This window comes from Cervus elaphus, chromosome 15, assembly GCF_910594005.1.
Source record: "Cervus elaphus chromosome 15, mCerEla1.1, whole genome shotgun sequence".
Classification (NCBI taxonomy): domain Eukaryota; kingdom Metazoa; phylum Chordata; class Mammalia; order Artiodactyla; family Cervidae; genus Cervus; species Cervus elaphus.
Window position 1 is genome coordinate 35,144,615 of NC_057829.1, and position 72,089 is coordinate 35,216,703.

At 41.8% G+C, this 72,089-nt stretch overlaps 2 protein-coding genes across 6 annotated transcripts; both read left to right on the forward strand.

The window, feature by feature from the left end:
* The first annotated feature begins 32,172 nt into the window (after positions 1-32,172).
* On the forward strand, positions 32,173-53,799 carry LOC122708946 (collectin-46-like). Of its 5 annotated transcripts, XM_043925805.1 has the most exons (8): positions 32,173-32,189; positions 33,484-33,685; positions 37,958-38,074; positions 49,122-49,229; positions 49,554-49,661; positions 50,018-50,134; positions 50,753-50,836; positions 53,234-53,799. In XM_043925805.1, exons 2-8 carry the CDS (start codon positions 33,487-33,489, stop codon positions 53,614-53,616), a joined length of 1,116 nt encoding a protein of 371 aa, XP_043781740.1. In that variant the 5' UTR covers positions 32,173-32,189; positions 33,484-33,486; the 3' UTR covers positions 53,617-53,799. The 5 variants fall into 5 exon arrangements, with proteins under 5 accessions (XP_043781740.1, XP_043781742.1, XP_043781744.1 ...); XM_043925807.1 differs by lacking the exons at positions 32,173-32,189; positions 33,484-33,685; positions 37,958-38,074 and adding exons at positions 44,807-44,941; positions 46,247-46,448; XM_043925809.1 differs by lacking the exons at positions 32,173-32,189; positions 33,484-33,685; positions 37,958-38,074 and adding exons at positions 44,899-44,986; positions 46,247-46,448.
* A 13,191-nt stretch (positions 53,800-66,990) lies between these two features.
* On the forward strand, positions 66,991-67,752 carry LOC122708953 (CCR4-NOT transcription complex subunit 7-like). Its single transcript, XM_043925825.1, has one exon. It carries the CDS (start codon positions 67,097-67,099, stop codon positions 67,709-67,711), a length of 615 nt encoding a protein of 204 aa, XP_043781760.1. The 5' UTR covers positions 66,991-67,096; the 3' UTR covers positions 67,712-67,752.
* Positions 67,753-72,089: the final 4,337 nt, after the last annotated feature.

Genomic DNA, 72,089 nt, shown 5'->3' on the forward strand with positions numbered 1-72,089 from the left:
CCATTTTTTGATTGGGTCATTTATTTTTCTGGAATTGACCTTCAGGAGTGGGTTGTATATTTTTGACATTAATCCTTTGTCTGTTTCTTCATTTGCTATTATTTTCTCCCATTCTGAGAGCTGTCTTTTCACCTTACTTATAGTTTCCTTTGTTGTGCAAAAGCTTTTAAGTTTAACTAGGTCCCATTTGTTTATTTTTGCTTTTATTTCCAGTATTCTGGGAGGTGGGTAATAGAGGATCCTGCTGTGATTTATGTTGGACAGTGCTTTGCCCATGTTCTCCTCTAGGAGTTTTATAGTTTCTGGTCTTACATTTAGATCTTTAATCCATTTTGAGTTTATTTTTGTATATGGTGTTAGAAAGTGTCCTAGTTTCATTCTTTTACAAGTGGTTGACCAGCTTTCCCAGCACCACTTGTTAAAGAGGTTGTCTTTTTTCCATTGTATATCCTTGCCTCCTTTGTTGAAGATAAGGTGTCCATAGGTACGTGGGTTTATCTCTGGGCTTTCTATTCTGTTCCATTGATCTATATTTCTGTCTTTGTGCCAGTACCATACTGTCTTGATGACTGTGGCTTTGTAGTAGAGCCTGAAGTCAGGCAGGTTGATTCCTCCAGTTCCATTCTTCTTTCTCAAGATTGCTTTGGCTATCTGAGGTTTTTTGTATTTCCATACAAATTGTGAAATTATTTGTTCTAGTTCTGTGAAAAATACCGTTGGTAGCTTGATAGGGATTGCATTGAATCTATAGATTGCTTTGGGTAGTATACTCATTTTGACAATATGGATTCTTCCAATCCATGAACACGGTATATTTCTCCATCTATTTGTGTCCTCTTTGATTTCTTTCATCAGTGTTTTATAGTTTTCTATGTATAGGTCTTTTATTTCTTTAGGTAGATATAATCCTAAGTATTTTATTCTTTTTCTTGCAATGGTGAATGATATTGTTTCCTTAATTTCTCTTTCTGTTTTCTCATTGTTAGTGTATAGGAATGCAAGGGATATCTGTGTGTTAATTTTATATCCTGCAACTTTACTATAGTCATGGATTAGCTCTAGTAATTTTCTGGAAGAGTCTTTAGGGTTTTCTATGTAGAGGATCATGTCATCTGCAAACAGTGAGAGTTTCACTTCTTCTTTTCCAATCTGGATTCCTTTTATTGCCTTTTCTGCTCTGATTGCTGTGCCCAAAACTTCCTAAACGATGTTGAATAGTAGTGGTGAGAGTGGGCACCCTTGTCTTGTTCCTGACTTGAGGGGAAATGCTTTCAATTTTTCACCACTGAGGATAATGTTTGCTGTGGGCTTGTCATATGTAGCTATTATTATGTTGAGACATGTTCCTTCTTTTCCTGCTTTCTGGAGAGTTTTTATCATAAATGGATGTTGAATTTTGTCAAAGGCTTTTTCTGCATCTATTGAGATAATCATATGGTTTTTATCTTTCAATTTGTTAATGTGGTGTATTACATTGATTGATTTGTGGATATTAAAGAATCCTTGCATTCCTGGGATAAAGCCCACTTGGTCATGATGTATGATCTTTTTAATATGTTGTTGGATTCTGTTTGCTAGAATTTTGTGAAGGATTTTTGCATTTATGTTCATCAGTGATATTGGCCTGTAGTTTTCTTTTCTTTTCTTTTTTTTTTTTTTTGTGGCATCTTTGTCTGATTTTGGTATTAGGATGATGGTGGCCTCGTCGAATGAGTTTGGAAGTTTACCTTCCTCTGCAATTTTCTGGAAGAGTTTGAGTAAGATAGGTGTTAGCTCTTCTCTAAATTTTTGGTAGAATTAAGCTGTGAAGCCATCTGGTCCTGGGCTTTTGTTTGCTGGTAGATTTTTGATTACAGTTTCGATTTCCTTGCTTGTGATGAGTCTGTTAAGATCTTCTATTTCTTCCTGCTTCAGTTTTGGAAAGTTATACTTTTCTAAGAATTTGTCCATTTCTTCCAAGTTGTCCATTTTATTGGCATATAGCTGCTGGTAGTAATCTCTTATGATCCTTTGTATTTCAGTGTTGTCTGTTGTGATCTCTCCATTTCATTTCCAATTTTGTTGATTTGGTTCTTCTCCCTTTGTTTCTTAATGAGTGTGGCTAACAGTTTGTCAATTTTGTTTACCTTTTTTAAAAAACCAGCTTTTAGCTTTGGCCTTGGTAAATTCAAAAAAACTGAAATCATTCCAGTCATCTTTTCTGACCACAATGCAGTAAGATTAGATCTCAGTTACAGGAAAAAAACTGTTAAAAATTCCACCATATGGATGCTAAATAACAGGCTTCTGAATAACCAACAAATCATAGAAGAAATCAAAATATGCATAGAAATGAATGAAAATGAAAACACAACAACTCAAAACCTATGGGACACTGTAAAGGCAGTGCTAAGGGTAAGGTTCATAGCAATAAAGGCTTAACTGAAGAAATAAGAAAAAAGTCAATAAATAACCTAACTCTACAGCTAAAGCAACTAGAGAAGTAAAAAATGAAGAACCCCAGGATTAGTAGAAGGAAAAAATCTTAAACATTAGGGCAGAAATAAATGCAAAAAAACAAAAGAGACCATAGAGCCCTCTGTTTCTTATCAGTCCCTGTCAGGGGCGAGAGGAGCAGGCAAGCCTCTCCCAGGAAGGAGATCAAAGAGATGGGATGCTTGCATAGGATTTCCTTCATTAGCTTTTCCATTTGGTGAAAGGGGTTATTTAGGATCCTCTTTTGACATGGATCGCCATTTGTCCTTATAGTCTTTATTGCTCCTTGCTTCCTTGGTAAGTTGTAAAGTCTGGTCTCTTGATCTTTATCTAAAGAAGCTACCGGTATATATACTCTTACAGAACTCAATAAAGCACCCTTGTTCCATCAGAGTTTGGGTCCCCTTGTCTTTCCCTCTCTCTATCTCTCTATTTCTGGTTGATTCCCTGGAGTGCGAAGGCTGGCTGCATAACCCAGGGAATATTAGCCTCTTTCCTTCTTTCACTTTCTCATCATCGACTCTGGACCACCAGGTTCCGGTCCATTAAAGGATGCCAACATAAAAACACAAAATTTAAACAAAAATAGAAATTAAATATTTGGTTCACAGGAGTTTCTTTGTTTAAATTTGATTCCAAATGCAGCAAGAGGAAACTAGAATAATTATTTGCCCAGTAGAATGTGTTGGTAATTGTGTCCTTTTGTGTCAATGAAATCAGAGACCATTTTGAAACCTGTTTTATGTTTTGTATGCTCTTGCCTATGAGGAGATACCAGGTCAAGTGAAGGCAGACACCCATTGACACAATAATAGGTTATAGGCTGGGGGAGGTAGAGGCCAAAGCATCAGAATACAAAGTAATAGATTAAACAAATTGAGAGAATGTCATGGGATGGGTCATATTATTGATTGAAGACATCTTCTATCCTTTTCTGTCTGAAAGGCAAAATTTAGGTGCATATCATGTGCATAGAGCTAAAGTAGACGTAATTCAATTTTGAAGTCACAATATTTCCTAAAAGGAGCATGAGGTCTTGATTCACTGTGGACAGTTGCATCAATAATCTGTCAAGGTAGCTTAATTTTTGGCAGGAGTACTTGGCTTAATAGATTTGGTGAGGTCACACAGTTTGCCGTGACTAGTGAATGGGACTAGTCACCATATAATACATTATGTTTCTCAAGTTAGTAAAAGTCAATTCGTATTTTTGGAGTTATCATACATATGAATAGCATAAACCTAGCTCGCAAAGAAACTCTTCTTGCATAGATTAAGATCTTGAAGAATGCTTTTCATCAGCTGAAGATTCTTTTAAAATATGCTCAAATATTCAACAATCATGTCGTCCTTGGATCTTTTTAAATTTAAAGTGGTTGGTATAACCATACTTTTCCATGAACTCAGGAAGGAGAAGAAAAACCAGAAAATCCATGATACTTTTTTCTTTTTTTAAAGCAGTAGTGTTCTGGGGAGTTGGCACATAGTAGCTCTTAAGGGCATGTTGAGAAATTTTGAAAGCTGGTCATTAAACTATTTGTAGATTAATGGCATGAAATTTAGTGAACACTAAGAAGAAGTACTTTTAACTTCGATGTGCTACTTTGCCAGCACACCACTAGATAGATTTATATGGTGGGCAAATATCCTCATCCATAAATAAAGATGAACAAATCCTGGCATTTGAATTGCAACTTACATGCTATCACTGGCAAAAATGAGGCTTCGAAATAGGGTGGCCTGCTATCATCCAAAACTATTCAGCAAAAGTCACTAAAGCATATTCAAAATATGTGCAAATTTTGTACAAATTTTCATATTTTAATTCTTTTAGAACAGAATATCAGTAAAATGTTGGGTGTTTAAATGAATTAATATGCTTCTATTAGAGTTGATAGATTATTTACCAATGGTTTTTGCTTTAGTTTTGAAAGGAAACGTAACGCCAGTCAACTTAGTACTTCCATGGTTAAAGATATTTTTATTATTTACTTTTTAGAGATACTATTTTATTTCCTATTGTAACTTTCTATTGATTTCATGGTTTGTAATATGGCATTTCTACTCATGTAATTTAGATGGCAACACTAATGAAATCAGAGGAAAATTATATTTTTCATGACAGAAGCATTTGGCAAATATACTGTTTTTTTCCTTTCTATTATTTTTTAATTTAAGAAAACATATCACTTAGAGGTTTTTTAAATTAAAGTGTATTGAATTTACAGTGTTGTGTTCATTTCTGCTGTATAGCAAGGTGCTTCAGCTATATATACATATATACACATATATACAGTTGAATATATATACATACACGTGTATACATACATACAGTCTTTTCTAAAATTAATTAATTTATTTAATTGGAGGCTAATTACTTTACAATATTGTGGTGATTTTGCCATAACTTGACATGAATCAGCCATGGGTGTACATGTGTTCCCCATCCCATCCCTCAGGGTCAACCCAGTACACCAAATCTGAGCACCTGTCTCATGCATCAAATCTGGACTGGCGACCTGTTTTACATATGGTAATATACATGTTCCAATGCATATCTCAAATCATCCCACTCTGGCCTTCTCCCACAGAGTCCAAAAGTTTGTTCTTTACATCTGTGTCTCTTTTGTTGTCTCGCATACAGGGTCATCGTTACCATCTTTCTAAATTCCATATATATGCATTAATATACTGTATTGGTGTTTTTCTTTCTGACTTACTTCACTCTGCATAATAGGCTCCAGTTTCATCAACCTCATTAGAGCTGATTCAAATGCATTCTTTTTAATAGCTGAGTAATATTCCATTGCACATAGACATTATTTATCCCTACTTTCCATCATGGTTTATCACAGAATATTGAATATAACTTCCTATGTGATAAAGTAGGACCTTTTTCTTTATCTAGTCTATATATAATAGTTTGCATATGCTAACCTCAAACTACTACTCTATCTCTTTCCCATGTTTTAAAGAATGTCTTAATGAACAAATTATAGATCATTTACAATCAGAAATATTATACATTTCCCTTTGTCTCTAAAAACATGGATGTGTATCCTGAAATAATCGCAATCAATATTTAAGCAAGACTTTAGAACCTAATTCATGCTTTGTTTTTAACATTAATATGTTATTTATTTTCATATTTATACTGTCTTCTTAAATCATAACTTAAAATATTGCATTGTATTCTATTGGGTTGATATACTGAATCTTACTAGTTAACTTATTGTTTCACCAGAATAACTTAATTTCCATTCCTGTTTCTTATCCCTGGTTTTCTGTGAATGCCATGGTTATTTCTGGAAAAGTCTGAGTCCCTATAGGGTTATTTCCCTTGGCAGCTGTCACAGTAAATCAGTAGTAAGAAAATTTGCTGTAGCAAATATAATTTGTCCATTGTCCTAACAACATCTTAGAGATTCACCTTAGAGCGCCTAATGGACAGTGCAGGTAATATAATAATCACATCCCAGATGGGAAACGTGACCACCACCCGTTCCTTACAAGTATAGGGCTGACACTTCCTCACCAGCTGCTGATGCTGTTTAGTCCCTAAGTTGTGTCTGACTCTTTGCAATCTCATGGGCTGTAGCCTGCTAGGCTTCTCCTCTGTCTATGGGGTTTTCCAGGAAAGAATCCTGGAGTGGGTTACCATTTCCTTCTCCAGTGAATCTTCCTGACCCAGGGATTGAACCTCAGGTCTCCTGCATTAGCAAGAGAATCTTTTACCACTGAATCACCTGGGAAGCACTCCTTACAGCTGTAGCCTCTTTTTCACTTCCCACCTGCACTGGGGAAGAGGAATCCCTTTCACATGACTCACTTCTGCTTCAGCTCCTACAGGGAATTAAAGAAGACAGACTTCAGAAATTTTTATTTTTTCTCCTTTGATGCTCATCAGTTTTTTTCTATAAATGTTGTCTTTTTTCATCAGTTATTGTTATCCTGTTTTCTTTCCTCAGTTTTTCCAGCATTGTTTTACTTTTTTTTTTTTTTTTTACCATATTATTGCACACCTTTTCTTAGTCTTTTTCATGCTTCCCTTTCTCACCCACATCTCTCCTTTAAAACTTTTTTTTTCTCTGATTTTATTCCATTCTCTTTTGAGTTGTCATAGCACAGTGTTAGAAGAGCAGTTTCTTTTTTTTTTTTTTTTTAATTTTTTTATTAGTTGGAGGCTAATTACTTCACAACATTTCAGTGGGTTTTGTCATACATTGATATGAATCAGCCATAGATTTACACTTATTCCCCATCCCGATCCCCCCTCCCATCTCCCTCTCCACCCGATTCCTCTGGGTCTTCCCGGTGCACCAGGCCCAAGCACTTGTCTCATGCATCCCACCTGGGCTGGTGATCTGTTTCACCATAGATAGTATACATGCTGTTCTTTTGAAACATCCCACCCTCACCTTCTCCCACAGAGTTCAAAAGTCTGTTCCGTATTTCTGTGTCTCTTTTTCTGTTTTGCATATAGGGTTATCGTTACCATCTTTCTAAATTCCATATATATGTGTTAGTATGCTGTAATGTTCTTTATCTTTCTGGCTTACTTCACTCTGTATAAGGGGCTCCAGTTTCATCCATCTCATTAGAACTGGTTCAAATGAATTCTTTTTGATGGCTGAGTAAAATTCCATGGTGTATATGTACCACAGCTTCCTTATCCATTCATCTGCTGATGGGAGAAGAGCAGTTTCTAAGTCAGGTTTTCTGGGTTAAATCTCAGCTCTGTCACTTGCTAAATGCATGACCTTGGGAAAGATATTTGTTCTCTCTGTGCTTCAGGGTTCTCATCTGTAAAATTGGAATAAATCTAATTCTCCCATAAAGTTGTGTGAAGATTAAATAAATTATTACAGGTGAATTGTTTAGAAGTGTGCCTGGCCCATAAGAGTCTACTATTAATATTCTAATTGCTTTATACCCTTTATTTGTAACTCATTTTAATTCTCTTTGGCATCTCTGTCATTTCTTGAGCTACACCGTTTTCCTCCATTGATAGCCTCACATGGGTTTATTTTTTCAATTACTTTGCTTTCACTTTGTTCTTTTACACTATTTTTGCTCCTTTAATTCATTTCTGCATTTTCCTATGCACAGAAAACATTATAGTTATAATTTCAATTCCCTAATTCTTTTTTGATATACTTTTGTTTTATTGAGAAATAATTGGCATACGTCACTGCTATTCTCTCATTCTTGACCTCTCTTTACTGTCCTTAGGTCCATTTTATTCATAGTAGGAATGCAGTCCTCTCTAGGCTTTACATTTATTCTGTATCCTTTAACATCTCTTCCATTATTGTTTATCTATTTCTTCATCATTTACAAATCTGGGCTAGTTATCTGTAGAGATGACATTTGTTCACATATTCTTTTTTATTAGTTGGAGGCTAATTACTTTACAATATTGTAGTGGTTTTTGTCATACATTGATATGAATCAGCCATGGATTTACATGTATTCCCCATCCTGATCCCCCCTCCCACCTCCCTCTCTACCTGATCCTTCTGGGTTTTCCCAGTGCACCAGCTCAATTCCAGAAAAATAAATGACCCAATCAAAAAATGGGCCAAAGAACTAAACAGACATTTCTCCAAAGAAGACATACAGATGGCTAACAAACACATATTCTTTTTTGTGTTTTACATATCATTTCTGCTTCTCCCATTCCCTTTATGGTTTTACAAAGTTATGTGTCTTCTATTGCTTTGTGTTTTTATTGATGTATATTTTTGCAATTTTTGTGCCTTTCACATTTTTCTCTTCTTTTTCTTCTTTATTCATATTGAGATGTTTCTATGTATGAATACTTCCATACTCTTCATTTCTTTGAATATAAGTTTTCTTCTCACTTATCATTTGCTCTGTTTTCCCTAAACTATTCTATCACCTTATCCTGTCTTATCTTAATTCAATAAATTTATTTTTCTGGAGAGCTTTTCTTTCTTATCTCAAAAGCTCCTTCATCTTATATTCTTTAGCCACAATCCCCCTATGTTTTTCACTTTCTTTACCTTTCTTTCTGTATCATAATTTGAATTTTCACATGCTCTCAATATTTTCTCTTAAAGAAATCTTGCATGATTTATGGAATACCATCAAGGAACTGCTGTACAGACACATTATGGCAGTTTCAGAGATAAAAGAGAAAGAAAAAGGAAAAGTATATTTAAGGAGAAAATGGCTGAAAACTTCCCAAATCTTGGGAGGAAAAATGGACAAAGAAACTAATAAAGCTCAAATGACCCCAAATAGAATCAACCCAAAGCAGATTACTCTGAGACTAATTATAATCAAATTATCAAAATCAAGGACAAAGAGAATTTTGAAAGTAGCAATAGAAAAGATACTTGCCATATATAAGAGAACTCCCATAATACTATCTGCAAATTTTTCAGCTAAACCTCACAGTCCAGGAGAAAGTGTATGATATATTCAAAGTACTGAAAGAAAAAAAAATTTCAACGAAGAAAAATTTACCCAGAAACAATAATCTTTTCAAAGAAAGAGATAATGTCTTTCCCAGACAAATAAAAATAGAGGGAATTCATCACCACTAGAACTGCTTGCAAAAAAGAGAAATGCAAAAAAGCAAAATGGCTGACTGAGGAGGCCTTACAAATACCTGTGAAAAGAAGAGAAGCAAAAAGCAAATGAGAAAAGGAAAGATATACCCATTTGAATGCAGAGTTCCAAAGAATAGCAAGGAGAGATAAGAAAGTTTTCCTCAGTGATCAGTGCAAAGAAATAGAGGGAAACAATAAAATGGGAAAAACTAGAGATGCCGTCAAGAAAATTAGAGATACCAAGGAAATATTTCATGCAAAGATGGGCTCAATAAAGGACAGAAATGGTATGGACCTAACAGAAACAGAAGATATTAAGAAGAACTATACAAAAAAGATCTTCACGACCCAGATAATCACGATGGTGTGATCACTCACCTAGAGCCAGATATCCTGGAATGCAAAATCAAGTGGGCCTTAGGAAGCACCACTATGAAAAACCTAGTGGAGGTGATGGAATTCCAGCTGAGCTATTTCAAATCCTAAAAGATGATGCTGTGAAAGTTCTGCACTCAACATGCCAGCAAATTTGGAAAACTCAGCAGTGGCCATGGGACTGGAAAAGGTCAGTTTTCACTCCAATCCCTAAGAAAGGCAGTGCCAAAGAACGCTCAAACTACCGCACAATTGCACTCATCTCACACACTAATAAAATAATGCTCAAAATTCTCCAAGCCAGGCTTCAGCAATAGGTGAACTGTGAACTTCCAGATGTTTAAGCTGGATTTAGAAAAGGCAGAGGAACCAGAGGTCAATTGCCAACATCCGCTGGATCATCAAAAAGGCAAGAGAGTTCCAGAAAAACATTTATTTCTGCTTTATTGACAATTTTTGTGACAAAAATTATCACAAGAGACAAAGAGAGGTCATATCATAATTGGGCCAATTCATCATGAGGGTATAAAATTTGAAAATGCATATGCACTAAGTAGCTGAGCATCTAAATATATAAAAAAACATTAAAATAACTGAAGGGAGAAATTGGCAGCAATACAACAATAGTACTTGAGGTTAAATACTTCAGTTTCAACAATGGAAAGATCCAGACAGCATAATGCGGAAAAAAAATGGACTTGAACAACAGTATAGACAAAATGAACCTAAAACACTATACAGATCATTCTTGCAACAATATCAGAATACACATGCTCAAGCACACAAAGAACAGATCATATGTTAAGGGGCAAAAGAAGTCAACAAATTTAAAAGGATTCATATCATACAGCATAGCTTTTCCAACTGTAATCATATGAAACTAGAAATGAATAAAAAGATAATACTGAAAAATTCAGAGTAAGTTAAAATTGAACAGCGTACTCTTGACCAATCACTGAGTTAGAGAAACATCAAAAGGAAAATTTTAAGGTATCTTGTAATAAATGAAGATAAAACCACACTATACCAAAAATAATAGAATGCAACAAAATAATGCTAAGTGGAAAGTTTATAATGATAGACACTCACATTAAGAAAAAAACAAACACTTTTACTAAAAAACAAAAACTATATGTCAAGAAACTAAGAAAATATGGACTAATTCCAAAATTAGCAGAAGAGAAGAAATCATACAGGAGAAATAATGAAATAGGGGCTCAAAAAATAGAAAAGATCAACAAAATTTAAAGTTAGCTTTTAAAAAAGACAAAATTTAGCTTGAACAAATAAAGACAGGGAATACTCAAAATTATAAATAAAAGAAGTTACAACTGATACCACAGAAATACAGACGGTCATAAGGGACTACAATAAAGAAAAATATATTTCAACAGATTAAAATAATTTATTGAAATGGACAATGAAGGAATGGATAAATTCCTAGAAGCACATAATCTACTAAGGCTGAATCTTGAAAATTAGTCTGAATGAATAAAGAATAAGGAGATCTATCTTGAGGTATAACTGAAAATGAAATTCTGTAAAGAAATTATCCTTCAATTAAAAAATAAATTAATTAAAAAAAAATAAGGAGGTCAAATCAGTAGTCCAAAACCTTGTAACAAAGGAAAAGCCCTGGACCAGATGGCTACACTGCTGAGCTCTACCAAACATTTAAAGAAGAATTAATACCAATACTTTCCAATGTCTTCACAAATTAGAAGGACCTCTGCCACAATCATGTTGAGGCTTGTGTTACTTTGATACCAAAGCCATATAGGACAAGGAAAGAAACCTATAGGCCCTAGCAAACATAGATGCAAAAGTCTTTAACAAAATACTAGCAAACCAAATTCAGCAGCACATTAAAAGGACCATATATCATGATCAAGTGGGATTCATGCCTGCAACACAGAATGGATTGACATTTATAAATAAATGTTAACAGAACGAAGATTATATTAATAGACACAGATAACGCATCTGACAAAACACCCTATAATGATACAAACTCTAAAAAAAAAGGTATATAAGGAGTGTGTATGCATACTCAGTCACTTAGTTGTGTCCAGCTCTTTGCAACCCTATGGACTGTAGCCTGCCAGTCTCCTCTGTCCATGGGATTCTCCAGGCAAGAATACTGGAGTGGGTTGACAATTCCTCCTTCAGGGGATCTTCCTGACTCAGGGGTCAAATCAAATCTGATTGGCAGGCAAATTCTTTACCACTGAGCCACCAGGTAAGGAGTGTCAGTCAGTCAATCAGTTCAGCCCCTCAATTGTGTCCAACTCTTTGCAACCCCATGGACTGCAGCATGCAAGTCTTCCCTGTCCTTCACCAATGCTTGCTCAAACTCAAACTCATGTCCATTGCTCAATCTCATGTCCATTGAGTTGGTGATGCCATTCAACCATCTCATCCTCTGCCATTCCCCTTCTCCTCCTGCCTGCAATCTTTCCCAACATCAGGGTCTTTTCCAGTGAGTCAGTTCTTTGCATCAGATGGCCAAAATATTGGAGCTTCAGCTTCAGCATCAGTCTTTCCAATAAATATTCAGGACTGATTTCCTTTAGGATTGACTGGTTTGATCTCCTTGCAGTCTAAGGGACTCTCAAGAATCTTCTCTGACACCACAGTTCAAAAGCATCAATTCTTTGGTGCTCAGCTTTCTTTACGGTCCAGTTCTCACATCCATATGGGAGAGTTGGATCATACTGGAAAAACCAGAGCTTTGACTAGACAGACCTCTGTCAGCAAAGTAATGTCTCTGCTTTTTAATAAGCTGTGGAGGTTGGTCATAGCTTTTCTTCCAAGGAGCAAGAGTCTTTTAATTTCATGGCTGCAGTCACCATCTGTTGTTGGGGCCCAAGGAAATAAAGTCTGTCACTGTTTCCTTGTTTCACCACCTGTTTGCCATACAGTGTTGGGACCAGATGCCATAATCTTCATTTTTTGAATGTTGATTTTGAAGCCAGCCTTTTCACTCTCCTCTTTCAGTTTCATCAAAAGGCTCTTTAGTTTCTCTTCATTTTCTGCCATTAGGGAGGCATCATCTGCATATCTGAGGTTATTGATATTTCTCCCAGCAATCTTCTGTGTTTCATCCAGCCTGGCATCTTGCATAATGTACTCCACATATAAACTGAATAAGCAGGGTGACAATATACAACCTAATAAAGAGTGTACTGCAAAATAGTAAAGAGTATATTTAACAAAGCTTATTAAGCTTATTAGTCACTCAGTCATATCCAACTCTTTGCTACCCCATAGACTATAACCTGCCGGGCACCTCTGTCCATGGGGATTCTCCAGACAAGAAGATTGGAATAGGTTGCCGTGCCCTCCCCCAGGGGATCTTCCCAACTCAGGGATAGAAACCAGGTCTCCCTAATAGCAAGTGGATTCTTTGCCATCTGAGCCACCAGGGAAGCCCATATTTAATATATTTAATCTACAGTGAAAAGGTAATAGCTTTTCCTCTAAGATCATGAAGAAGATAAGATATCCTCTCTAGTCCCTTCTATTCAATATATAGTACTAGAATTCCTAGCTAGAGAAGTTAGGAAAGAAATGGGAAATAAAAGGCATTTGAATCAGAAAGAAGTAAAATTGTTTCTTTGATCTTTCATGAAGATGAAACCCAAGACTCCACCCAGAATATTTAGATCTAATGAATGAATTTGGCATTGATGTAGAAGAAAAAATCAATATACAGAAATCAGTAGTGTTCCTATACACTAAAATTGTACACTGTAAGAATTCATTTAAGAAATCTTTTACAATTATTATAAAATACCTTTAAATATAGTAAACTACATCAGACATATTTAAAGAAAGAGGTGCAAGATCTGTAAACTGAAAACTATAAAACATTTAAGGAGGATACAAGTAAATCAAAGTTATTCTCAGTTCTTAGATTGATGGAATTAATATGGTTAATATGTTCCTACTCTCCAAGAGTGATTTACATATTGAAAGCAATCCATTTAAATATTACAATGGCATTTTTCACATCAATAGGAAAATCCTAAATGTTTATATAAAACTGTAAAATAAATCCCAAATAGCCAAACAAACTTGAGAAACAGCCAAATTCAGTTTCACTGATCACTATTTTCACACTCCCTGATTTCAAATAAATTGCAAAGCTAGAATGATTTTCTGATCTCTTTTTAAAATTGAAGTGCAATTGATCTATAATATTGTGCTACTGTCAGGTATATACAAAACTATGATAATCTTTTGGAAGTGTGGTACATAGTCACATAGACCACTGGAACAGCAATGAGAGCCTAGAAATAAACCCTCACAAATATAGTCAACTAATCATTCACAAGGACGCTGAGAATACAAATGGGGAGAGGATAGTCTCTTCAATAAACGGTGTTGAAAGATTGAATATTCACATATAAAGGAATGAAAGTGGACACTTACCATACACCATTCACAAAATCAGCTGAAATGGATCAAATACTTAAAATATAAGACCTAAACCATAAAACTCCTAGGAAAAAAACATACAGAAAAATATTCTTGATGTTGGTTTCGACTATGATTTTTTGGTTATGTTACTAAACTCTCAGGCAAAGAAAGCAAAATAAAGGGGGGCTACATTAAACTAGAAGTATTCTGCATAGCAAAAGAAGGAATCAGAAGAGACAAGCAAATCTACAAAATGGGACAAAATATTATCAAACAATATATCTGACAAGGGGTTAATATCCAAAATATGTAACAAACTCATGCAATTCAATGCAAAAAGAAGCAAATCATTTCACTCAAGTTTAAAAATGGGGAAAATATCTGAATAGATATTTCTCAAAGGAGACATACAAGTGGACAGCAGATATATGAAAAAGTACTCAACATCACTAATCAACAGGAATTGATTTTCAGTGGCTCAGTCATGTCTAATTCTTTGTGACCCAATGAACAGCACACTAGGCTTCCTAATATCCTTCACCATCTCCTGGATCTTGCTCAAACTCATCTCCATTGAGTCAGCAATGCCATCCAACCATTTCATCCTCTGTCGTTCCCTTCTCCTCCTGTCTTCAATCTTTCCCAACATCAGGGTCTTTTCAAATGAGTCAGTTCTTCACATCAGGTGGCCAAAGTATTGGAGCTTCAATTACAGCATCAGTCCTTCCAATAAATATTCAGGACTGATTTCCTTTAGGATTGACTGGTTTGATCTCCTTGCAGTCCAAGAAACTCTCAAAAGTCTTCTCCAACACCAAGTTTGAAAGCATCAAATCTTCAGTGCTCAAACTTATTTATGATCCAATTCTCACATCCATACATGCCTACTGGAAAAACCATAGCTTTGACTAGATGGACTTTGTTGGCAAAGTCTTGTCTTTGCTTTTTAATTTGTGGTCTATGTTTGTCATAGCTTTTCTTCCAAGGAGCAAGTGTCTTTTAATGTCATGGCTGCAGCCATCATCTGCAGTCATTATGGAGCCCAAGAAAATAAAATCTGTCACTGTTTCCATTGTTTCCCCATCTATTTGCAATGAAGTGATGGGACCAGATGTCATGATCTTTGTTTTTTGAATGTTGATTTTAAGCCAGTTTTTCACTCTCCTCTTTCATCTTCATCAAGAGCCTCTTTTATTCCTCTTCTCTTTCTGCCATAAGGGTGGTGTCATCTGCATATCTGAGGTTATTGATATTTCTCCTGGCAATCTTGATTCCAGCTTGTGTTTCATCCAGCCCAGCATTTCACATGAGGTACTCTCTAGATTCAGGGTGACAATATACAGCTTTGATGTCCTCTTTTCCCAAATTTGAGCCAGTGTTTTGTTCCATGTCCAGTTCTAACTGTTGCTTCTTGACCAACATACAGGTTTCTCAGTAGGCAGGTCAGGTGGTCTGGTATTCCCATCTCTTTAAGAATTGTCCACAGTTTTCCTGTTTGTTTCAACATGAATACACACGGAGAAAATATATCAACTCACAGGTGTTATAATGGCTATTACCAAAAGTATAAAAGATAATGACTGTTGGGGACAGGGAAAATTTGTATACTGTTTGTAGAAATGTAAATTAGTATGACCTTTAGGAAGAAACGGTTTATTCAAATTATTTAAAAAAACTAATATATGATCTGTCAATATCATTTTTGGGTATTTAAAAGAATTGAAGTCAGGATCTGAAGAGAGATGTTCATTGCAGCATTATTCACTATAGTCAAGATAGAAACTACCTATAGCGTCATCAATAAGCAGATAAGGGAATGTGGTATATACATGAAATGGATTATTAAGCCTTAAAAAAATAAGGGAATCCTTTCTTTTGCAACAAGTTGGATGGATCTGGAGAGCATGATGTTAGGTGAAAATAAGCCAAACATAGGAAGACAAATGCTGCATGATCTTACTGTAAATGGAATCTAAAATAGTCAAACACTCAAGAAACAGAGTTGAAGGGTAGTTGCCAGGGGATAGCAGTAGTGAGAAATGAACATTTAAAGCTACAAAGTTTCATGAATATAAGCTCTGGAGATCCATTCTACAATAGTGTTTAAACTAATAATATTTAAACTCACTTAGAAGTAGATCTTGTGAAAAGTGTCAGTTCAGTTCAGTTGCTCAATCATGTCCGACTCTTTGTGACCCCATGAACCTCAGCACGCCAGGCCTCCCTGTCCATCACCAACTCCCGTAGTCCACCCAAACCCATGTCCATTGAGTCGGTGATGCCATCCAGCCAACTGATCCTCTGTCGTCCCCTTCTCCTCCAGCCCCCAGTCCTTCCAATCATCAGAGTCTTTTCCAAAGAGTCAACTCTTCACATGAGGTGGCCAAAGTATTGGAGTTTCAGCTTCAACATCAGTCCTTCCAATGAGCACCCAGGACTGATCTCCTTTAGGATGGACTGGTTCAATCTCCTTGCAGTGCAAGGGACTCTCAAGAGTCTTCTCCAACACCACAGTTCAAAAGCATCAATTCTTTGGCTCTCAGCTCTCTTAACCGTCCAACTCTCCATACTTGACAACCGTCCATACTTGACTACTGGAAAGTGTACTGACCTTTAAAAAAAGTGTCGGGGAGGAAATGTGGGGAAATGATGGATGTTTATGTACTTGATGGTGGTGACAGTTTTGTCGCTGTATATTTATCTCCAATCTTACTGTATTGAATACTTTAAATATATAAACACACACATATTTTACATGTCAAACAAAGATCAATAAGCTGCTTGCAAATAACCAAAAGATGTTGACAGAAACTGAACAATGACAAGATTTTCATCGTCCAGCTCCTCAATACACTCCAATATGCAAACATCTCTCTTTTCTTAATAGAAGGGCTTCAAATTTTCATTTATTGCAACCTGCTCAGAGGCCTCCCACCCACGGGACTTGCTGTACTGTAAAGCTTACTTTAAATGAGCCCCAGCTGAAAACTAAGTTTGGAGAGTGACCTACTGGTCGTAAGGACATAACTTTCATTTAACTGATAATGTTTCCTTTCGTTAAAGCACGGGCTAATTCTGGTACTTATATACTTATACAGTTAAAGCACGGGCTAATTCTGGTACTTATATACTTATACACACACACACACACACACACAGAGCGTTATCTTAATCTAATGGACTACACGTAGTACCTGGTGCAATTAGTGCATCTCCAGTAAATTCTGGATATGTTTCCTGTATTTCTCTTAGTACACATAACTTGAGTTTCTCAGGTCTTTAGAGCAAAGTACACATCATGTTTTCCTAATTTTCTGGAGCCTATTCTCAATTGAAATGATTTACTGGTGGCATCCACCATCTAAAAAGATTTTTTAAATACCTTTAAAATTTTTTTAAATTTAAAAATTTTTTTAAATACCTTAAAAAAATATCAAGTTGCAGTTCAGGTTTCTACTTTCATACTTTGTATGAAAAAAAGATTTCAATGATTTACAATTCACATTATACATCCCAACATTAATCTTCTTCCCCTTTCACTATCCTGTTCATCAGTTTAAGAATTTTCATAGCCCAGCTGTTCTTAACTCACGTTTTTAGTATAAGCCAAAAAAGGAGAGCCCAGCTACAGACATCTGTTTACAGTCTCCTATTTAAAAAGAAAATGGATTATACGGTATTTGCCTCCTGAGTCTGTCAGGTGACAAAGATGTACCATACTTCTTATTGGCATAAGAAAGGTTAGTCCCAGACCCAGATTCCATGTAGTTTGGCATATGACCCCCAATAACAATTCACCTACAGAAATGTTCTTGTCATGTCATCATCCTACAATAAACAATCTGATTTGTGGAAGGAATGAATGTGCTCCTGGTGATGCCAGAGACACAAGCAAAGCATGCAAGCAACTTGAGGCCTTTTGCAATTGAAATAGTAAATGATATTGCCATCTATAGTAATGAACCCAAAGTAATAGATCATAACAGAGAGAAAACTATTTCTATATGTGAAAATTAGGGAGCCCTGAATCAAAGTCATGCGAGGAAAAGAATCACGACAGTTGCAAAAGTACCTGGTGGCAACCCTACTCATACTTGAAATTCTGCTTCTACTTGTGTCACTTTACTTTTTCAAAGTCTTAAATATAGTCAATAAAGGGTTTAAATAGGAAAGACTTAAGAAATGGGTGGGCCATCTTGGGCCTTGATGAGTCCCATGCTTCTGGGAGCTGAGCAGTAGGTCAGCAGTCTCTGGAATCCAGGTGACTCTCCCAATATGGATTTGATGAGCATTTCAAGTGGTGATTTCCTGTCAAATTCTGTGCCTTTTTCTTTCAGAATCCAAATGTCATTTCCCTGGGCTTATAAAAGTTTAATATAGAACTGTGATCATCTTTTCCTGGGTGTATGAAAGTTTAAAGTTTAAATTATAATTGTGATTGTAAGGACAGATTGCTACAAGGCTGATTTTCAGTGATAAGTTTGGTCATAAAATTGAGGGAAACTTTCATACTGAACAGTTTGATGAAAAATGAAGTTTAGTTTTCTCATGGATGCCAACTTTTAGAGTTGGTATTCTAGGTAGAGAGAACAGTATATGATTATCAACATTTTAATGCTTTATATTAAAAAAATAAGTTTTTTAAAAGCTTTATATTTAAAAGTATAAGTTTAATTTCAATAAGCCATATATTGTATTTTCTTAAAAATTTAAATTGTTACATTTTCCTTTCATTGATGGCCTTTCTTTTCACTTGCCTTTTTCCAAGTTACATAACGCCCTGTTAGCAGTCGGTATGAATATCTAGTTAATTGATATTAATTACTTTTTGTAATATACATGCACACACCCTGTGTGTGATTCAACATGCCATTGGATGTGCCATAAAGTAAAAACAGATATCATTAGAGTTTGAAGGTCCTGGCATGGCATAAAAGGCATGGGCTCCTGGCAGAGAACTGAATGTCGTGGTCTGGGAGCGGGTTGAAAAGAATTTCCAGACATGAGACAGAATGAGAGGGAAATAAAGTTTACTAGAGTGGGAGACACTGCTGGAACAGCAGGCCAGCTCAAGGGAGAGCCGACATTGAACAGGGGTCCTTAGTCCACTTTTATACCCAGGGTACAAAGAGTGGGATCAGGGTCTTGTGGGTCATTTGCTGATTAGATGAAGCATGTATACTGGGTGGGGGAAGAGTAGGGCAAATACCTTCTCCCTATGGCGTAGGAGGGGAGAAAGGTTATACTGGTCAGGAGGACCTGAAATTCATTAATAATTACAACACTGGAGATGGGAGGGAAGGTCGATTAGGGTCTGGTTTTTCTGTCCCTGCATTCCAAGACCCTCCTTGGTTTTCTCTCCTCTTTCATCCTTGGGTCACCACACTGAATATATATCAAGTGACGTCTGTCTAATACTTTTACCCTTTTCTCTAAAAACAAGCTCACCCCCTGAGAAGATCCTGATGAAGGACAACTGATCTGAAAGTTAAAGAGCACTCTGCAGCATTATCTCACAGAACTCCTACCCTGGGCTAACCACCAGAGAATGGCTGGTCAAAGAAACGGGCATGCGAAAGGACTAATGTCAGCATCCAATGGAAGCACATTGGGCTTCCCTGATAGCTCAGTGGGTAAAGAATCCACCTGTGATATAGAACACAGGAGACACAGGTTCGATCCCTAGATTAAGAAGATCCCCTGAAGAAGAAAATGGCAACCAACCAGTATTTTTGCCTGAAAACTCCATGGACAGAAGGGCTTGGTGGGTGAGAGTCCATGGGGTCACAAGGAGTCAGACACATTTGTGACTAAGCATGCAATGTCAGCATCAAGTGGCATAAATCATTTCCTCTTTCCCTCTCCCTTTTTAAACAAAAACATTAAACATCCATATCAAACAAAAGTACCTCTCACATTACACCAAGGGACCCTGGGGGTTTCTATTCTACCTGTAGATCTAAAAATAAATAAGACCTTTGAAAGGGCTGGGGACCCAAAGGAGTTTTCAAGCCTGCCTTCTCCTTGCTCACCAGCTGCCAGGAAAAAAAAGAATGTTGCTGACAAAGGAACCATGACTAGTGGATTTCTCAGCAGAATTTCTACAGGAGAGGGGAATGTCATATTCAGAGTGCTGAAAATTAACACTTAAGGCAAGAATCATGAGGGGGTAACAGGCAGGAAGCCTATAAGTCTCCAAATAGAGGAAATAGTCTCTAAGTGTCAGACATTTTTATCTCTGTCTTAAGTGGCAGGAGAAAACAAACTACAAGTGGCAGAATTTTTTCCCTTGTCTATACAAAATTAAAAGGAGGTTTCTTTTAAAATTCTGTGTTGCCAGTGAAGACACCTGGTTCCATCTGAACTGAACTTTTCTCAAACCTTGAGCCAATCAGTGAAATTTTCTTATGGAAATGTTTCCCTTAAACTATGTTAATGAACTATGTCTTTACCTTAAATTCTGTCTGTCTTCAAGTTGGTTCCACCTAAGACTCAGAACCCGTAATGACAAATCAGTATGTTTTACTCATACATTGTTCTCCTAATCTACGTTAATGAAACTATATATTTACTTGGAAACCTGCCTTTCTTCAAGGTTCATGTCAGTTGTTTTATGGCCTGGGATGACTCACGTTTTGCCAATGATCTCAAAATGCACGTTGTGGGTGAGGGGCCTGGTGCCACTCTGAGTTTTGAGACATTTCTTTCTCTAATTAGCAGCCAGTTAGTAGCTATATAATTCCTGCTAAAGAATAGCAGGGCGGGGGGGGGGGGGCACTCTTTCTGCCCCTTTCTGATGTCTATGTCAGAAGTTTTCTCTATCTCTTTTATACTTTAATAAAACTAAAACTTTATTACACAAAAGCCCTGAGTGATCAAGCCTTGTCACGGGCCCCAGATCAAATGCCTTTCCCTCTCGTCTGGAGACCAAGAATCTCGACATCTTTCACGGCTCAGCAGCAACCTTTCAATACTTTATCTGGCAATGTTATCCTTGATATATCGAAAAATAAAAGCTTTCCTAAAAAGAGGCTAAATGGGTTTACCTTAGATCTACATGCAAGAAATACTGAAAATTCTTTGAGTTGAAATAAAAAGATACTAATTAATGACATGAAAACATGAAAGTACATAGCACTCTGGTAAAGGTAAAATATAGACAGAATCAGAAAATTGTCATTCTGTATTAGAATGGTATCTGAAGTATAAAGGTTAAAAAAAGTATTAACAACTATAGTTTCTATAATTTGTTAACAGATAAACTACATAAACAGAGCAAATTTGTATTTATATAGAGCAAATTACATAAACAGACATCAAATATATAATGGAGAGGAGTAAAAGGATGGAGCCTTTATAGATGAATAAAGATAAATTGCTATCAGTGTAATATGTACTGTTTTATCTAGATGTTTTAAATAATACTCATGGTAACTAAAAGAAAAAAGTTAAAGTTGATTCATAAAACACAGGGAGCAGAGAATATTTCCATGGGAAACCAGCAATGTGTAAATGTAGGCAGACAGAAGGGAAAAGAAATAAGAGATATTATTAACCAATCAGAAGATAAACAATAAAATGGAAATAGTCTTCATGTGTCAAAATCACTCTAAATATAAATGGATTCAATTCATCAACCAAAAGGCAAAGAATTAGCTGGCTGAATGAAAAAGAAGGAAGAACTAGACAACAATATAGCAAAAGTAGGATGGGGAATTCCTTGGCAGTCTACTGGTAAGGACTTGTGCTTCCATTGCAGGGGGCATGGGTTTAGTCCCTGGGTGGGTTTAAAAGGAACTACAAACTGGGTGGCATGGCCAAAACAAAATGAAAAAACACAATATTTGGGTGTTTCTGTCCTCCACTGTCAGGAATGAATAGATCACACAGACAGAAAATTGCCAGGAAAGCATTGGAATTGAACCTCAGTTTAGGCTAAGTGCACATGACATATATAGAACATTCCATCCAATGGTACCAAAATAAAATCTTTTTATTATACTTGGAACATTCTCCCGGGTTGATATGATAGGACACAAATCAAATCTTAGCAAACTTAAGAACATTGAAATGATACCAACTATCTTTCCTGATCACAGTGGTTTGAAACTAGAAATCAACAACAAAGGAAAGCTGGATAACCTACAAATCTGTAGAAACTAAACAGAGAAGACATAAAAAATTATCTCCAAACAAAAGAAAATGGAAACAGACATATTGAATCCTAGGGAGTGTTGCAAAATTAGTTGTGAAGGAAGTTTTAAAGATAACTGAAAATATTAAGAAATTAGAAGATCTCAAATAAACAACCTAACTTTACACCTCAAGGAACTAGAAAAAGGACAAATGAAGCTCAAAGTTAGAAGAAGGAAGGAAATAATAAAGATCAAAGAAGAAGTAAATGAAACAAAGGCCAGGACAATAATGCAAAAGGTCAGTGGAACAAAGAACTGGCTTTTCAAAGTATTTTAAATAATTGACAAACTTTTAGCTAACATAAAAACACAAAGAAATTAAATTATAAATGAAAGAGAAGACATCACAACTTTATACTCTAGAAATACTTAGGATCATAAGAGGATATAAACAATTATATGCCAACAGTTTAGATAACCTAGAAGGAATGAGTGAGTCCCTAGAAACACAAAACCTACCAACACTGAATCAGGAAGAAATAGAAATTTTAAATAGACCAAGAAAAAGTAAAAAAAAAAAATATATATATATATATATATTTTAAATAGTAATTTTAAGAAGCCCAACACAGAAAACCCCAGAACCGAATGGCTTCACTGGTGAATTCTACCAAACATCTAAAGAAGTAATGCCAATTCTTCTTAAACACTTCCAAACAATTGAAGAGAAGGGAATACCTCCAAACTCATTCTACAAGGCTAGCCTTAGCCAGATACTAAAGCCAGAGTACAAAGACAGTACAAGGAAAGAAAACTATAGATCCCCAATGAATATAGATGCAAAGAATAATAGCAAGCCAAGTTTAAGAACACATTAAAAAGGTTACACATAATGACCAATGGATTTATCCTTGGGATGCAAGGATGGTTCAACATATGCAAATCAATAAATGTGATACTTTACATTAATACAATGAAAGATAAAAGTTATGTGATCACCTCAATGGGCAACTTAGTAGCTCAGTTGTGTCCTCCCCTTTGGGATCCCATGAACTGTAGTACACCAGACTCCTCTGTCCATGAAATTTTCCAGGTAAGAATACTTGAGTGGGTTGCCGTTACCTTCTCCAGGGTATCTTCCCAACCCAGGGATTGAACCCAGGTCTCCTGCACTGCAGGCAGATTCTTAACCATTTGAGCCACCAAGGAATCCTGATCTCCTCAATAGATGCTGGTGAAGTATTTGCCAGAATACAACACCCTTTCATGAAAAAATTCCTCAACTTACTGTGTACAGAAAAAGTACATCTCAAAATAACAAAGGCCACATACAACAAACCCACAGCTAACATTCCACTCAATGGTGAAAAAGTATAAGATTTTTCTCTAAGATCATTGTCAAGATGAGGATACCCACTCTCATCATTGTTTTTCAATATAGTACTGGAAGTCTTAGCGAGAGCAATTAGACAAGAAAAAGAAATGAAAGGCATCCAAATCAAAAAGAAGTAAATTGCCACCATTTGCAGATGGTATAATATTACATACAGAAAATCCCAAAGACAACCCAAAACTGTTGGAAATAAAAAAGTCTGTACAATTGAAAGATTTCAAGAAATCAATATACAGAAATCACTTCTATAATAAAGAAATACCTGAAAAGAAATAAAGGAAACTAACCCATTTTAATAGCTTAAAACAATAAAATGCCTAGAAAAAATTGTAAACAATTAAATGAAATATTGGTTCAATAAAAAGTACACAATTTTGTTGAAAGAAATCCAAGGAAAAACCAAAAGGAAAGATATTTGATGTTCATGGATTGAAAGAATTAATATTGTTAAAATTGTCATAGATTTCAGTCAGTCTGTTCAGTCGCTCAGTCGTGTCCAACTCTGCAACCCCATGGACTGCAGCACGCCAGGCCTCCCTGTCCATTACCAACTCCTGGAGTTTACTCAAACTCATGTCCATTGAGTTGGTGATGCCATAGATTTAGAGATGTCATAGATTTAGAGATAGATAATCTATTCATAGCTATGGCTCATCATCTACAGATTCAATTCTATCCCTATCAAAATTGTAAAGGCATTCTTCACAAAAGAGAAAAAAAAAATCCCAAAATTTGTATGGAACCACAAAGGATCCTGAAGAGCCAAAGCAATCCTGAAAAAGAACTAAGTTGAAAATATCACACCTCCTCATTACAAAATACACTACACAAAGCTATAGTAATAATAACAGTATGGTTCTAGAATAAAAAGAGACATATAGACCAGTAGAGCAGAACAAGGAACCCAGATTAAATCGTCCAAATATGGTCAAAATACTTTAAAAGGAATCCAAGAACACCCCGTGGAAAAAGGATGGTCTCTTCAATCAGTGGTGTTGAGAAAATTAGATCAACACATGAAAGACAATGATATTGGACCACTGTCTTATAACACACACACACAAAGTTAACTTGACGTCAGTCATGGACATTAGACCTGATACCATAAAACTCTTGGAAGAAAACAGAGGGTAGAAATTCCTCAACATTATCCTTGGTAATGATATTTTAGATACCAAAAGCACAAACAACAAAGGGAAAGAAAAAAAAAAAAAAAACACACACCACTTATGTGACTATATCAAATTTAAAAGCCTCTGCACAGCAAAGAAAGCAGTTAAATGAAAAGCAATTCACAGGATGGGAGAAAATTTTTGCAAACCATGTATAGTGGTTAACGTCCAAAACGTGTGAAGAATTCATACAACTCAAAAACGACCTGATTTTAAAATAGATAAATGGAAGAAAGACATTTTCCCAAAGAAACCATGCAAATGGTTAACATGTATGTGAAGAGATGTTCAGGTACTTAACCAGAAAAATGTACATCAAAACCACAATAAGCTATCACCTCACACCTTTAAGAATGACTATCATCAAGAAGACAAGGGACGGTAAGTTTTGGAAAAGTTTAAAAGAAAAGTGAACTTGTTGTGTACATTATTTGTGGGACTGCAAGTCAGTTCAGCTACTATGGAAATCAATATGCAGGATCCTCAAAAAAAAAAGAAAAGAGAGAGAGAGAGATCTACCATATGATCTCGTGATTCCATTTCTGGGTATACACCAAAAGGAATTAAAAACAAATTTTCAAAGAGATATATGCAATCTCACGTGTTTTACTGCATTTTTCTTAATAGCTCAGATATAGAAACAAACTAGGACCCCAACAACAAATGAATCAATAAAAAGATGAGGTATACACATATGTGCAATGGAATGTTATTCAGCCATGAGAAAGAAGTATATCCGGCCATTTGCAATAACATGGATTGATCTTGAGGACATTAGGCTAACTGAAATAAGTCTGACCGAGAAAGACAAATACTCTAAGGTATCACTCATACATGGAATTAGAAAAGAACAAATTCATAAAAACAGAGTAAATGGTTACTAGGGGATGACAGGGAGAAGGGTTAGAATATGTTTTTTAAGTGTACAAACTTGCAACAGGTAGTAAATATGTCCTAGAGATCAAATACCTAGTGAATATGGACAATATCCTATTGTAACATAACTAAGAGACTAGAACCTAATACTCAATCTACTAAAAATAAAGTATAACTAGGTTTTATGCTGAGATGCTAATTGTCACTACAATGGCAATCATATTATAATATATAAATATATCAAGTTAATATGTTGTACATCTGAGATATACACAATGCTATACGTCAAGTATATATCAATTTTAAAAAAAGGAAATTTTTGCATTCCAGAAACTAGAATCCAAGTATGTTTGAATTTCTCTTTCATTATCTCTCAGGATCAAGGTAATCTGGGCTAGCAATTTTGAATCAATATTTTATAGCAAGTATTTTGCTAAACAATTTTTGCATGTTATATCATACAATGTGAAGGATTAAATAAAAATAAATTTGTCTATGTCTTCTACCAGTGGAGGAAAATTTGGTTCCGTGCATTCACTGGTGGGGAAGGGACCTGTACTGGATATTCATCTCACAGTAGAAAATGAAGTCACATGAGAACATTGTAGAGAATGTAAGCCACAGGGTCAATTTGATTATGGGATGTTGTCCTTGATGACTATAGTCAACACTAGAGAATAATCAACAATATATACTATGTGGACTCCGGATAAAATAATACCCATGTTGCCAGTTTTCCGACCAGGATTCCTTTTTTGCACTACTGTTTCAGATGGCTTTGAAACAGGACAGCTTACGGACTGGAAGAATAACTATGAATGGAATGCTTCATATAAAAAGAGAAAGAAAAATAATGTATCTTGTGATCAAAGAGACAGCTATAAAGAAAGTAGTTAATCTAGAGGAAGCCATATTCAGACTACTGATAAATAAAGTAAAGCAACTTATTAGAGATCAGGTTTTTAACAAATGTTATAGTACCCAATTCTTAAACAGATGGGAATACAAGACCACCTGACCTGCCTCTTGAGAAATCTGTATGCAGGTCAAGAAGAAACAGTTAAAACTGGACATGGAACCACAGACTGGTTCCAAATTGGGAAAGGATTTTGTCAAGGCTGTATATTGTCACCCGGCTTATTTAACTTACATGCAGAGTACATCATGAGCAATGCTGAACTGGATGAAGCACAAGCTGGATCAAGAATGCAGGGAGAAATATCAATAACCTCAGATATGCAGATGACACCACACTTAGGGCAGAAAGCGAAGCACTAAAGAGCTTCTTGATGAAAGTGAAAGAGGACAGTGAAAAAGTTGGCTTAAAACTTCAACATTCAGAAAACTAAGATCTGGTCCCATCACTTCATGGCAAATAGGTGGGGGAAACAGTGGCAACAGTGACAGAATGTATTTTGAGGGGCTCCAGAATCACTGCAGATGGTGACTGCAGCCATGATATTAAAAGATGTTTGCTGCTTGGAAGAAAACCTATGACCAACCTAGACAGCATATTAAAAAGCAGAGAAATTACTTTGCCAACAAAGGTTGACCTAGTCAAAGCTATGGTTTATGTAGTCATGTATGGATGTGAGAGTTGGAGCATAAAGAAAGCTGAGTGCTGAAGAATTGATGCTTTTGAGCTGTGGTTTTGGAGAAGGCTCTTGAGAGTCCCTTGGACAGCAAGGAGATCCAACCAGTCCATCCGAAAGGAAATCAGTCCTGAATATTCATTGGAAGGATTGATGCTGAAGCTGAAATCCAATACTTTGGCCACCTGATATGAAGAACTGACTCATTATAAAAGACCCTGACGCTGAGGGAGACTGCAGGTGGGAGGAGAAGGGGATGACAGAGGATGAAATGGTTGGATGGCATCACCAACTCAGTGGGCATGATTTTGAGTAGACTCTGGGAGTTGGTGATGGACAGGGAGGCCTGGTATGCTGCAGTCCATGGGGTCGTAAAGAGTCAGACACAACTGAGCGACTGAACTGAACTGAAGGTAGTACCCAAAAAGCTTTGGGGGAACTTCCCTGGTGGCACAGTGGTTAAGACTTTCTGCTTGCAATGCAGGAGATAAGGGTTCCATTCTTGGTTAGGATCTCAGATCCCTTATACCTTGCCCCATGGCCAAGAAAAAAAAGAAACAAAGCAATAAGCTAAGGGTTACAGGGACTTCAAAGAGGGTACACTGGGGAGAAGAGTTGTTTTCCTTTTTTTGGCTGCGCCATGTGGCTTATAGGATCTCAGTTCCCAGACCAGGAATTGAACCCAGGCCACAACGGTGAAACCCAGGAATCCTAACCACTGGGCCACCAGTTGTTGGGGGTTCTTTGCACCTTTCTACCAACCCCTTCTTAAACTCTCAAGAAGACATGATTCTCTTACTTTCCTTTGGGGCGTATGACACATCATTTACTCAAATCCTACTAGTTAATGTTTATCCCCCAGAAATACATGTGGCCTTAAGTGGTTGAGTGGTACAGGCTCACTTGAATGGATGGTCAAGAAGGAACGTCCATAAAATAATGAGGGATTGGGCTGGTTGGGCATGTTCATTCCTTTATTCCTTATCTCCAAGATACACCTATGCTGAACCACCTCTCTGGTAAGTTCTGAAGTAAGTGATTATGAAAGAGAGGTAACCAGGATCTTGTGCTTGAGGGCCGTAGGGCCTCAAATACACCTTCTCCTACCCCTCAGGATAACCTAGTCATCTCTTTGAATTTATCCTTGGTTGGGGGTTGAGACACAATTATACCTAGACGAGAACTGTTGTTCTCCAAAATATAGGAAGATAGTGATTTGGGGTATATCAGAGTCTCTTAAACAGTCATCTGTATCCAAAAACCTATGATCCTGCTTCAACTGGCTTGCAAGACCCTGTGTTCTTCTGTTCTGCATGGAGGGAAAGGAAATTCAACCTCATCAGAAAAGTGCTTCTCCTGATACAACCTAAAGGAAGAGTGTTGATTCTAGCTCAGGTGCTTTTCATCTGGACTTGGTGGCTGCTTATGTCTGAACATCTGTCCATAAGAGATGAGCTTATAGTCATATAAGTGGGCACATGCACTGAAGGCACGAATTTCAATCCATGCCTAAACCAAGAAAGGCATCTGAGCCACAGAAGGTGATATTTCATTTGGATCCCAGCTCTTAGCAGAGGGGGAAACGTTTTAAGGAATGCCTGTATACCTGAGGACTCGAGTACTCTGGGTAGTGAAGGGAAGGCAGATTACTATTTGACCTAAGAGTCAAAACATGGGAGATACTAAGAGGTCAACATTAAGGAAATGAAAGAACAATAAAGGCAATAGTACATGAAGAGCTCTCCATTCTAGCCAACCAATGGATAAGCCACTCCTAGCCAGGTGTGGACAGTTGCTCTGAATTTGCACCTAGTATACAATGATCAGATGAAAGGTACAAAGAACTGCCAAAGTTTGACCTCAGAGACATTGCCCTCTGCCTGACAGGTCAGAGGGGAAACAAAGCTGGAATCTTACTTCTTCTAATGTCCATTCTCCTTTTTCCTGCCCATGTTATGGTTTTAGAAGCAAAGAGTTCAGCACCCAGAACAGACGAGAAGTGGGTCTGTAAATGCTCTGGCAGAAGGCCCCAGTGCCAGACCTCCCCTGACAGTTCCCGGAGACCAAAACCAAAGCAACCTGCCCACTGCTGTTGGGCTGGACCTCACAGGCCTTCATGCCTTGTAGATGCCCTGCCTTAAGACTGAAGCAAGAGGGAGAGACAGCAACAAAGACATCAATGGTTATTGGACAGGCCATCTTACATGTTCGAAACAGATTATCCTAGAGTGATGTGCCAACGTTTACAGCAGCTAGGAAATGGCAGCAATTTTTGGCACTGGGAGAAGTGTCAATGTGTCCCCCTATCATTTACAGGGGGAATTGATGTCAGCTGGGCTTATCTATTACCAGGGAAACCTGCAGCTAGGACAGCAGCCAGCATGTAGGTGGTTACTAATTAAGGCCTGTATAAAGTTGGATTGGGTAGGCCTGTGAGTGGAGCAGGGCCTGGTCGAGCAGGGAGGTGTAGAAAGAGCAAGAGAACAGTCATCATGAATGGGATGACCATGCACTCCATCCCTGCATAACCTGTATGGCCTATGACCCTTACTATCTAGGTCCACCCCTCTTCCACAGTATTCCTGGCCTCAGGTGTATAAAGGTGCACCGCAGTCAGATACCACAAATGCGATACAGACAACCACAGCTATGAATACTCAGAGTCCAAAGAGTAGGCAGTCTTTGGAGACAGGCATTTATCAGGTCAATTTTTCATGGAATTCCTGAGGACAACAACAGCATATCACTGTAGACCCACCATCAGATTCATTCTGGAGTGAGGTCACCATTGTTGCACTGCCTGCAAATAGATTCCTTACCGTTTAGACTAGACATGAAATGTAAGATGTCTAACAGTCTCAATGCAGGGAATATCATGACCATGAAGCAAAATACAAGCAGTCCCAGCATTCTGACATAATAACACCCCTGACTACGATTTTTGTCCTGACTGCAGTACCATTACACCATCCAACCTCAGTCCATTTCAGTCAGTGTCAAACACTGAAGTGGGTATAACAGAACACAAGGTTAATATAATGGTGCCTTTCTCTAGTAGGGGCCCTAGGTTAATTTCTTAGTCTTCTTTGGTGGCCCTGATGAAACTTTTAAGTGCCTTATTCCTAATCCCCACAGGGCTGCAAACCCAAAACACCTGGCACTTCCATATCAGTTTTAGTCCCAGGGCCACTTACAGTATGTTCCCCTGGGGGGTAGATCTGTGGCAAGGGCAAAGGTGAGTTATTCTCCTGATTGTTAGCTGGCAATGATACTCGGGTAGTCAACAGTTGAACTCCGAAGATGTTCAACAGTTTGCTCTGGGTTAACACGATGTAGGTAGAACCCGGTGGTGACTGCTCCTGGAATATTTAATGACAGGTTCTGTGACCTAAGCTAGTCTCTTGGTTCACAGGTTGAGACAGCAGGTTTCCTGTATCAGCTTTTCCTTACTTAGTCCACTCATCCTTCTATTCAGCCCAGCAGCAGTACAATGTAGGACAGGTGGAAACACCAGGGTATGGCATTTTTCTCAGCACATTCCTGAACTTCATGGCCACTAAAGTGGTGTTTTTTTGCATTGCTCAGCATCTTGATTAGGCGCGCTGTAACAGCTTTCACATGTTGTAAAGCATATAGGCTGCATAGAGCTTTGTTCCTTGACACTATATCCCTGCTCTGCCCCCTCCCACACCTGGGACCAGAAGCTGAGAATGTACTCATTTTATTTCACCATTGCCACAGGTTTGAAACAAACCCTTCAGGGTAACCGACCATGGCCAATTCACAAGCCTGTCCCAGTTAGTGTCCCTAAAGCCTGTACTTGTTTAGGGGTGGTGGGTCAGGGGTACGTTTGTATTTTGTAGAAAACAATAAAACCAGAAAGGCTCTTATGTTTTGCCAGTATCACAAGACCTCCCAGGCAGTCAGGTGAAGCACAAGCCCAGCCTGCTACTTTTAAACTGGAAGAGCCTCTGAGGTTAACAGGATGTCATCAGCTTAATGGAAGAGAAAGATCTCTCTCACAGGAACCCACATGCTAGGGGAATGACACCCCGGGATTATCCCCACAACCCTCCCTTCCCTGCCCTCATTCTCCAACATCTCGGCACTCAGGGATTACCTGCAGCCTTCTGGCTGACTCTCCAGTTGTTGGGCTGCACCCTGCAGGTGTGCATCCTTGTTGATGTCCAGCCTTGAGACCAAAGCAAGAGCTAGGAGACAGGGACAAAGATGTCCATGTCTTATTAGATAAGGAATCTACGTGTCCAGAAAAGAAGGGTCCTAGTGCAACAGCATACCGTGTTCAGCAGAGAAGAGGAAGGATGTGGAGGCAATCTTCACCGCTTGAGGGAGGAACTCACCAGTCTAACAGAAAGCTGATGTCAGTTTGCTCATCAGTTACCAGGGAAACCAGTGTCTGGGGCAGCAAGTATGTAGGCAGTTACCAGTAATCCCTGTAATGAAGAGAATTGGATAGTCATGTGAGTGAAAGAGGGTTGGGCAGGGGATGAACAGAGAGCATAGAAAGCCATCTTGAGGCAAGTGGAGAGTTCTACGGCAGAAAGCAAAAGAGTGACACCTACCAGATGGCAGCTCCCCCAGACATGGTCTCCCACAGGCTGTTGCCTCAGCAGCCCTTCACCTGCCCCACTTCTGCTCAGATTGGCCAAGCAGCTCCCAGCTCTTTCCTAGTGTCTGAGGAGAAATGTTGAGATGAAGGTGGAAGAGAAGTGGGCACAGCAGGTGCTGTTTCTTGGACTCTGCAGAGTCAGACTGCTTTTGCAAGAGTTGTAGATCTTTGTGCAACTTGCTGGTCTTCTCTGGGCCTTGGATCCCTGGACATCATGAAATACAGACCCTGATGCTGCCGTTTTACTTACAAGGCTGCAGCGGGGTACCCATGACATCCTGGGCTAAGGGTGCGCTTTGATCTCTAGGGTGGGTTTAGTCCTATCAACACTAGTGGCAGGTGTCCAGAGGCCAGCTGGACACCTGGGTTCAGGTGGGGGTGTAACTGAGTGAGTCAAAAATAAGGAAATTACCATACTTCCTGAGGAGAATTCTCAGGAACCTGGGGCTGAGGGTCACATTATAGGGAAGGTATAAAGAGCCAGTTCTCACCCAGGAACTCTAACTTGCCTGGACATTCTGGACCCTTACAGGAAGCAACTGTGAGTGTCTCTGTTCTTGCCTCTTAATTTGTTTTCCAATGTCTGGTGATAATCTCCCTGCCTATGTGGGTGTTGAAGAAGGCAGGGTGTGTGTAGATCTTCCACTCTAGGAGGGTCTGTGCTGGTGGCGGAAACAAGTGAGGCAATAAGGGGTGCTCTTCATTCTGCTCCCTTTGTTTGGTGGGAGATGGGCTTCAAGGAAAGGGAGAGGGGGAGATTTGGGTATGGGATCCAATCAGATCTCTGATGTCATTGTCTGGAAGTCCCCAGGGTAAATGCAATTCATCATCCTCTTGGAAGGAGACACTTCTCTGGCCAGGAAACCACTTCACTCCCATCAGCCTGCTTGGCAACGCTTGGTCCTTTGCACAGGTCCCTTGGGCTTTCTTCCAGCTCTCTGCAACCCCCATGATTCTTTTCCATGCTCAAAACTTTAGTTTCTCTCGGAGAGAGGAACAAAGCCCAACACTGGGAGTAATCCACATCCTGTACCCACCCTGATCTCACTTAGCTCCTGAGTCGCTTTCTCATGGTGACTGGAAGCGCTGTTGGACATCGGATTTCCTCCTCTGAAGCCAGCTTCCCCCTGATGGCACCCATCTCTAACGTCCCCTCTTCCATGAGGTCCCTGTTCAGGTCTTCTAAGGAGGTCTGGGCAGGACTCTAGGTGTGCCAGGAACTTTCCTGGTGGAGCCCAGGAATGACAAATCTGGCAATCAAGCAATCATGCATGATTCTGTGCTTAGGACAGAACTTACCAGGCATTATCAACCTTGCTTTTTTTTTTTTTTTTTTTTTCAGATAGCACTGCAGATTCCAGTACTAGTCTGTCCAGAGGAGCAAGTGAGAGGAAACAAGCCAGCCTTGTAAGAGGTAAAGCTACCAACTTCCTGGTATAAAAAGGGATAAAGAGGCCCAGAGAGGGAAGGGTCCACGCGAGGGCCCTCAGTGAGTCCCTCCTGGTGTGACAATGGCCTCAGTGAGGAATTCTACCTCCTGGCCACAGTGCCCCCTGGCAAGTGTGAAGAGCCGCAAAAAAGATGACACAGAGCATCTGAGAGTAGATTCATGCTGCTGGCAGACCGGCTCAGAGGTCCAGCTGGTTCACTCATGTCCTCCCTAGTGATACCTTATCCTAACTTTCCCTAAACTACTTTTGGAGCCCTGCTACTCTTGGCCCCAGAGGATGGGAGAGGAGATGGGGGAAGGGCTTCTCCTGACCTCCAGGAACAGGGCCAGCCCTAGTCCTCATCCTTGGACCAAGAGCACCCCCTCTTTCTGTTCCTCTGCCTAGGACATGCTTCTCCTCCCGCCCTCCGTGCTGCTTCTGCTCACACAGCCCTGGAGATCCCTGGGAGCAGAAATGGAGATCTATTCCCAGAAAACAATGGCCAACGCCTGTACCCTCGTTGTGTGTAGCCCCCCAGAGGGTGGCTTGCCTGGTCATGATGGACAAGATGGGAGAGAAGGTCCCCAGGGAGAGAAGGGGGATCCAGGTAGAGCTGGGACCATGTGCTTGCCCTGATGGGAAGGGGTGGGCGCTGGAATTGTAACCAGCCCCAAAACTCTGAATCTTCTGCTGTGGAAACCTTGAAGATGGTCTTCCCAAGACAGGAGATTCCCCCAGATTTTTAGTCCACCTAAAACATGGCTTTACTGGTTGGCAAATACTCGCTTACCAAGTCACTAGCTCCATAACCACCTGCCCTGATTCCTCCCCTAGGATCTTTGGACTCTAACCACCTCAAGAATGTACAGTGATTGAATGACTGGTATTTGAAGTTCCCTGCTCCAGAATTCATTGGGCTTCCCAGGTGGTGCTAGTAATAAAAGAATCTGCCTGCCAATGCAGGGGACTTAAGAAATGCAGGTTTGATCCCTGGGTCAGGAAGATCCTCTGAAGGAGCACATAGCAACCCACTCCTATATTCTCTCTTGGAGTTCCCATGGACAGAGGAGCCTGGCCGGCTTTGGTCCATTGGGTTGCACACGACTGAAGCAACTTAGGACATACGTGTAGGAGACATAGGAGACGTAGGTTTGATCCCAGGATTGGGATGATGCCCTGAATAGGAAATGGCAACTCACTCTGTTTTTGCCTGGAGAATCTCATGGACAGAGGAATCCTTCAGGCTACAATCCACAGAGTCACAAAGAATCAGATGCTACTGAGCACACACCCTCCAAAACTTAACTGTTGTTCATTCTTATTAAATGTTGCCTCTGCAGAATGTTAAATATTTTTGAACTGATGACAATGTTGTAAGTTTCTGTTTAATCATCTGTAGATGGGAATGATATCGACCACATAGTGACAAAGAATTGAGCCAAGGCTTCATTTCTTTGTTGGGTCTTCAAGATCAAGTTTTATTCTTCTGCTGTCCCAACCAGCTGAATTCTCCTGCGATTTCCAAATGTACTGATTATTAAGAGAATTTCTGGAAACACTGCCCCACAGGAGAAGATCTGGTTTTTACTGGCAAGAAGTGAGAATTTATGAGCCAGCAACAAGGACGAAGGGACCACCATGGCCCTGGGCCAGGGCTATGGAGGGATCAACTGAGGTCTTTTATCTTTCTGGAGTTTGTGCTTTGATTGGAGAGGACAGAAATGAACATTAAAGCTGAAAAGAATACGTAACATCCCCAGGGTTTGTAGAGTAAGAGACAAGTATCCGTCTGTCTTTTAGAGAGAAAGTAGCTTCCAACATGAATGCGCTGGGGCTAGAGAAGGCCTCCTAGAAGTGATCTCACAGGAGGGGTGGTATTCAAGGTGCCAGGTCTCTCTAGCTCTCGAGGGGCCCTGAACTGAAAAGTATCCCTTCTTCTACCTCCCTGGTCTCATAGCCTCCATGGTTTGTGCAAAGGATGGGCAACCTCTATTGCTCCCTTCTAAGAAGTGACTTGCTTCCAAGGTACCTGCTGCCCTCCCCAGCCAGGGGAGAGCCCAGGAGAGGCTCAGCCAGAGACCAGGTGTCTCTGCCTGAGCACAGTGCACCAGGGGGTCTGGGATGTGGAGCCCATCCTCCGGGCTCCCATTGCTTGCCTAGTGAGGATTGGAACCAAGAGCAGGACACAATGTCCAGCTCAGAGGCTCTCACCACCCATCAAATACACCAGTCTCCCACCACCTGCACATTCTTGGCCCAGGCAAGCCTGCCCCTTCTTACCCTGGGGATGGTTTCCAGATCTGAAATGTAATCTCTCTCCAGGTCTCTGAATCCTCTACAGCTTTGAAGTCCCGTTTCCTCTGAGTATTTACATGGGTTGGGGGTACTGGGATGGGATGAGGGACATCGCATAAACTGATTTATTTACTTGTTATCTGTGCCTCACAGTTTAAAACTTGATGACAAATTCCTTGCAGATCAGGACCTGGTGCTAACATTTACATCCTGCTCAGTGCTAGGCAGAAAACTATGTTCCACAGATAGTTTCTCAGTGAACAGAGAAATGAAATAATGAGGAAATGAACAAATAAGTGAATGAATAAGTTAGTAGTAACTGACAGATTCCTTTTGTTGTCTTTTTGCACATGAATGCTTTACTCAAAAGTCAAAAGATTGAAACTACCCAAATGTCTATCAATGTGTATCCATGGTGAATGTATAACGAAAATGTTTTGTATTCATACTATAGAACATTTCTCAGCCATAGAAAGGAATGAAGTACTGAGATGTGCTACAAATTGGATGATCCTCAAGAATGTCACTCTTAGTTTAAAACGGCAGACACAAAGGGTGATATATTGTATGTATTTATATAAAATATCCAGAATAGTTGATAGAGACAGACAGCTGCCTAGAGATACCCAGGGCCTGGGAGGAAGCAGGGATGTAGTGATAAATGGGTATGTGGTTTTCTTTGTGATTAATGAAATAGTCTTGAACTAAAGAGAAGTGGTAGTTGTACAATTATGTCAACATTCTAAATGCCACTGAATTGTATACTTTAAGTGATTAATTATAGGAAATTCCTGGAGGTCCAGTGGTTAGGATTCGGTGTTCTCACTGCCAGGCCTCAGGTTCGATCCCTGATTGGGGAACTGAGACATTGAAAGCTACACATCACAGTTAAAAAAAAAAAAAATGGTTATCTTTATATTATGTGAATTTCATCTCAATGAAAAAAGAATAACCAAACTCACAGGATTGAGTGTATAATTCTTGAAACAATAGGCATTTATCTCTTTAGTCTTTGAAGGCAAATCTCTTATATTTCAGACTTAGGCAGCCTTAAGGTAATGTGACTTTTTAAAATGTTTCATCATTTTTCCAAAACAAATTAGTATGTGGTCACTAATCATAAAAAGATGAAAATTAAAATTGCCTGAATTGTGCCCTTAGTAAGAACAACTGTTAACACCTGTATATGCTCTTCTTGTGGTTTTCTCAATGTGTGTTACATGTGCACATGCCTGACACATGAATGGACATGTTGAAGAAACTGAATCATATTAGAGTGTTTATAACTTACTTTTATCAATTAATAATGCACAATAATTTCATCTATCTTCCATAATTTTAAAAGCATGTTACATAGTTTTTTCTCTTCTTTATATTAAAATAGAATTGACCTATAATATATAGATGTACATCATAATGAATTCATATTTGCAAATATTGTGAAATGATTGTCACAATAAGTCATCAACACACATAGTTAACAATTTGTGTGTGATGAGAACTTTTAAGATCTGCTTGCTGAGCAATGTTCAAGCATGCAACCCAGGATTACTAACTATGGTAACTTCGCTGTACATTGTATTCCTGGGACTCAATTGTTTTCTTAACTGGACACTTGTATCTTTTGAAGATTTCTATCCATTCTGCTCACTTCCCAACCCCACCCCTAGCAACCACATATGTGTTCTCTGTATCTGTGAGTATGCTGTTTGTGTTCATTTTTTTTGTAGATTTCACATTTAAGTGAGATAGTATAGCACCACCCTTCTCTGTGATTTATTCCACTAAGCACAGTGTCTTCAAGGTTTACCAATGTTGCCTTGAATAATACCTGAATAATGCTCCACTGTATATGCATTTTCTACATCCGTTCATCCATCCACAGATACTTGGGCTCTATGCTGCATCCATGTCTAGGCTACCATAAACGACACTGCAATTAAATTGGGGTACATATATCTTTTCAGGTTAGTGTTTTCATTTTCTTTAGTGAAGTCAGAAGTGGAATTGATGGATTATACGGTAGCTCTAGTTTTAACTTTCTGAGAGACCTCCATACTGTTCTCAATAGTGACTGTATCAATTTACATCCCTGCTGCATAAACTTTCCCTTTTCTCCACATTCTCCAACATCTCTTATTTGCTGTCTGATAATAGCCATTCTGACAGGTGTGAGGTGACAGCTCATTGTGCTTTTGATTTCTATGTCTCTGGTGCTAAGTGTCAGGTGTCATTTCTGACAAAACCTTTGGTTCTGGGAAGGGGGGAGGGCAGGGAGTTCATAGTCAAGGGTAAAAGCTGACAGACGTAACTGCCATAAATACCATGGCCTTGAGGCAGGAGCAGGTGTATTGTATGCAAAGTCAGGTGGGTCTAGGTTTGGATCTGCCTCCAAATCTGCAAGCCTGTTTCTTCACTTGTAAAATGGAGACATAGACACGCATTTCTGGATCATCACTGGACCTGGAGGGGGAGTGTCTACACCCTACAGAACTCTGAAAGAATGCCAGGGCCCTGACCCTGCAGGCAGCTGGCTCCTCCTGGGCCGGGGTCAGCTTTATGTCCATCTCTTTTGCTGCCACAGGTTCACCAGGACCTGCAGGACGAGCAGGGAGGCCAGGACCAGCTGGCACCATTGGGCTGAAAGGGGACAATGGCTCTGCTAGAGAACCTGGACCAAAGGGAGACCCTGGACCACCTGGTGAGTAGCTGGGCGTGGAATGCAGGTGTCTGCAGGTGGCGTGCTGCATTAGGACACGGCATTAGGCGATCACAGATTCCACCCCAGGAAGAGGAAGAAGGTCATTCTCAAGGTGGCACGGGGTTATTTCAGGGAAGATAGGAGTTCCTGGGGAGGGCGGAGTGGGGGCAACATCTTTAGGAGGAAGCTGCCTGTCTGACTTCTATTCCAGCCCCATCTTTTATGCATTCCTGCTTCCAAGGAGATTCAGTGTTGCTGAGGCCCTGGGCTGATCTTTTTACCCAGGGCTTCCAGGCATGCCTGGTCCAGCTGGGAGAGAGGGCCCCTCAGGGAGTCAGGGGAGCATGGGACCTCCAGGCAAACCAGGCCCCAAAGGAGAGACTGGGCCCAAAGGTAGGAGGGTGGTGTGTGGTGGGTGAGGGAGGGAGAAGGGAGGGCTGACATGGGCAGCCCTGGTGGGGACCAAGGTACATGCACAGTGCCTGGAAAAGCCTGGAACCTCCGCGCCTGGTCGGCCTGGCCTGGGCCTCACCCTCAACTTTCCCACACTGGCTGAATTTCCCCCATACCGTCCCTGGATAAGGCCAGGCAGTCAGAAGCAGTCTCCCAGGTTGCTCTCTCACCTGGAGCTGTGCGTGACAAGCTGCACTGCTGAGGAAATGGTACCTGTGAGCACACTCTCAGCCGTGTTTCTCCAGTGTGTTCCTACTGCAGGAGGAGTCGGTGCCCCAGGCATGCAGGGTTCCCCAGGCCCCATAGGTCTCAAAGGAGAGAGAGGTGCCCCCGGGGAGACTGGAGCCCCTGGACGTGCTGGGGCGGCAGGTGAGCAATGGACGTGGGGCTGGGCTCATGTTCCCCTGTGCCCACCCCCACCAGCCACCAGGTCAGAGCTGGCATTCCAGGACGAGAGCCAGCGTTGGGCTCTGGGAACTGTCTGTCTCCAGGGAGAAGGTGGTGATTAGCAGGGACTGTCTGTATCCAGGGAAGGCTGGTTGTTGGGTTATGGGACAGTAGTGTATAGAGGGGATGTAAGAAGAGTTCTAGACATAGAGGGACATTTGCATGTGGGAGGGTGTACTGCTGGGGGATATGAGTCCCTGTATGGAGGTTGGGGGGCACGAAAATGCTAAAAATTATATGTTCAGCAATCACCCATTTCTACTTCTCTGATCCCAGGGCCTGAGGGAGCAATAGGTCTACAGGGGCCTTCAGGTGCCAGGGGCCCCCCAGGACTAAAGGGGGACAGAGGTACTCCTGGAGAAAGAGGAGAAAAGGGTGAGAGTGGGCTTGCAGGTAAGGAAGACTTGGGGACCCCATTAGGGTGTAGGGCAGGGAGGAGGCCTTATTTAGTTCAGCTCTCCTCTCAGGTAACCCATTTAGTTACAGATGGGGGTCAAAGCAGGAAAAGTTGACAGGGTGTATGGCAAGGTGGACTCTGGTCTTAGCCTCTGTGACTCTGGAGGACACCCTGAGCAGATTTTCTATCTGATCTCTATGACAAGCCAATCTCCCTCTCCAGTTCATCAGATAACCTTGAACATCAAAATTACTCAATGGATGGGAAATACTCAAGCTATGTCTATTCCTCTCCGACAACCATACCACCCCCTGCAATGCAAAAGGAAGTGCTATCAGATTCCTAGAATTTGGAATTAAAATGACATCTGGTTCACTGTCAGTGAGGCACAGGGACCTGTCTCGGGGATACTGTTCACAGGAGAACCGCAGGAAATCCCGTGGAAGCAGAGGTCAGCTAGGTCAACAGAAGAAGGCTTCCTAGACCTCTGTTCCACCTCCTTACCCCACCCCCAACTTGCCTCTGCACCTGGACACTCTTCCCTTGAGTCTGGGGTCTGAGTGACCCCAGGCTGTTCTGGATCTGTCTTTACTTGGCCTCTCTCTCCGGCAGAGGTCAAGGCTGTCAGGCAGCAGGTGGCAGTCTTAGAGGGACACCTGCGACGCCTCCAAAATGCCTTCTCTCACTATAAGAAAGGTGAGTTCCTGGATCTGACCCTGAGCCAGGCCCTGATCATGGGTCTCAGACAGGGTCTGGGCTTGGCTGGCAGTTCATTGCGCTGGGTCTAAATTGGACTTGCTGGGACCATGACTGGGACTGGACCTAGCCCTGGGGCAGGAGCGGGGCTAAGGACAGGGCTGGGACAGAGCTGAGCCCCACGTGCTCCAGGGGCTCAAGTAGACGCACAAGACAAGGAGGAGGATGCGGTCTGAGTCATCCATTCAGCAGACCTTACCCCGGCCTACCCTGGCGGGTTCCTATGACAGACAATCGGACACCCAACCCAGGATGCATTTCTTCCCTCTTTGGGTCAGGTGTGCAAATGCCCAGAAAAGAAGCCACACAGCCCAGGGCAGCAGAGAATCCAGACATGATCCTGAGAGTGGGGGTGGGATGCTGCCTGTGGGCTTTAAGGCTGCTGGGGACCTTTCATTGGTGTGTGCCCACCAAGTATCTTACCCTAAAGATGTCCCCGGGTATGGAAGGAATAGGCTGCCTCCAGTCTCTGGTCAGTGCTGGACTCCCCCTGCACCTCTTGTGGTGTTGAAGCAGAGATTCTTCCCTAAGCCTGAATCCTAAGCAGGCAGAGGCCTCTGAGAGCACACACCTGAGTGCCCTGTGCCTTTGGGATGCTCCACCAACTGCCCCTCCTCCTTCTCTCCTCTCCCTGATGACAGCTTTGAATGCACATCACTTATCAAACCTTGTTGATCCAAAAAAGGAAGAGTTTTCTGAAGGAGCAGAGCATAAAGGGGCCTGATTGGGTGAAACAAAGGGTTGGCCTAGTTTCTAGTTAAGCCCTGTAATTAAGAGGATTGGATAGTCTTGTGAAGCAGGGACTGGTCCAGCAGGGGATGTAGAGAGAACAAGGGAACAGCTATCTTGAATGGCCTGACCATACACTAATCCCCTACATAACCTGCCCGACCTACACAATATCTGATCCCCTCCCTTCCTTGATATCCCTGGGGTCAGGTATATCAAGGTGCACTGCAACCAGATACCATACATACAATACACACCACAGCAGCTAGAGAGTGCTGAGCTTCCAAAAGATGGGCTCACTTTGGAGCCAGGAACTAATTGGTTCAATTTTTCATGGGATTCCAGAGGAAGACAAGAAAGGCATCTCGCTGTGGACCTAGCAATCAGACTCCTTTAGTAGTGAGGTTACTGTCTGCAAACAGATTCCCTCTGCTCAGACTAGAGATGAAATATAATATGTTTAACAAGCTGAATGCAGGGAATATCATGACCATTAAGAAAATACCAGCAGCAGCACCATTCTGACATAATGCCACCCCTGTCTACAGTTTTTGTCTTGGGCTGCAGTACCATTACACAACCTCAGTCCCCATAGCTGGTATCAAATACTGAAGAGGGTGTGACACAGACCACAGTGTTAATATAATGGTGCCTTTCTCCATAAGGAGGCCTGGATTAATTATCTTAGGTGGGGCCAGATGATATTTGTAAGTCCCCTTCTGGTACTAACACTAATCCCCATGGGGCTGCAAACCTAAAAAATGGGGGGCTTCCCTACCAGTCCCTGGGCAATTTACAATACGATCCCTGCGGGGTAGATCCTGTGGCAAGGACAAAAGTGAGTTATTCTCCTGACCATTAGCTGGCAATGACCTTGGGTGGTTAATTATTGAACTCAGATGGTGCTGACTTATTGTCTTTGCTTAACACGATGTAGGCTCCTGGAATTATTTAGTTACAAGCTTGTGTGACTTAAGTTAGCCTACTGGTCCACAGGTTGAGACAGTGGGTTTCCTGTATAAGTTGTTTTTTAAGTAGTCCACTCATCCTTCAATTAGCCTGGCAGTGGTAGGGCTGTAGGGCAGGTGGAATCTCCAGGGTATGGCATTTTTATCAGTTCATTTCTGAACTTCATGGCTGCTAAAGTGGGGGTGTTGTGTATGTGTGTAGCCCAAAGCTACTCTTATACTTTCACCATTTCCACAGGTTCCAGACAAACGGTTCAGGGTGACTGGCCCCATCCAATTCCCAATCCTGTCCCTAAGTTTATGTCCCTAAAGCCTGTGTCTATAATTTTTTAGAGGCGGTGGGTCAGGGGTATGTTTGTACTTTGTAAAAAGCAATAAAATCAGAAAGACTCTTGTGTTTTGCCTGTATCACAAGCCCTCCCCATGCAGTCAGGTGAACCAAAAGCACCAGGCTGCTACTTTTAAACTTGAAAGAGACTGAGGTTAGCAGGGTGTCATCAGTATAATGGAAGAGAAAGATCTCTCCTAAAGTAGTCAGATTCCACAGGGACCCACATGCTAGTGGACAGCCACCCTGGGATTAACCCCATAATTTTTCCTTCCCCATCCATATTCATCAAGATTTCAGCCCTCATGGGCATTTCAGCAGCCTTCTGGCTGACTCACTAATTGTTGGGCTGCAGCACATAGGCCTGCACACTTGTAGATGCCCAGCCTTGAGACCGAAGAAAGAGCTGAGAGACAGCGGGAGAGACGTCCACCGCTTATTGGGCATCATCCAAAGAGGAAGGGTCCTAGGGCAACACCCTGCCATGCTCAGCAGATAGCAGGAAGCACACTGTGGCAAGCTTCACTCTGAGGGAGGAGCCTACCATCTATGGGGTACTGACATCAGGGTGGCTCATCAGTTACCAGGAAACCCGGCAGCTGGGGCAGCAAGCATGTAGGCAGTTACTATTAAGCCCTGTAATTAAGAGGTTCGGATGGTCATGCGAATAAAGCAGGGACTGGTCTAGCAGGGGCATGAACAGGGAACAAGAGGAAGCCATCTTGACTGGCCTGACCCTGCATGGGCCCACTGATCTGGGAGCTTCAACAGTAATGTGCACAAGCATCTGGAAAAATACCGGAGGCTACACAGCTTAGCTCTGAGGAAAGCACAGCTAATGAAGTCCATAGTGACTGCGGATGCTGCTAGGACTGCAGTACGGCCCCAGTGATTAGCCCCTAGAGAAACTGTGCAGTCGTTCAGGATACTGTTTGGGAAGAGAGGGTGGTCCAGTGATCCTCTGTGTGAAAGCCATTGTGATCACCACTTAAAATCTGATTCTTCTCACCTGTGTTGCTGGAATTGTCAAAAGCAAAGGGTATCAAAGAAACTGGAGTGTCTGGGTTTGATCATAAATGGAACTGGCCTCTGTTGGAATGTGAAGTCACACAAAGGAAACACCATATTCTGTGCTATAATGGGGTCCAAAGGCATGAAGGATGTATTTGACAGTCTAGTAGGCGGTAATTAATAGAAGCCAACTTGCAGTAAGAGATGAAGTATAGGAGTCCTGGAATGAAAGTCACCATATATAAGGAGAGTTTGTCTAGTCACCAGGATAAGACTTGACAATTGGGTTTTGTGGGGAGAGGAGAGCAAGGGTTCAGTTCAATCTCCATGCTGATTAGATCTCTTGGTGGTGTGTGAACATCCTAGAATAGAGGGGGCTGGGTATTCTTTCTAGAATAGAGAAGAGCTCAAGCTTTAGGGGCCCAGGTCCTGTGCTATGGGATGTTTCTTCAAAAAATTGCAGTACGGAAAAGAGAAGACCTTTTCCTACCTTTGAGGAAAGCTGACATCATAGATTCCATAACATACAAGGAGCATCAAAGGCCAGGAGCAGGTCAGCACGGCCAATGAGGTGGCCAAAGGGGAGGCTGGAGACCTGGGGTTGCTGATGTGGAGACCTAAGGGAAGGGTTGATGGAAGAAATAAGTCTCAGGGAACTAAAGTCAAGCAGAGATGCTAACAACTAGCCCACAGTCACTGGGAATGAGAGTTTCCCTGTGGTGGTTACAGCAGTGTATCAGCAGCTTGAGGATCCAAACTGGCCACTAGGGCCACATAATGGAGAAACACTGGCTAAAACAGTGGAGAGATTAGGGCAAGCAAGTTAAGGGAGGATGGCTCCAATACTTTGGCCACCTGATGCGAAGAACTAATTCATTCGAAAAGACCCTGATGCTGGGAAAGACTGAAGATGGGAGGAGAAGGGGATGACAGAGGATGAGATGTTTGAATGGCATCACCAACTTGATGGAAATGAGTTTGAGTAAGCTCTAGGAGTTGGTGATGGACAGGGAAGCCTGGCTTGCTGCAGTCCATGGGGTCTCAAAGAGTTGGACACGACTTGAGCAACTGAACTGAACTGAGGGAAGCCTGGCATGCTGAAGTCCACGGGGTCACAAAGAGTCAGACACAACTTAACCACTGAACAACAACAATCCTATAAAAGGCAAGTGGAGGGCTGTCCTAGATACAGCAGAAAGCAAAAGAGTGACCCCTGCTAGGTGGCAGCTCCCCCAGACACTGCCCCCCACAGGCTGTTGCCTCAGCAGCCACTCTACCTGCCCCACTCCTGCTCAGATCTGCCAGGCAGCCCCCAGCTCTTTCCTAGTGTCTAAGCAGCAATGTTGAGATGAGAAGGAAGAGAAATGGGCACAGCAGGTGCTGCTTCTTGGACTCTGCAGAGGCAGGCTGCTTTTGCAAGAGCTCTAGGTCATTGTGCAACTTGCTGGTCTTCTCTGGACCTTGGATTCCTGGACATCCGTGAAACACAGACAGTGACACTACCACTAAACTCTCAGGGTTGCAGTGAGATACCGAAGAGATCGTGGGCTGAGGGTGCTCTTTGAACTCTAATGTGTGTTTAGAGCCATGAACATCAGTGGCAAATGTCCAGAACCCAGGTTGGGGTAAAATTGACTGAGTCAACAGGGCAAAATTTGCCCTTCTTTTCTCTGGAAACTGGCATTGTAACCTCAGGTTACAGGGTAGGTATAAATAGTCATTAGTGGCTGAGGAACTTCAATTTGCCTGGAGGTTCTGAAGCCCGAGAAGAAGCAACAGTGAGTGTCTCTGTCCTTGCCTCTCAATTTGCTTTCCTGTGTCCAGTGAGTATCTTCCTGCCTGAATGGGAGCTTTATCCTACTGGTGCTGAGGAAGGCAGGGTCTGTGTAGCTGCTCCAGTCTAGGAGGGTGAGTGTTGGAGGTGGGGCACAAGGTAATAACGGATGCTCTACACTGTGTTCCTTTTGTTTGGTGGGAGATGTGTTTCCTGGGCTGGGAGAAGGGGAGAGTTGGATGTGACATCCAACCAGATCTCTGATGCCATTGTCTGGAAGTTCCCGCGGAAAATGCAATTCATCGTCCTCCTGGAAGGAGGCACTTCTCTGGCCAGAAAGCCCCTTCCCTCCCACTACCTCAGCCTGCCAGCGACCCTCTGTCCTTTGTTTGCACAGGTCAGGCAGGCTTGCTTTCGAGTCTTTCCAATACCCATGAGCCCTTTCCACGGTGAAGGAATTATAGTTTCTGCCTGAGAGAAGAAAGAAGCCCAACAGTGGGACTGACCCATGTCCTGTACCCACCCCAGATCTCACGTAGCTCCTGAGTCCCTTTCTGATGATAACTGGAAGCTCTATTGGACATCTGCCCTTTCCTCCTCTGAAGCCAGCCTTCCCCTAACTGTGCATCTCACATGTCCTTTCCTCCATGAGGCTGCTGGCCCAACTCCTCTTGGAAGTCTGGACAGACTCTAGGTATGCCAGGGACTTTCCTTGTGGAGCTCAGGAATGACAAACCCCGGTAAACACACAGTCATGCTCCCATCCTGTGGTCAGGACAGACCTCACCCAGTTTAGGACTCTGGCTTTTTTTCAGACAGCACTGCAGACCTCCAATACTAGTCTGTCCAGAACAGCAAGTTAGAGGAAACAAGTCTCCCTTGTCACAGCTAAGCCAACCACCTTACTGATACAGAAAAGGACAGTCAGGTCCAGAAGGGGACAGGTCCCACCTGAGGGCACTCAGTGAGTCCCTCCTGATGTGACAGATGGCCTCAGTGAGAAATTCTACATCCTGGTCACAGTACCACTGGCAAGGATGACAAGCCCCAAAAGGGATGACACAGAGCATCTGAGAGTAGATCCACGTTGCTGGCAGACCAGGTCAGAGGCCCACCTGGTCCACTCATGTCCTCTCTGGCCAGACTTTGCCCACCTTTCCCCAAACTGCTATTGGAGCCCTGTTGCTCTTATCTTCAGATGATGGGAGAGGAGATGAGGGAACCGCTTCTCCTGACCTCGAGGAGCTGGGCCAGCCCTAATCCTCGTCCTTGGACCAAGAGCACCCCCTCTTTCTGTTCCTCTGCCTAGGACATGATTCTCCTCCCTCTCTCCATGTTGCTCCTGCTCACACAGCCCTGGAGATCTCTGGGAACAGAAATGAAGATCTATTCCCAGAAAATACTAGCCAACGCCTGTACCCTGGTTGTGTGTAGTCCCCCGGAGGATGACTTGCCTGGTTGTGATGGACAAGATGGAAAAGAAGGCCCCCGGGGGGAGAAGGGAGATCCAGGTAGAACTGGGACCATGGGCCTGTCCTGGTGGGAAGGGGAGGGCACTGGTATTGTAACCAAGCCAGAAACTGAGTCTTCTGCTCGGGGAAGCCTTATAGATGGTCTTCTTCCTAAATGGGTGGGTTTCACCCAGAGTTTGAGCCCACCTAAAACACAGTTTTTCTGGTTTGCTAAGACTGGCTGATCTGAGCCGCCAGCTTCATCACCAGCTGTCCTGATTCCTCCCCTAGAATCTTCAGACTCCAACCAACCCAAGAATGTGCAAAGAGTGAGTAATGACTGGTATTTGGAGTCATCTGCTCTAGAACTTAACTACTGTCCATTTGGATTAAATGGTTCCTCTCCAGGGTGTTAAAGATTTTTAATATTTAATTAAGTTCTACTCCATGATGGGTGGGAAAGGATGAGACACTGTAGCCCCATACTCAAGCCTGAATAAAAGGATTTTCCCTACATATATTACAGAGGGAAAGAAAGGAAACTTATATTTCTTTGTCCAACCCTGTGCTTAGGAGTTCCCTTGAGTAGTTTATTTAATCCCACCAAAAGTCTAACAAGTGATGCATTAATCTCATTTGATAAGGAAGACAATTGTGACACAAAGATGCTAAGTGAAATCCAAGCTAGGAGAAAAGGACATGAGTTTCTTATCCAGACTCATCTGTGCTTGTCTACTAGTTCTCTTTCCACAACAGAGTCACCTAGGGACAAGTCACTCTGTTTCTGAGTCTCAATTTGCTCATCTGTGTATGGGAATAACATGACCACACAGTGACAAATAGTTGAGCCAAGGCTTCCCCCTCGCTTTTTTTTTTTTTTGGGTGAAGCTTTAGGCTAATGTTGCATCCTCTTGCTGTAATCAGCAATCAGGTGGATTCTCCTGAGGTTTCCCAAGATACTGCTTATTAAGGGAAGTGTCTGAGAAACACTGCGCCACAGGAGAAGATCTGTGTTACTGGCGAGAAGTGAGAATTCAGTGAACCAGCAACAAGGACGAGGGCACCGCCATGGCACTGAACCAGGGCTGTGGAGGGGTCAACTGAGGTCTTTTTAACTTTCTCTAGTTTGTATCTTGGTTGGGGAAGAAGGAAATGAGCAACATTTGTAGGATCCTTGTTACTGGTTCCTACACACACCAGTCTTTGTAAGTATCTGTCTGTCCTTTACAAACAGAAAGTAGCTTCCAGCATGAATGAACTGGGCCTTAATAAGGCTGCCTAGAAGTGAACTCAATAGTGGGGTGGTATTCAAGGTACGAGCATTCTCTAGCTCCCCGAGGGTCCCGAATTGAATCCCAGGGCAGGGGAGGGGTGGGGACTTTTCCTACAGTGGCCCCTCAGCTGCATGGATGTTCCCCAGACCGCCCTTTCTTGTGCACTCCAAGCCTGGCCTCGAGTCAGTGCTTGGAAAGAGAACAGTGCACAGTTGGGCCAAGACCAGGCTCCACACTGGCTCCCCAGATCCAGGCACTGCTGTCCTTCAACTGTGGCGGGTCTGAGAATTTCCTGGAGATCCCAGCATCCTCAGATCCTCACCAGTAGGGCTGGGTGGGGCCAGAGTCTGCACTAGGGACAACCTCCCCCACAGATTCTGACACACATGTTCTCAAGAACCTGATGTGGAGGACAAGATGGGCCTTGAGCAGAGGTAGAGGGTGGGGCTGGGTCACTTGGTGATGCGCTAGACATGTCGTGGAGGGCCAATAACACCTGGACCCTGCTTGGGGAGTTGTATTTCAAGTGAGAATTCCTTACTTACTTAGTGCCTCTGAGATTCCTGCCCAGAAGGAGTCAGTGAGAGAGTCTGTCCAGGGGGACAATTCTCCCCTGGGAGTGAAACCTCACACTCCACACATCCCCACCACCCAGCTCTGCTGATGTCTCTGAGCTCATTTCCTTCCCCTCCTCCCACACTCCCTGGGCACTGACCACACTGGCTCCTTGTTGGTCCCTGAGCACACACATCCCCCCACCTCCCCAGGGCCCTGTCCTTGCTCTGTGCATACACGTCCCCATGGCTCACTCCTCACCCCCTTCACAGCTTCACTCATAGACTCCCTCTCTGGCCATCCTATTTAGACGACACTCCTAATTCTCTATGCTTTAATTTACCTCTGTGGCACTAATTCTGATCTGATTATCATATGTTAAACATTTTCCTTTTGGTTATGTATTTCTACATAGATGAGTTTAAGCTCCATGAGGGAGGGATTTTGTTTTATCTGTTTTTTTTTTTTTTTAGCTAAGAATCCCAGCATTTAGGACAGCACCTTGTATCTAGTGAAGCTCAGTGAATATTTGTGGAATAAATGAATGTAAACGGCCAGGAGATAGGCATTTAAGTACAGTTTTGTATTTCAGTCATTCAGTCCCCGTCTGACTCTTTGTAACCCCACGGACTGCAGCATGCCAGGATTCCCTGTTCTACCTTATTTCCTGGAGTTTGCTCAAACTCATGTCCCTTGAGGTGGTGATGCCATCAAACCACCCCCTTCTCTGTCATCGCCTTCTCCTCCTGCCTTCAATTTGCGTGGGGTAATTTCAGGGAAGGCTGGAGCTTCTCCGGGGACAACATCTTTAGGAGGAGGCTAAAGATTTTTTAGCCCCATCTTATATGCACTCCCACCTCCAAGGAGATTCAGTGTCGCTAACCTGGCTGGTCCTTTTCCCCAGGGCCTCCAGGCATGCCTGGTCCAGCTGGGAGAGAGGGTCCCTCAGGGAGGCAGGGGAGCATGGGACCTCCGGGCACACCAGGCCCCAAAGGAGAGACTGGGCCCAAAGGTAGGAGGCTGGTATGTGGTGGGTGAGGGAGGGAGATGGGAGGGGTAACATGGGCAGCCCTGGTGGGGACCAAGCTATATACACAGTGTCTGGAAAAGCCTGGAACCTCCGGGCCTGGTTCACCCTCAACTTTCCTACTTCACCCTCAACTTTCCCACACTGACTGAATTTCCTGATACAGTTCCTAGAAGAGACCAAGCGGTCAGGAGCAGTCTCCCAGGTCGCTCTCTCACCTGGAGCTGTGGGTGACAAGCTGCACTGCTGAGGAAATGGTACCTGTGAGCACACTCTCAGCCATGCTTCTCCAATGTGTTCCTTCTGCAGGAGGAGTGGGTGTCCCAGGCATGCAGGGCTCCCCAGGCCCCGCAGGTCTCAAAGGAGAGATAGGTGCCCCTGGTGAGCCAGGAGCCCCTGGACGTGCTGGGGCGGCAGGTGAGCAATGGACGTGGGGCTGGGCTCATGTTCCCCTGTGCCCACCCCCACCAGCCACCAGGTCAGAGCTGGCATTCCAGGACGAGAGCCAGCGTTGGGCTCTGGGAACTGTCTGTCTCCAGGGAGAAGGTGGTGATTAGCAGGGACTGTCTGTATCCAGGGAAGGCTGGTTGTCGGGTTGTGGGACAGTCAGTGTACAGAGGGGATGTAAGAAGAGGTTCCAGGCACAGAGGGACATCTGCATGTAGGAGGGTGTACTGCTGGGGGATATGAGTCCCTGTATGGAGGTTGGGGGACACGAAAATGCTAAAAATTATATGTTCAGCAATCACCCATTTCTACTTCTCTGATCCCAGGGCCTGCTGGAACCATAGGTCCACAGGGGCCTTCAGGTGCCAGGGGCCCCCCAGGACTAAAGGGGGACAGAGGTACTCCTGGAGAAAGAGGAGAAAAGGGTGAGAGTGGGCTTACAGGTAAGGAAGACCTGGGGACCCCATTAGGGTGTGGGGCAGGGAGGAGGTCTTATTTAGTTCAGCTCTCCTCTCAGGTAACCCATTTAGTTACAGATGGGGGTCAAAGCAGGAAAAGTTGACAGGGTGTATGGCAAGGTGGACTCTGGTCTTAGCCTCTGTGACTCTGGAGGACACCCTGAGCAGATTTTCTATCTGATCTCTATGACAAGCCAATCTCCCTCTCCAGTTCATCAGATAACCTTGAACATCAAAATTACTCAATGGATGGGAAATACTCAAGCTATGTCTATTCCTCTCCGACAACCATACCACCCCCTGCACAGCAAAAGGAAGTATTATCAGATTCCTAGAATTTGGAATTAAAATGACATCTGGTTCACTGTCAGTGAGGCACAGGGACCTGTTTAGGGGATACTGTTCATAAGAGAACCGCAGGAAATCCTATGGGAAGCAGAGGCCAGCTAGGTCAACAGAAGAGGGCTTCCTAGGCCTCTGTTCCACCTCCTTACCCCACTCCCAAATTGCCTCTGCACCTGGACACCCTTCTCTTGAGGCCTGGGGTCTGAGTGACCCCAGGCTGTTCTGGATCTGTCTTTACTTGGCCTCTCTCTCCTGCAGAGGTCAAGGCTGTCAGGCAGCAGGTGGCAGTCTTAGAGGGACACCTGCGACGCCTCCAAAATGCCTTCTCTCACTATAAGAAAGGTGAGTTCCTGGACCTGACCCTGAGCCAGGCCCTGATCATGGGTCTCAGACAGGGTCTGGGCTTGGCTTGCAGTTAGCTGGGCTTCGGTCTAAATTGGACTTGCTGGGACCATGACTGGGACTGGACCTAGCCCTGGGGCAGGAGTGGGGCTAAGGACAGGGCTGGGACAGAGCTGAGTCCCACGTGCTCCAGGGGCTCAAGTAGACGCACAAGACAAGGAGGAGGATGCGGTCTGAGTCATCCATTCAGCAGACCTTACCCCAGCCTACCCTGGCGGGTTCCTATGACAGACAATCGGACACCCAACCCAGGATGCATTTCTTCCCTCTTTGGGTCAGGTGTGCAAATGCCCAGAGAAGAAGCCACACAGTCCAGGGCAGTAGAGAATCCAGACATGATCCTGAGAGTGGGGGTGGGATGCTGCCTGTGGGCTTTAAGGCTGCTGGGGACCTTTCATTGGTGTGTGCCCACCAAGTATCTTACCCTAAAGATGTCCCCGGGTATGGAAGGAATAGGCTGCCTCCAGTCTCTGGTCAGTGCTGGACTCCCCCTGCACCTCTTGTGGTGTTGAAGCAGAGATTCTTCCCTAAGCCTGAATCCTAAGCAGGCAGAGGCCTCTGAGAGCACACACCTGAGTGCCCTGTGCCTTTGGGATGCTCCACCAACTGCCCCTCCTCCTTCTCTCCTCTCCCTGATGGTAGCTTTGAATGCACATCACTTATCAAACCTTGTTGATCCAAAAAAGGAAGAGTTTTCTGTAGGAATAGTGCATATATGGACCTGATTGGATGAGCCAGAGGCTTGGCCTCTAAGAACTCAAGCCAACTAAGTACTGAAGTAGTGGGATGAGAATTTTCAGCAGTTTATGTCTTCCTTCTTGCACAATCATATTTACATATCTATTTACTCTTTCATTCCCTGGTAACTCAGCTGGTAAAGAATCTGCCTGCATTGCAGGAGACCTGGGTTTGATCTCTGGGTCGCGAAGATCCCCGGGAATGGAAATGGCAAACCACTTCAATATCCTTGCCTGGAAAATCTCATGGACAGAGGACCCTGGTGGGCTTCAGTCCATGGTGTCAAAAAGAGTTGGGCACAACTTAAAAACTAATGCTTCATGCAGACTATACAAACAAAGGAGAACTTGAGCATATGCGCTGGCCACATGTGTGTACCTAGACATCATCACTCAGTCACACCATCTATATACATGAACACACATGCACACATATGCACACCCATCCTGATGGACCTTGAGTCAGCCCATGTACCTTCAGATCGACACATGGATATATTCACGTATGCACATGCATACCACCCAGATGCATGGCCGTAAACCAATCATGGCACACAAGCTGGCACTAACCTTGTCCAGGGCTATCTGGGTGCTGTCCTGACTATGTGGAAAATCTGGACTCCTACTGCTTGTTGAAGCTAATCAGAGGAAAATGGCAGTGGATCAGGGTGCAGCCTGGGTTCAGAACCAGTCCAGTGAGCCCTCTTAGGAGCCCTGAAGATTTCCATGCATGACCCTGGAAGTCAGAGGGGTATGAATGGGATGGAATCAAAAGAGATACTAAACATGTCACATAAGGAATGCTGTTGTGCTCTGTACCTTTTCCTTAGAAATCCGGGATCAAACTCTGAAAAGAGAAGTGACTTTCCCTTGTCACCTGGACTGTCATTGCCAGTGTGGGGCTGAACACATGACTTTCTGAGGCCCAGACAGGGCTCTCTCCAAAGCTGATCCCACCCTGCCCTCCTGGCCCTACACAGAGCTCTCAAATGCCGTCATCCCCTGCCCAGTGGTCCAGGGATGCTGACTGGCTGTAGCATCACCTGCAAGCATAAGGAAGCCAACACTGGACTCCCCCAGTGCAGAGATCAGCACTTGGCTGCTCTCAGATGCACCCCTGTCCTCTGTTTCTCCTCACCCCTTCACACAGCACAGAAGAGCTCAGACAACTCCATACACCCGGTCATCACGTGCGGGTGAGAATGAGTTGCCTGCGTGGAGTTTTCCCCACTCTCAGGAGCTGCCCCGGGCTCTAAGTGTCATTTCCCTGCCACAGTCCTTCCTGTTTACACAGTAATTAAAGTCCCAGCTTCTGGTGAACATCACGGGGAGGAAAAGAAAGTGCATGTGGGAGATTTAGTGTCACATCCAACAAGGTCTGATCCTCATCTACATTTGACAGTTGGGCAACTTTAGGCCTCTTGCATAAGCACCTGAATTCCAGGGTCCTCACCTCTTACATGACCAGTGCTCGGGAGCTAAGTGCCTTGCTTTTTTCTACCTGGTACCCTGGTACCCTGGTCGGATCTGGGGACTCCAGATGGATCACAAGGTCTAGGTGCTGCCACATCTCCAACCTGACTCTCCTCATTTCCCCTAGCGGCGCTCTTCCCATCTGGCCTGGCTGTCGGGGAGAAGATCTTCAAGACAGCAGGTGTTGTAAAATCATATTCGGATGCCTGGCAGGTCTGCAGTGAGGCTAAGGGACAGCTGGCCTCCCCACGCTCTGCAGCCGAGAACGAGGCTGTGACACAGCTGGTCAGAGTCCAGAACAAGCCCGCTTACCTGAGCATGAATGACAACACCACGGAGGGCAGGTTCACCTACCCCACAGGGGAGTCACTGGTCTATTCCAACTGGGCCAGCGGGGAGCCCAACAACAGCGATGAAGGAAAACCAGAGAACTGTGTGGAGATCTTTCCTGAGGGCAAGTGGAATGACGTACCCTGCAGTAAGGAACTCCTCGTGATCTGCGAGTTTTGAGGCTCCCCCCACCCCAGCTCCAGCCCAGGGAGGAAGTGGGCAGTGCCCAGAGCTGTGAGCTGCCAACATCCCAATAAAAAGGTGACCCTCAGCTGCTCACGGCTTCCCCACTGAGCCATGGGATGAGGCCACAAGGCAGGCCTCCTATGGAACTCCTCCCTCAGAATAAAGTTTGCAACTGGCTTCACATCTGGAAGATTTGTCACACAAAAGGGGGTAGCCTGCTGACTCACAGGCAAGGGCTAAAAGGAGGTCTCCAAGACGGCCCTGTTGTAAAATCCAGTGTCTCCTCCTCAGCAAGACAGGTGTCTAGCCCTCCACCTCTGCCAAACATGGACCGCATTTGACCCCACTGGTCACTGCCTCCTCCTTCCCTTTCCTCTCCTGCCTTCACTCTTCTTATCCTTCAGTCTCTTTCACTCATCTCTCCTCCTCTCCTGGACACTCCACAGAGAGGAACAGGAGCCTCAGCTCTGGCTCCCTTCTCTCCTTGCACTCACTCTAGGCTTGTGCTCGTTCTCTCCCATGGTTTCAAATTCCTTCTATTGAGGCCTCCCCCAGGTAGAGCCCACTTAAAACTCTCCACAAGTCCCAGACTCCTCTCATCAAGGCAAGCTGTAGCCCTTGGGGCTTAGAGGTCATCGTGGCTGCCTCTTGCTGGCAGGGAAGCACCAACTTCTCTGGCCATATTGAGTGGGCTTATACCCAATAGACTCCCCTCACCCTTGACCATCCAGGATCTCTTTCTTCCCATGACAATGTGACTGTGGATGTCTCATCAGAGAAAGTACCATCTGCACAGTCCTAATCCCTTCTGAAGTTTCAGGCAGAGAGGGTGTCCAGTCATGTTCAGATTCATCCCCCAACTTCTTCCTGCCTTGAAGTTCAAGGGATGTTTGTCTCCCCCCTGCCTCAGAGGTAATTTAGGCAAACCCTTCTCATTTTACAGACATGGAATCCAAGACACAGAGAGGAAGGGAACCTGCACTTAGTAAGGTAGGAGATAGTGTGCCTCTGGGCTGGACACATGGTGTTTGTCAAATCGAGTAAAATTCAAGCTTTGTTCACACCCAGACACTCCAAGGACAAAGCTAGTGACAAAAGCTGAGCTCTGCTAAAGCAAATAGATAAGGAGCCGACTCCTTAGTTCAACAAAGACTCCCCTGTCTACAGATGCACAGGAAGGCTTCTTAGGGCTCGAAAAGGGAGGGGGCCCCACCCCATGATAAATGTGGACACGCACCATAGGCCTCTGTGATGGGATCCATCTTAGAAAACAGTTTCACATGCACCTTTTGAGGGCCCATGGACCAGTCAGGTGTGAAGAAATTAAGATAATTGGCCAAAGGTAAACAATGATCTGGAAGGACTGTACTATGTAAGTTAATTTATGTCACATCTTTACTGCTCTCCCCCTCATTCAGGACTCCTCACTTTACCGCAGGTGTGAGTCTCTGCTTAGCTCTGAGCCTTCTCCTCATTAGAGAGGATGCCCATACCCTTTCTCTCTGGGGGCGTATTTCTGCTTTGCTTCTGTCTTAAATAAACAACCTGCTTCTCTGTATACTCTGCCATACAGTGTGCTGTGTCTCTAATAATAAACTTTGTACCTATTGATAGTTTTTGCCTCCTTGAAACATTCTTGCTTTCAAATGGGGTAAAGAGCCAGAGTCACTTTGCTTCTAGTCTCTAGTTCCTGGTGGTGTTTGACTAGGATTCCTGAGGTTTCATCCAGTCTATCCAGGTTCCATCCCTGGGCTGAGAACTAAGATGTCTCTCCAGGAGTGCTCACTGCTCTCCCTCCGAGATCAGGAGCACTGTTACTACAACTCACTCAGGTAACACACACTTTTGGCTTGTAAGTTTTTGACCATAGGCCTCTGTGTATTTACTTGATTTTACTGACACACTACTGCAAAGAGTTCCAGTAGAGCTAGTCAAAACCCTAAAGGATAATGCCATCGAGGTGCTGCATTCAACATGTTAGCAAATCCAGAAGACCCAACAATAGCCACAGAACTGAACAAAGTCAATCCTCATTCCAGTTCCCAAGAAAAGTAGCAGTAAAGAATGTACTAACCGTTAGTTAGACAATTGCACTCATCCCCCATGCTAGTAACATCATGGTTAAAATTTTGCACAGTCTTTAGCATTGTGTGAACCAAGAACTTCCAGATGTCCAAGTTGGTTTAGAAAAGGAGGGGAACCAGAGATCATATTGCCAACCTTCGCTGGGTCATAGAGAAAGCAAGGGGATTCCAGAAAGACATCTATCTCTATTTCATTGACTATGCTAAAGCCTTTGACTTTACTGTCAAACTGTGCAAAGCTCTTAATGAGAGGAGCATACCAGACCATCTTACCTGTTTCCTGAGAAACCTGTATGTGGGTCAAGAAGCAACAGTTAGAACCCTGTGTGGAACAACTGATTGGCTCAAGATTGAGTAAGGAGTACAACAGGGCGAACTGCTGTTCCCCTATTTATTTAACCTACACACTGAGCACTCCATGAGAAATGCCGGGCTGGATGAGTTACTAGCTGGAATCAAGATAGGTGGGAGAAACATCGCTACCTCAGATATGCAGATGATACCACTCTATGGGCAAAAAGCAAAGAGAAACTAAAGAGCCTCTTGATGAGAGTGAAGGAAGAGGGTGAAAGAGCCAGCTTAAAACTAAATATTCAAAAAAACAAAAAACTAAAATCATGGCATCCAGTCACATTACTTCATGGCAAATAGAAGGGGAAAGGTGGAAGTAGTGATAGATTTCCTCTTCTTGGGCTCTAATACCACTGCAGATGATGACTGCAACCATGAAATCAGGAGATGATTTCTTTTGGCAGGAAAGCTATGACAAACCCAGACAGCGTGCTGAAAAGCAGAGACATTACTCTGCCAACAAGGTCCATACAGTCAAGGCTAAGGTTGTTCCAGTGGTCATGAACAGTTGTGAAAGCTGGACCATAAAGAAGCAGAATGCCAAAGAATTGATGCCTTCAAACTGTGCTGCTAGAAAGACTCCTGAAAGTCGCTTGGACAGCAATGAGATCAAACCAGTCAATCCTAAGGGAAATCAACTCTGAATACTCATTGGAAGGACTGATGATGAAGCTCCAGTAGTTTGGTCATCTGATGCAAATGGCTGACTCTATGGAAAAGTCCCTTACGCTGGGAAAGATTGAGGGCAGATGGAGACAAGGGCATCAGAGGATGAGATGGCTGGATGGCATCACCGATACAATGGACTTGAATTGGGCAAATCTGGGGAGAGGGTGAGGGACAAGGAGGCCTGGTGTGCTGCAGGCCATGGGGTTGCAAAGAGTCAAACCCAAGTGGATGACTGAACACACTGCAAAGAAAAGTTTAAATGACATCCGTACTTCAGAAATTGGAATGAGGACTGAAGGAAACACAGGCTTGTGGAAAGGGGTGATGAATACCCCTCTTCCAGACAGGAAACCAGCCACTCTTTCCTTTGCTCCCAGGGACCAGGAGGACTGACCTCTCTGGCCCTTGCTGAATAGGACCCCCAAGTCCCACCCCTCTTGACAACACACTTGCAGCCACAGTGTTTATATGGGACAGCAGGTCTGAAAACAGAGCCACACCTCTCAACAGCATGCAGCTCAGGCTTCTGCTAAGATCTTTCTCCTGTTACTGAGAATATCCTCAATTCCTGATAGCATTTGAAATATAAATAGTAATGAGCAAACAGGTCTTCAATACACAGGTCTTCAGACCAAGGTCACGCCTGGTTATTCTTACCAAGGGAGTTGAAGAGCAGCCTGTTTTTATCACTTATAAGACAAGCAGCTGGATCTTGCTGAGCCCAAAGGAGTCATTTTTTTCTGAGAACAGAGAATTCTGAATTGACTTTAGAAGGACTGGGTGGTGTGTGTGTGTGGGGGGGGGGGGGTGGTGGTGTGGGGCACAGACAATCTTGTGCTACCTCTCTGGCTTCTGCCTCTCTCTGTCCATCCTCACCTCTTTCCCTTCTTTACACACCAACATCCTCTGCATCCAGGTCTTAAGATCACAGAGTTCAGAAACTGTTGCTCTCTTGCTTGACATCAATTCCAAACTATGTGGAAATGCATCTACCTATCTCAGATGCCCACCTCTCATCCAGTCAACTCACTCTGGAACTGCATAGCCCAACATGGCCATGGGATGCATGGGGGGTCATTCTGGTTTGGGAAGATGCTTTGTGGGTGATTGCTACTCATCCCAATATGTAAGCCATGCCTATTTCTTGATAAGGCAGAGCTGTGTGACTCTCTACAAAGAAAAATTACTCCTGTGTTGCTGAAGTCCACAAATACTGAGACCCCAAAGCCTAGGAAGAAGCTTCAGATCAACCTGCACCATGAGCCTTGGGAGTCTGGTTTGCATCTCTCCAGCACAGAGAAAAAGTAAGGAGAGTCATTTGGGCTCTGCAGACACAGTCCGATTGAAACAGAGGAAAGAGGCAAGTATTTCAGAAAATACAGGTTTTTAACCATTCTTGAACACAGAGGTCTTTCCCTCCTAAACCATCAGTCATGAGAAAATATCAACATGGATCTCCAATCACATCAGCCCCACCCCAACCATAGTAGCCATGACCCCAGTTTAGTAGCCTAGGTGCCAAGTGAAACCAGAGCTGTGGGCCTCTTGTCAAGAGATATTATGACACTCACAATGCCAGCTGACATCATGGGAGCAAGCTGGTATCCTTCCATGTCTGAAAGTGTTGTTGTTGTTCAGTTGCCCAGCCATGTCTGACTCTTTGTGACCCCATGGACTGCAGCACACCAGGCTTCCCTGTCCTTCAGTATCTCCCGGAGCCTGCTCAAACTCATGTCCATTAAGTCAGTGATGCCATCCTCTGTCATCCCCTTCTCCTGCCCTCAATCTTTCCCAGTATCAGGGACTTTTCCAATCAGTCAATTCTTCACAGCAGGTGACTAAAGTATTGGAGCTTCAGCTTTAGCATCAGCCCTTCCAATGAAAATTCAGGATTTATTTCCTTTACAATTGACTGGTTTGATCTCCTTGGAGTCCAAGGAACTCTCAAGAGTCTCCTGCAACACCACAGTTTGAAAGCATCACTTCTTGCCTCCTTTGTAAAAGATAAGGTATCCATAGGTGCATGGATTTATCTCTAGACTTTCTATTTTGTTCCATTGATCTATATTTCTGTCTTTGTGCCAGTACCGTACTGTCTTGATGACTGTAGCTTTGTAGTAGAGCCTGACATCAGGCAGGGTGATTTCTCCAGTTCCATTCTTCTTTCACAAGACTGCTTTGACGATTCGAGGTTTTTTGTATTTCCATACAAATTGTGAAATTTTTTGTTCTAGTTCTGTGAAAAATACCGTTGGTAGCTTGATAGGGATTGCATAGAATCTATAAATTGCTTTGGGCAGTATACTCATTTTTATTGTATTGATTCTTCCAACCCATGAACATGGTATATTTCTCCCTCTATTTGTGTCCTCTTTGATTTCTTTCATCAGTGTTTTATAGTTTTCTATATATAGGTCTTTTGTTTCTTTTGGTAGATCTATTCCTAAGTATTTTATTCTTTTCGTTGCAATGGTGAATGGAATTGTTTCCTTCATTTCTTTCTGTTTTCTCATTGTTAGTGTATAGGAATGCAAGGGATTTCTGTGTGTTGATTTTATGTCCTGCAACTTTACTATATTCACTGATTAGCTGTAGTAATTTTCTGGTGGAGTCTTTAGGGTTTTCTATGTAGAGGATCATGTCATTTGCAAACAAAGAGAGTTTTATTTCTTCTTTTCCAATCTGGATTCCTTTTATTTCTTTTTCTGCTCTGATTGCTGTGGCCAAAACTTCCAATATATGTTGAATAGTAGTGGTGAGAGTGGGCACCCTTGTCTTGTTCCTGACTTGGGGGGAAATGCTTTCAATTTTTCACCATTGAGGGTAATGTTTGCTGTGGGCTTCTCATATATAGCTTTTATTATGTTGAGGTATGATCCTTCCATTCCTGCTTTCTGGAGGGTTATTATCATAAATGGATGTTGAATTTTTTCAAAGGATTTCTCTGCATCTACTGAGATAATCATATGGTTTTTATCTTACATTTGTTAATGTGGTGTATTACGTTGATTGATTTGTGGATACTGAAGAATCCTTGCATTCCTGGGATAAAGCTCACTTGGTCATGCTGTATGATCTTTTTAATATGCTGTTGGATTCTGTCTGCTAGCATTTAGTTAAGGATTTTTGCGTCTATGTTCATCAGTGATATTGGCCTGTAGTTTTCATTTTTTGTGGCATCTTTGTCAGGTTTTGGTATTAGGGTGATGGTGGCCTCATAGAATGAGTTTGGAAGTTTACCTTCCTCTGCAATTTTCTAGAAGAGTTTGAGTATGATAGGTGTTAGTTCTTCACTAAATTTTTGGTAGAATTCAGCTGTGAAGCCATCTGATCCTGGGCTTTTGTTTGTTGGAAGATTTCTGATTACAGTTTCAATTTCCCTGCTTGTGATGGGTCTGTTAAGATTTTCTATTTCTCCCTGGCTCCTTTTTGGAAAGTTGTACTTTTCTAAGAATTTGTCCATTTCTTCCAAGTTGTCCTTTTTATTGGCATATAGTTGCTAATAGTAGTCTCTTATGATCCTTTGTATTTCTGTATTTTTTGTTGTGATCTCTCCATTTTCATTTCTAATTTTGTTGATTTGGTTCTTCTCCCTTTGTTTCTTGATGAGTCTGGGTAATGGCGTGTCAATTTTATTTATCTTCTCAAAGAACTAGCTTTTAGCTTTGTTGATTTTTACTATAGTCTCTTTTGTTTCTTTTGCATTTATTTCTGCCCTAATTTTTAAGATTTCTTTCCTTCTACTAACCCTTGGGTTCTTCATTTCTTCCTTTTCTAGTTGCTTTAGGTGTCGAATTAGGCTATTTATTTGACTTTTTTCTTGTTTCTTGAGGTAAGCCTGTATTGCTATGAACCTTCCCCTTAGCACTGCTTTTACAGTGTCCCATAGGTTTTGGGTTATTGTATTTTCATTTTCATTCATTTATTGCATATTTTGATTTCTTTTTGGATTTCTTCTATGATTTTTTGGTTATTCAGCAGTGTGTTGTTCAGCCTCCATATATTGGAATTTTTAATAGTTTTTCTCCTATACATCTAATTTTACTGCCTTGTGGTCAGAAAAGATGATTGAAATAATTTTAATTTTTTTGAATTTACCAAGGCTCAATTTATGGCCCAGGATGTGATCTATCCTGCAGAAGGTTCCAATGTGCACTTGAGAAAAAGGTGAAACTCATTGTTTTGGGGTGAAAAGTCCTATAGATATCAATTAGGTTAGCCAGTCCATTGTGTCATTTAAAGTTTGTGTTTCCTTGTTAATTTTCTGTTTAGTTGATCTATCCATAGGTTTGAGTGGGGTATTATTGTGTTATTGTTAATTTCCCCTTTCATACTTGTTAACATTTGCCTCCTATATTGAGGTGCTTCTTGTTGGGTGCATACACATTTATAATTGTTATATCTTCTTCTTGGGTTGATCCTTTGTTCACTATGTAGTGCCCTTCTTTGTCTCTTTTCACAGTCTTTATTTTAAAGTCTATTTTATCTGATATGAGTGTTGCTACTCCTGCTTTTTTTGGGTCTCCATTTGTGTGAAATATCTTTTTCCAGCCCTTCACTTTCACTCTGTATGTGTCCCTTGCTTTGAGGTGGGTCTCTCTCTTTTTTTTTTTTTTTCTTAATTTTTCTTTTTTTTGAGGTGGGTCTCTTGTAGACAGCATATATAGGGGTCCTTTTTTTGTATCCATTCAGCCAGTCTTTGTCTTTTGGTTGGGACATTCAACCCATTTACATTTAAGGTAATTATTGATAAGTATGGTCACATTGTCAATTACTTTGTTGTTTTGGGTTCGAGTTTATACACCCTTTCTGTGTTTCCTGTCTAGAGAAGATCCTTTAGCATTTGTTGAAGAGCTGGTTTGGTGGTGCTAAATTCTCTCAGCATTTGCTTGTCTGTGAAGTTTTTGAATTCTCCTTCATATCTGAATGAGATCCTTCTGGGTACAGTAATCTGGGTTGTAGGTTTTTCTCTTTCATCACTTTAAGGATGTCCTGCCATTCCCCTCTGGCCTGAAGAGTTTCTATTGAAAGATCAGTTGATCTTTGACAAAGGAGACAAGGATATACCTTGGAGAAAAGACAATCTCTTTAACAAGTGGTGCTGTGAAAATTGGTCAACCACTTGTAAAAGAATGAAACTAGAACACTTTCTAACACCATACATAAAAATAAACTCAAAATGGATTAGAGATCTAAATGTAAGACCAGAAACTATAAAACTCCTAGAGGGAAACACTCTCTGACATAAATAAAAGCAGGATCCTCTATGACCCACTTCCCAGTGTATTGGATATAAAAGCAAAAATAAACAAATGGGACCTAATTAAACTTAAAAGTTTTTGCACAACAAAGGAAACTATAAGCAAGGTGAAAAGACAGACTTCAGAATGGGAGAAATTAATAGCAAATGAAGCAATTGACAACGAATTAATCTCAAAAATATAAAAGCAACTCCTGCAGCTCAATTCCAGAAAAATAAATGACCCAATCAAAAAATGGGCCAAAGAACTAAACAGACACTTCTCCAAAGAAAACATACAGATGGCTAACAAGCACATGAAAAGATGCTCAAAATCACTCATTATCAGAGAAATGCAAATCAAAACCACAATGGGGTACTATTTCAGGCTGGTCAGAATGGCTCGTATCCAAAAATCTACAAACAATAAATGCTGGAGAGGGTGTGGAGAAAAGGGAACCCTCTTACACTGTTGGTGGGAATGCAAACTAGTACAGCCACTATGGTGACTACTGTGGAGATTTCTTAAAAAACTGGAAATAGAACTGCCATATGACAAAGCAATCCCACTGCTGGGCATACACACCGAGGAAACCAGAATTGAAAGAGACACATGTACCACAATGTTCATCACAGCACTGTTTACAATAGCCAGGACATGGAAGCAACCTAGATGTCCATCAGCAGGTGAATGGATAAGAAAGCTGTGGTACATATACACAATGGAATATTACTCAGCCATTAAAAAGAATTCATTTGAATCAGTTCTAATGAGGTGGATGAAACTGGAGCCTATTATACAGAGTGAAGTAAGCCAGAAAGAAAAACACCAATATAGTATATGAACACATATATATGGAGTTTAGAAAGATGGTAACAATAACCCTGTATGCGAGACAGCAAAAGAGACACAGATGTATAGAACAGTCTTTTGGACTCTGTGGGAGAAGGCAAGGGTGGGATGATCTGAGAGAATAGCATTGAAACATGTATATTATCATATATGAAACAGATCACCAATCCAGGTTGGATGCATGAGACAAGTGCTCAGGGCTGGTGCACTGGGAGGACCCAGAGGGATGGGATGGGGAGGGAGGTGGGAGGGGAATTCAGGATGGGGAATGCATGCAAACCCATGGCTGATTCATATCAATGTAAGGCAAAAACTACAATATTGTAAAGTAATTAGCCTCCAACTAAAATAAATAAATTAAAAAAAAAAAAAAAAACGAGAAAGAGAGAGAAAGCATCAATTCTCCGGCTCTCAGCCTTCTTTATGGTTCAACTCTCATATCCATATATGACTACAGGAAAAACCACAGCTTTGACTATACAGACCTTTGTCGGCAACAAAGGAAGGCCCTGTATTATAGGATATTCTCTGGTTGCCTCCTGGCTCTCAACCTTCCTGTCACCATACCAGCCCACACCTTATACAGAGCAGCCTATGGAAAACTCTCATCAGAGAGTTCCCTTACCTAGGAAGCTAGTTTTGTTCTGAATCCTGCTTATATACAACATGGGCATTTGAGTTGCTTGCATTCAGAGCATTTGCAATCACTCTAACCTTCCAGATGTCCTTAATTCAAGTTTAATGGTGTGCTGGACCTTTTTGGATTACCTGTGTTTTATATAGTAGTACAAAGAAACCAGGTATATATCAGAAGAAATAAAATATAAATTTATATGCCAAATATTTATTCAAGGTGAATTAAAAGGATGTCCCATTTGAACAGATCCCCTAACCTGGCATTACTACCAGAGAACAAGTGCAAAAGCCCATATTGAAATATTTTTAATGAAATGACACTATAGAAATAAAAAGAGTTTGTTATCAAAGAGATACTAGAAAGACCATAATTATACCAAGTTGTATTCGGACGGTCATTGTATTCAGATTACCAGTATACATCTAATAGCAACTTTCTTGAGGAAAATCCTGAGGTCAAGTTTTTGTATCAAATGGTATAATATTCAATAATCATTTTGCCACAGAGGTCTCAGTTTGTGGACATGCTGGGGATATCCACAACATGGATTAATATGTATTAATATTTACAATTATTTTATTACTAATTATTATGTATTTTATTATTAACTCTAGGCAAAGAAAGAAAAAATAAAGTGAGACTATGTTAAACGAGAACTATTCTGCATAGCAAAAGAAATAATCAAACAGGAAAAGGTAATCTATGAAATTGGAGAATATATTAGCAAACAATGTATCTGACAAGGGGTTAACATTCAAAATATGTAACAAACTGATACAATTCAACAGCAAAAAGAAACAAAACTTAACCAAGTTTAAAAATGGGCAAAAGATCTGAACAGATATTTCTCAAAGGAGACATACAGGTAGGTAACAGATATATGAAAAGATACCAAACATCTTTGCTGAACAGGAATACCCACACAGAAAAACAACTCACACATGTTAAAATAGCTGTTACCAAAACTAGAGAAGATAATGATGATGGAGTACAGGGAAACTTTGTATATTCTTTGTGGAAATGTAAATTATTGAGAGCTTTAGGAAGAAACAGTTCATTCAAATCATTAAAGAAAAAAAGTGATCTATCAATATCACTTTTGTGTATTTAAAAGAAGTCAGGGTCTGAAGAGATATGCTCATTGCAGCATTATTCACAATAGCCAAGCTAGAAACTACCTAAATCCTCATCAATAAGTGGATAAAAGAAAGTGGTATATACATAAAATAGATTATCAAGTCTTCAAAAACAAGAGAATCCTGCCTTTAGCAACAAGTTGGATGGATCTGTAGGGCATGATGTTAGGTGAAAATAAGCCAAACACAGAAAGACAAATGCTGCATGATCTTAGTGTAAGTGGAATCTAAAAGAGTCAAACTCATAAGAAACAGACTTGAATGGTAGTTGCCAGGGGTAGCGGTAGTGAGAAATAAGGAGGTAACCTGATGGTTAAAAGGTATAAAGTTTCATGAATGTAAGTTCTGGATATCTATTATACAACAGTATTTAAGCTAACAATACTGTATTGCATACTTCAAACTTACTAAACAGTGGATTTTATGAAGTGTTCTTACCCTGAAGAAAAGTGTAGGGGAGGAAACTTTGGGAGGTGATGGATGTTTATGTACTTGGTCGTGATAGTTTCGTGGCTGTATACTTATCTCCAATCTTATTGTGCTGAATACATTAAATATATAAACACACACACATATTTTAGTTGTCAAACAAAGCTCAATCAAATTCTTACAAATAACCAAAAAATGCTGGCAGAAAGTGAACAATGGCAGAAGTTTCCATCATGAAGCTCTTCAACATATTTCAATACACAAACATCTCTCTTAACAATACAGGGGCCTCAGATTTTCACTTATCACAACCTACTCAGAGAACTCCCACCCACGGGACTTGTTGCACTGTAAAGCATCATTTAAATAAGCCAATGGCACCCCACTCCAGTACTCTTGCCTGGAAAATCACATGGACAGAGGAGCCTGGTGGGCTGCAGTCCATGGGGTCGCTAAGAGTCGGACACGACTGAGCGTCTTCACTTTTTTTTTTTTTTTAAGAAAACATTTCTGAAGCCTTTATTTACAAAAGCTTTAAAAACAAATAATCCCTCTGTTTCGCAAATGTTTTGTTTAAAAAGGACCACCCAGTTACAGCATTGAAGTATCATGAGTAAAGAATGTACAAGGGAAACAAACTAATGTGGCTAACATTTGGAGATTTGCTAATATTACTGATTGAAGTGTAGATGACACACATCATAACTTGTAGTCCGTCATTTCAGGGCAGTTAATGATTACCAAAATGCCTTCCTACGCATGCTCTGGTCTGGCCACATATTCCACATGGCTAAATATTTCACAGTCTCTTTTGTCAATATATATAAAATAGATTGCAAAGATATACACAAAAAAATAAACAAGCATTACACTCCTCAGGTAGTTTTATTAGCTATACTGTATATAGCTAATAAATATATAATTTTGTATTATGTTGTTTTGCACCAAATTTCTCCATTTATTTATCTTTGTAGCAACTATGAAAGCTCGAATTTTTTGTAATTTAATTTGGTACAAAATATACCTAAAGACTTGGCAATCTTTGGATTTGAATGAAATTGATTTGTGGAATCAATAAATCAAGAGCATTGTAAATATGGCTATAAATTTTTTTAAAATAAGGGTAAACAGAGATGGAATAAAAAGAAGCAGGTAAGGGAAGTGTGCTATCATAAAATAACTGCAGCTTCAACATCTTGGGTACCAGTTTCCCGGCAGACATTAAATGTCCAATCACAAAGGATTTTTCCTGAAGGGTGTAAAGCTGGTTTGAAAAACACTTGAGTCACAGAGCAGCCTACACACATGCCAATTAGAAACTGACAGACACTAGATGTGCTTGGAAGATTAACTACTACACACAGAAACAGCAGTTACTAAGCTCCTCAGTAGTTTTTTGCCTTTTCTTTTTTGTAGTCCTGCTGATTCAACCATTTGCACAATACATGTGCTATATTCCATGGGTCAAAAACAAGTAATATGGGAAAAGTTGGCAGATGGTCATTTTTCCAGCTAAGAGCAAGGAAAACCAAAACTGCTGATAAAACAGAGGATTTGAGTCAGAATCACTCTCTAAAGTGCAAAATTGATGGTCCACAATCTCAAAAAGCTAAAACTCCTGCAGAATGGAAGGGAGACATGAAACAGGGAAATAAATTACAGTCAGTGCTAGTTAATTTAGGAACGGGAAAAAAAAACAAGCTCAAGTAGGTGAAGTTTATCAAAGTATTCAATACCATGTAGCTTTCCCCACTCACACACTCCTACTAACAAGTGTATTTAAGGCCGGATTGAACCTGAATACTTTTCTGTTTGTTAAGATCTGAGATAGGAATGGTCATACTTAGTGCTGAAAGGCAGAAAAATAAGCTATGAAGAAAAAAAAGTAATGTCTACTGTTCAAGGGATTCAACCAGAGATAAAACCTATATTCAAGCATGTGTGTATCTCAAATAAAATAAAATAGGCGTGGTTGCAAGACCCATTGGAGAATTCAGGAGCAATGCTGACTATCAGTACCAACTGTTGCGGTGTAATGTAGACTTGTTAAAGATAATTCCGCTAGGACTGACTTTTATGAATGAGCAAGGAGAATACCCACCAGGAACTTCAACTTGGCAGTTTAACTTTAAATTTAATTTGACGGAGGACATGTATGCCCAAGACTCTATAGAGCTGCTCACAACATCTGGTATCCAGTTTAAAAAATATGAGGAGGAAGGAATTGAGACCCAGTACTTTGCAGAACTTCTTATGACATCAGGAGTAGTCCTCTGTGAAGGGGTCAAATGGTTATCATTTCATAGTGGTTATGACTTTGGCTACTTAATCAAAATCCTGACCAACTCTAACTTGCCTGAAGAAGAACTTGATTTCTTTGAGATCCTTCGATTGTTTTTTCCTGTCATTTATGATGTGAAGTACCTCATGAAGAGCTGCAAAAATCTCAAAGGTGGTTTACAGGAAGTTGCTGAACAGTTAGAGCTGGAACGGATAGGACCACAGCATCAGGCAGGATCTGACTCATTGCTCACAGGAATGGCCTTTTTCAAAATGAGAGAAATGTTCTTTGAAGATCATATTGATGATGCCAAATATTGTGGTCATTTGTATGGGCTTGGTTCTGGTTCATCCTATGTACAGAATGGCACAGGGAATGCATATGAAGAGGAAGCCAGCAAGCAGTCATGACATGAAATAGTTCTTTTATTTTTATTTTATTTGAGATACACACATGCGTCTTCACTTTCACTTTTCACTTTCATGCATTGGAGAAGGAAATGGCAATCCACTCTACTGTTCTTGCCTGGAGAATCCCAGGGACAGGGGAGCCTGGTGGACTGCCGTCTATGGGGTCGCACAGAGTCGGACATGACTGAGGAGATTTAGCAGCAGCAGCGGCAGCTGGAAACTAAGTTTGGAGCGCAGGGACATTGTTTTTATTTAAACTGATGATGTTTCCTTTCCATGGGGTCACAAAGAGTTAGACAGGACTGAGCGACTGAACAGAACTGAACTGAATGTTTCCTTTAGATAAAGCACAGGCTAATTCTGGTACTTACACACACACAGACACACCCCTAGCATTATTTTAAGCTAATTGACTACATTTAGTACCTGGTGTAATTAGTTCCATCCCCGTTGATTCCAGTTATGTTTCCTGTTTTTCTCTTATACACACAACCTGAGTTTCTCAGCTCTCTGGAGCAAAAGTACACATCATGCTATTTTCCTAATTATCTGAATTCTATTCTCAATTGAAATCATTTACTGTTGGCATCCACCATCTAAGCAAATTTTAAAATACCTTTTAAAAAATACAAGGGGCTTCCCTGGTAGCTCAGATGGTAAAGAATCTAAGTGACACTTCAGGCTTATGTTTTCACTTCATATGAAAAAAAAATTTCAATGATGTGCAACTTACATTATATATCCTACAGGTAACTTTCTTCCCCTTCCACCATCTTGTTAATCAGCTTAAGCTTTTTCTTAGCACAAGTGTTCTTAACTCCTATTTCTAGTATAAGTGAATAAAGGAGAACCCAGCTACAGATGTCCATTTCTTCTTTTCAAAAGGAAAAAAAAGGATTATATTCTTCTTGCCTCCTGGGTTTGTCAGGTGACAAAGATCTACCATCGTTTTTATTAGCTTTACAGGTTAACACCAGACCCAGAATCCATGCAGTTTGGTATTACCCATGGCTCAGTTCAGTTCAGTTCAGTGGCTCAGTGGTGTCCGACTCTTTGCGACCCAATGAATCACAGCACTCCAGGCCTCCCTGTCCATCACCAACTCCTGGAGTTTACTCAAACTCACGTCCATCGAGTTGGTGATGTCTGTCATCCAGCCATCCCATCCTCTGTTGTCCCCTTCTCCTCCTGTCCCCAATCCTTCCCAGCATCAGGGTTTTTTCCAATGAGTCAACTCTTCACATGAGGTGGCCAAAGTATTGGAGTTTCAGCTTCAGCGTTAGTCCTTCCAATGAACACCCAGGACTGATCTCCTTTAGGATGGACTGGTTGGATCTCTTCGCTGTCTAAGGGACTCTCAAGAGTCTTCTCCAACACCACAGTTCAAAAGCATCAATTTTTAGGTGCTCAGCTTTCTTCACAGTCCAACTCTCACATTGATACATGACCACTGGAAAAACCATAGCCTTGACTGGATGGACCTTTGTTGGCAAAGTAATGTCTCTGCTTTTCAGTATGGTATCTAGGTTGGTCATAACTTTCCTTCCAAGGAGTAAGCGTCTTTTAATTTCATGGCTGCAATCACCATCTGCAGTGATTTCGGAGCCCCCAAAAATAAAGTGTGACATTGTTTCCACTGTTTCTGCATCTATTTCCCATGAATTGATGGTACCAGATGCCATGATCTTAGTTTTCTGAATGTTAAGCTTTAAGCCAACTTTTTCACTCTCCTCTTTCACTTTCATCAAGAGGCTTTTTAGTTCCTCTTCACTTTCTGCCATAAGGGTGGTGTCATCTGCATATCTGAGGTTATTGATATTTCTCCTGGCAATCTTGATTCCAGCTTGTGCTTCCTCCAGCCCAGCATTTCTCATGTTGTATTCTGCATACAAGTTAAATAAGCAGGGTGACAATATACAGGGTTGACGTACTCCTTTACCTATTTGGAACCAGTCTGTTGTTCCATGTCCAGTTCTAACTGTTGCTTCCTGACTTGCATATAGATTTCTCAAGAGGCAGATGAGGTGGTCTGGTATTCCCATTTCTTTCAGAATTTTTCACAGTTTATTGTGATCCACACAGTCAAAGGCTTTGGCACAGTCAATTAAGGCTAGATACCCAATAAAAATCCATCTACAGAAATATATTTTTTGTCTTGTCATCATCCTACAATAAACACTCTGATTTTTGGATGGAATGAGTGTGTTCCAGGAGATGCCAGAGACACGTGCAATGCATACGAGCAACTTAAGACTTTTTGTATTTGAAATTATAAATAACATGGCCATCTATAATAATGAATCCAGAGTAATGGAACATAATAGCACAATATTTCTGTATGTGAAAACTGTTTGTTCTTGTTCAGTTGTGTCTGACTCTTTGTGACCCCATGGACTACAGCATGCCAGGCCTCTCTGTCCCTCACCATCTCCCAAAGTTTGCCCAATTTCATGTCCATTGCATCAGTGATACCATCCAGCCATCTCATCTTTTGATGCCCTCTTCCCCTTCTGAACTCAAACTTTCCCAGAATCAGAGAATTTTCCAGTAAGTCAGCTGGTCGCATCAGATGATCAGGATACTGGAGTTTCAGCTTGAGCATCAGTCCATCAAGTGAGTATTTAAGGTTGATTTCCCTTAAGATTGACTGGTTTGGACTCCTTGCTGTCCAAGGAACTCTCAGAAGTCTTCTCAAGCACCACAGCTAGAAGGCTTCAATTCTTTGGTGCTCCACCTTCTTTATGGTCCACCTCTGTTGAGGGCCCTGAATCAAAGTCATGCTAGGAAAAGAATTACGACAGTTGCAAAAGTACCTAGTGGCAACCCTACTAATACTTGAAATTCTGCTTCTACTTGTGTCACTTTATTTTTTCAAAGTCTTAAATATAGTCAATAAAGGATTTAAATAGGAAAGACTTAAGAAATGGGTGGGCCATCTTGGGCCTTGATGAGTCCTTTGCTTCTGGGAGCGGTCCAGTAGGTCAGGAGTCTCTGGAATCCAGGTGACTCTCCCAATATGGATTGGATCAGCATTTCAAATGGTGATTTCCTGTCAAATTCTGTGCCTTTTTCTTTCAGAATCCAAATGTCATTTGTTTTCCTGGGCTCATGAAGGTGTAATACATATCTGTGATCATCTTTTCCTGGGCCTATGAAAGTTTAAATGATAATTGTGATTGCAAGAACAGACTGTTATAGGGCTGTTTTCAATGATATGTTTGGTCATAAAATTGAGCGAAGCTTTGATATTGAACATGTGGATGAAAAATGAAGTTTAGCTTTCTCACTAATGGAAATCATGGATGCCAAGTCATAAAGTTGGTATTCTAGGTACAGAGAACAGTACATGGTTATCAACATTTTAAAGTGAAAGCCTCTCAGTCATGTCTGACTCTTTGTGACCCATGGACTATACCCATGGAATTCTCCAGGCCAGAAGACTGGAGTAGGTAGCCTTTGCCTTCTCTAGGGGATCTTCCCAACCCAGGGATCAAACCCAGGTCTCCCACATTGCAAGTGGATTCTTTACCAGCTGAGCCACAAGAGAAGCCCAAGAATGCTGGAGTGGGTTGCCTATCCTTTCTCCAGCAGATCTTCTCAGCCCAGGAATTGAACTGGAGTCTCCTGCATTGCGGGCAGATTCTTTACCAACTGAGCTGTCAGGGAAGCCCATCAACATTTTAAAGAGTGTAAAAATATAAGTTCAATTTCAATAAGCCATATATTATATTTTCTTAAAAATTTAAACTTGTTACATTTTCCTTGCATTGATGGCTTTCTTTTTGCTTCTGGTTTTCTTCCCATGTTACATTATGGTCTGTTAGTTGTTGGTATGAATATCTAGTTCATTGATAGATACCCTTTATAATATACATATATGCACCCTGTGTGCAATTCAGCATGACATTAGGTGTATCCATAAAATAAAAATAGATTCCATTAGAGTTTGAAGGTTTCTGCATGGCATAAACAGAAGGCATGGGCTCACACCTCGAGTTTGGACACAGATCAAGTGAAGTCTTTCTAATACTTTTACCCTTTTGTCTAACTCAGCCTCACCACCGAGATGATCCTGATGAAGGAAGACTGTTCTGAAATGTAATCAAAGTGCACTCTGAGCATTATTTCACAGAACCCCTACCCTGGGCTAACAACCAATGAATGGCTGGCCAGAGAAATTGACATCCCAAAGGAATAAGGTCAACATCAAGTGGCATAAATGATTTCCTCTTTCTCTCTGCCTTTTTAACAATATCAAAATAATAATAATAATAATAATAATAATAAACATCCATATCAAAGAAAAACACCTCTTCATATTACACCGAGGGATCCTGGGGGTTTCTATTCTACCTGTGCACTGAAAAATAAGTAAGAC

Bases quoted from the DNA above. Each gene is read 5' to 3' on its own strand.
- LOC122708946 (XM_043925805.1), top strand. From the start codon at position 33,487: ATGCTTCTCCTCCCGCCCTCCGTGCTGCTTCTGCTCACACAGCCCTGG. The intron at 49,662-50,017 runs GTGAGCAATGGA...CTCTGATCCCAG, and splicing joins TGGACGTGCTGGGGCGGCAG to GGCCTGCTGGAACCATAGGT. The intron at 50,837-53,233 runs GTGAGTTCCTGG...CATTTCCCCTAG, and splicing joins CTTCTCTCACTATAAGAAAG to CGGCGCTCTTCCCATCTGGC.
- LOC122708953 (XM_043925825.1), top strand. From the start codon at position 67,097: ATGAATGAGCAAGGAGAATACCCACCAGGAACTTCAACTTGGCAGTTT.